This window comes from Bos taurus, chromosome 5 (genome assembly GCF_002263795.3).
Source record: "Bos taurus isolate L1 Dominette 01449 registration number 42190680 breed Hereford chromosome 5, ARS-UCD2.0, whole genome shotgun sequence".
Lineage (NCBI taxonomy): Eukaryota > Metazoa > Chordata > Mammalia > Artiodactyla > Bovidae > Bos > Bos taurus.
In genome coordinates this window covers 46,591,249-46,663,337 of record NC_037332.1, presented here as the reverse complement: position 1 = coordinate 46,663,337, position 72,089 = coordinate 46,591,249, and the positions used below count along the sequence as shown (strand labels likewise).

General features: G+C 38.5%; 1 non-coding gene across 1 annotated transcript; it reads left to right on the top strand.

The window, feature by feature from the left end:
• Nucleotides 1–41,957: 41,957 nt before the first annotated feature.
• Nucleotides 41,958–42,029, top strand: TRNAE-UUC (transfer RNA glutamic acid (anticodon UUC)). Its single transcript has one exon. It is a non-coding gene; the product is annotated as a tRNA-Glu (tRNA).
• Nucleotides 42,030–72,089: the final 30,060 nt, after the last annotated feature.

Here is a 72,089-nt window from a genome sequence, read left to right as displayed (position 1 = left end):
GGAAATCCTGAATGATTCTGTCCAATAGTCTACTCCTTAATAAACGAACAAAACGGATCAGATGACACAAGTAGAAACTAACAGAGGATTTTGATTCAATGGGAAAAATTCCATTAACCAATTAGATTAAGATCCTTTTCATCTTTATAATAAGATGGGCTACCTCCAGAGGATGTGAACTTCCCATTTCAGGAGATTTCAAGCAGAGGCTGCAAAATATTGTAATAAATATTGTAAGCACAATTGATGTGCTGGATAGATGTTTGAACTAGACAAGCTTGCATTCTTCTTTGGCTCTGAGATTCTAGCATTTTTATAATATTGGACTGGAAGACCCTCCATAGGTGAAGAGAAAAACATAAGTAGGGAAGAGAGCTGGGAAGAAATGGGTAACTATAGACAGCATAAGAATACTGGGATAGAATAAAAATAGAAGATAGAAGGACAGCATTCAAAGTAGGTTTTACCTTTTATATGATTTTTGCCTTAGGTTGGCTCAATATTTCCTTAACCCCCAGCTATGTGATGGTGCCAGAGTTTGATGTAAATTCCAAGTCAAAACTTGAAAGTCACTCAGGCTGTGTCTATGCCTCAGTCTTGCAGTGAAGAGAATTTTCAGTCCATCACTGAGGCCAGTCCTGATGTTTTCAAGGTGAATGAATTATTACATAAGACATGAAAAAGGTGATCAAATGCTGCTAGCTTCCAGACCCTCAGCTTTTTACGGGTGTAAATGGCAGGAACAATTATTAACAGCCACTGTATTAAATCTTGGCAGACAGTAGAGATTATTTGGGGGAGGGAGAATTTTTTTCTAAAAAATAAAGGAATTTATTTAATGACTCATGTTGATAAATGTGTTATTTTTTCCATGAGTCGAGTATGTAGCGTTGATTACTGCTAAGTAAAAGGCTAAATGCAAATAAGAGGAAAAAAATAAAAACAAAGAGGTGCTATGCTCATTGTGAAAGACAAAGCTGAGTATTAATAATTATATTAATTGACATGAATAATGCATCAAGAAAAAAGGCTGATTAATATAATGATAAACTGAAATTATATGACAGTCTCTTCAAAGCATTCCACAAATTTCACAGACACTCTTTTAGGTACATACCTCCCCAGAGCCATCAATTTCCAGTTCCAAATGGAAAAACAGGTGTGGGTGGATTGATGTTTGATGATAGGCATGTAGCTGATGAGTAGCAGAAATCCAAGCTCAGAAGAGTTCAACCGCTGTTCTGGCTAATCCTTTGATGTCAATTTGTATCTTACACTCTTTTCAGAAAGGATTGTACTGTTGGAAATATAGCAAACATTCAGCTGAAATAGGAGTGATGGAATAACTTGAAATGACTTCATAGCATCTGACTGACCAAAGGTGATGATTTCCTGGGGGAATGGCTTGTTGAGGTAGTGCTGGAAATGCTTAACTGGATTTCTCTCCCATCATTAATGGTGTGAAGCACAGGTACTTAATGAGTATGGTTGGACTTAATCTATTTTATGCACCCATGCCTGACGTTAGAACAAGGGATTCAGTTGCTATTTTAGAATGTAATTCAAAGTCTTCAGTATACTCCTCTGTCTTGATGGATTTCAAACATCCCCAGAATCCTTGAGGGGGCCATTGATGAACTTCTTAGAGCAAATGATTGTACCTTAGAACAAGTCCAATAAGTTACTTTGTGGATTAGAGACTGTTGTGCAGTGGTGGCTAAACAGCAGAGTTTGAAATAAGTGTAAAGGAGACAAACTCGTTGTAAAATCAGTCCAGAAGAATATGGCCCCAAAACTTTACTGCTAGGCTAGAATAAAAAGCTCTCCAATATCTAAAATACTGCTTGGAAATAACTATGTCAGCAATAGGCAAGAGAGAGGGGTTCCAGAGTATGTATTAATATCTTTCTAATCTAGAAGACAGTCTTACAGAGTGCAGAGTATATTCAACATAGAATAGATTCTCTATTTGATTGGAAAGCAGGATATGCAAGGAAAAGTAACAAACACACATTATATATATGCACACACATATACATATATGGTATTATATTTTACCATTACCATTAGAAAGTAATGGCTCTGAGAGATTTTAAAAAGAAAGAGCCTGTTGTTTTGATATTACCTTAAATCTTGAAGATTTGTTGTTGTTCAGCCACTCAGTCATGTCCGATTCTTTGCGACCTCACGGACTGCAGCATGCCAGACTTCCCTGTCCTTCACCATCTCCCGGAGCTTGCTCACACTCATGTCCATTGAGTCGATGATGCCATTCAACCATCTCATTCTCTGCCGTCCCCTTCTCCTCCTGCCTTCAATATTTCCCAGTGTCAGGGCCTTTGCTAATGAGTTGTCTCTTCGCAACAGGTGGCCAAAGTATTGGAGCTTCAGCTTCAGCATCAGTCCTTCCAATGAATATTCAGGATTAATTTCCTTTAGGATTGACTGGTTTGATCTCCTTCCTTGTAGTCCAAGGGACTCTCAAGAGTCTTCTCCAACACCACAGTTCAAAAGCATAATTTCTTTGACACTCAGCCTTCTTTATGGCCCAACTCTCACATCCACACATGACTACTGGAAAACTATACAGACCTTGTCGGCAAAGTAATGTCTCTGCTTTTTAATATGCTGTCTATGTTTGTCATAGCTTTTCTTACAAGGAGCAAGTGTCTTTTAATTTCATGGCTACAGTTACCATCTGCAGTGATTTTGGAGCCCAAGAAAATAAAGGCTCTCACTGTTTCCATTGTTTCCCCATCTATTTGCCATGAAGTGATGGGACTAAGCCATGATCTTAGTTTTTTGAATGTTGAGTTTTAAGCCAACTTTTTCATTCTCCTCTTTCACTTCCATAAAGAGGCTCTTTCACTTTCATCAAGAGGCTCTTCACTTTCTGCCATAAGGGTGGTGTCATCTGCATATCTGAGGTTGTTGATATTTCTCCCTGCAATCCTGATTCCAGCTTGTGCTTCATCCAGCCTGGCATTTTGCATGATGTACCCTGCATAGAAGTTAAATAAGCAGGGTGACAATATACTCCTTTCCCAATTGACGTACCTCTTTCCGAAGTTTGAACCAGTCTGTTGTTCCATAATTGTTTCTCACTGTTGCTTCTTGACCTGCATACAGGTTTCTCAGGAGGCAGGTTAGGTGGTCTGGTATTCCCACCTCTTTCTGAATTATCCACAGTTTGTTGTGATCCACACAGTCAAAGGCTTTAGCATAGTCAATGAAGCAGAAGTAGATGTTTTTCTGGAATTCTCTTGCTTTTTCTATGATCCAACAGATGTTGGCAATTTGATCTCTGGTTCCTCTGCCTTTTCTAAATCCAGGTTGAACATCTTCATTCACATACTGTTGAAGCCTAGCTTGGAGAATTTTGAGCATTGCTTTGCAGGCCTGTGAGATGAGTGTAATTGAATGGTAGTTTGAACGTTTTTTGGCATTGCCTTTCTTTTGGATTGGAATGAAAACTGACCTTTTCCAGTCCTGTGGCCACTGCTGAGTTATTCAAATTTGCTGGCATATTGAGTACAGCACTTTCACAGCATCATCTTTTAGGATTTGAAATAGCTCAGCTGGAATTCCATCACCTCCACTAGCTTTGTTCATAGTGATGCTTCCTAAGGCCCACTTGCCTTCACACTCCAGGGTATATCTATATCTAAATCCATATCTATATCTATATATGTCCTCAAAGCTAAATATGTGTTTCCCATCTTCTAATTCTACGTATATATATGTGTGTGTGTGTGTGTAGTTAGGATTAGAAGACGGAAAGTTTGGAAGAAAAGCAGATTCGGCTTTATTTCCTTTCTCTGATCTTTCCAGATGAGGTTAAACGCTCCAATTAAGTGCCTACACATCTTTTTTTTACCAAACATATATCACATTTTATTGCTACTGCTTCTTAAATTGTGATTTTCCCGTTAAACTCAAATGGTCTGAGGACACCATCCTCTCACTAAGCACCCAGGAAAGACTGGAACATGTGAGTGCTCAATGCATATTTTTTAAATTAATGAATGAATGGGCAATGGGAAGCCATCAGTGGCCTCTGCGTTAGGGACGCATGTGATTTAGGAGAGTCATGGGGCAGTGAAATTGTAGGGTACCTGGGCAATGAGACTAGGGCATTCCTTACCCATTTATCAGTGGCTGTGCTAGGGGTATATTCTCACTTGGATTTAAACCACTGATTATTATTGTGTCACTTTGGAGACTGTGGTATCTCGAGTCGAGAAAGCTGTAAGGCATGCTGCTTCTATCCCTTCCATCATTGGAGAACTTTATTGTATTCCTACTTTGGTCTTAAAACTGCAGAGGAGGAAATTTTTTCAATTTTATTGATATATAATTGATTTACAACATTGTGATCATTTCTGCTGTACAGCAAAGTGATTCAGTTATGCCAATATACATATATCTTTTTCATATTCTTTTCTATTATGGTTTATCACAGGATATTGAATACAGCTCCCTGTGCAATATAGTAGGACCTTGTTGTTTATTCATCCTATATATGATGGATATATATTTTTGCATCTGCTGATCCCAAACTCCCAATTCATCCCTCCTCGACAACCCCTCTCCCTCACAGAGGAGGAAATTGAATCTTAAAGGAGTTTGTGGTTTTCATGAGGTTACACCGTTTGAAGCAGCAAAGCTGAAACTGGATCCCAAGTTCCCAAATTCCTATTCTTCCTGCTCTTTCTGCAGCTCTTTACAAAGATCTATCTTGTAAAGTTTTTTAGGGTGAATTTAAGGAGGAGATATTGTAATTAAGAAAGGGATTATCTCTAGATGTGATATATTGAGGGTTGTGTAAAGATAATTATATTGTGAATGAAAAGAAAGTAATATCTCTGAGAGACTTTAAAAGAAAGAGCTTATTGTTTTTATATTAGGTTAAATCTTGAAGAGAGGTTTAGGGAGTAAAATGAGTGAAACTGCTAATTCCTGAGCATTCATCACATGCCGATAAATGTGAGTTAAGAAGATGATCTTTTGCACCCAAACAATAATAACAGAAAGCATAACAATACCTAATAATAAATATGGAATTCTCTGCTGAGCAAAAGGTTTAGAATGGAGACTCTAGGAGAAGAAAAGTGGAGACAGGGATTTCTGTAGGATGGGCAGAAATGCCAAGATATTTATTTTAAAAGTGTAAAAAAAAGTCACTAATTGCTATTGTCAAAGATGCCCTGAATAACACAGCCCACTGACAAAGTATGAGTCCCCAAGTTAAATCTTAAACAGGTCCCCAAAGCTAAATATGTGTCCCCTAGGCAAATATTTATAGAAGTCTACTGTCCAAAAGTAATGAAATACACATCTCTGAAATTTATTAACAATTTAATAAGTTTAATATAAATGTTTTAACAGTGCCTGATAACAATTTCAGTCCTATTTTATTAAACAAATATTTGTTGATCATATATTATGTGCTTGGCACTTAAAATACTATCATTTTATCACCATCATCACTAATATTATTAGCATTATTTCATACTTGTTTAGGCAACTTAAAATAGATAATATAAAAAAGGTGCAAATAGATACTGTGTTGGCTTTATTTCTAACAATGGAAAAAAATTTCTTCTGCATATTGGCAAATCAACAGTGGGCTGTTATATCTGTATCCTAAATCATATCAGGGTCCAAAGGAAAAAAATTAAGCTACCACTTTCAAAGTGACACTGCCATTAAATCAGCTATTACCAGGAAAATACATTCTTGACATACCTCCCTGATAATTCTATCTGCCAAAAGGCAAGGAAAGCAGTGAAGGGGGAAAATTGCTACTTTGGATCTAATCATAACCTCCATGAAAGAATTTGTCGATTAAGTGCTAGAACCTTGGAAAAATAGAATGATGTGGCATAATATTTTGTGATAGTCAGGGAGAAGAAAACTAGACATGTATCAGATTACATTTTATTTCATGATAATCATTATTTTTATTACAAAATAGGTGTTCAGAGCAGACAAATTTTAAAAATGTAGAAAATTACAAAGGAATAAATAGAATAGTAATCTACAGAGAACACTGTTAACATTTTGATGCACACTCCTGACTTTTTAATACCTGCATTACGTTTCTCTTGTTAAGCAATTTGTGTTATACTTTACATAAAATTTTATATCCTGCTTTCATCTATTAACAATACATCATAAACAGTTTCCCATTTTATTACATGTTCTACTGAGGCATTATGTTAATGTCTACATGATACACTATTAAAAGAAAATACTGAGTTAATTTTCATCAGCCCTATGTGCTAGACAGTACGTAATGAAGGCATTACTGGAGTCTCTCAGTTAATGTTCACGTCAGTCATCATGTTAGCACTTTTAGGATCTCTATTTATATTAAGATTTAGGGAAAATAAATAACTTGCTCAAGGCTCTGAAGGTAAGAATTTTAATATTCAAATTTGAATCTAGCTACTTTAAAACTGGGCTTCCCTGGTGGCTCAAATGGTAAAGAATCTGCCTGCAATGCAGGAGACCTGGGTTTGATCCCTGGGTTGGGAAGATCCCCTGGAGAAGGGAAAGGCAACCCACTCCAGTATTCTTACCTGGAAAATTCCATGGACAGAAGATCCTGCTGGGCTACTGTCCATAGGGTCAGAGAGTCAGACATGACCGAGCACTGTGCTTTTAACAGCTACATTATGGTATTTCTCCCATTATAGAAATTTATCAAAATTAATTTACTCCAATCTCCTGTTGTTTAACTTCTAAAGGATTTACATTTTCAGGCAATTACAAATAACACTGTCTTTAACAACTTTGGTCATATACTTTTGTAAATATCCATTGTTATTGCCTTAAGATAAAGCTATTAAGAAATAAAATTGCTGGATGAAAGAATATAATGATCTAAAGATGCTTGATATAGTTGAAAATATATTTGCCAATTTGATAAAAAATGTACTTTTGTTTAAATTTGTATTTCTGAGATTACTCGTGAGGCATTAGATTGGCTTTAGATTACTTTAAAAATACATGATAATGTTTTTGGCATAATCTCTACTGACTTTTACATTTTTATTATTGATTTACAAGAACTCTTTACATATTAATAATAGTCAACTTTTTTCATAAAATTTTCAAGCTTTTCCTCTAAAAATTAGCCTTAAATTTTTATTTATGGTACCTTTTTATGTTTGAGACTTTAAACTTTAGTAATATATCACTATTTTCCACTATTGTTTTCTGTTTGTATTGTGATCAGAAAGGCTTTGCATTCTCTGAGTTCAGACAAATATTTAATCCTATTTTTGAGCAAATAAAAAGGCTTTCTTTTAAAAATTGAATCCAGTTCTTTTTTCTTTTAATTTTATTTTATTTTTAAACTTTACAATATTGTATTAGTTTCGCCAAATATCGAAATGGATCCGCCACAGATATACATGTGTTCCCCATCCTGAACCCTCCTCCCTCTTCCCTCCCCATACCATCCCTCTGGGTCGTCCCAGTGCACCAGCCCCAAGCATCCAGTATCGTGCATCGAACCTGGACTGGCAACTCGTTTCATAATGATATTATACATGTTTCAATGCCATTCTCCCAAATCTTCCCACCCTCTCCCTCTCCAACAGAGTCCATAAGACTGTTCAGCTGTGTCAATCTTACATATTTTAAAGTATGTGACCTGTAAATTAAATTATACACAGCACTCTAGGGTAGAAGAGAATTGATTTACATGTTATGACTTCCTTGTACCTTTTACTGTTTGTTAGTGGTTGGTGAAACATAATTAGGTTACATTGTTTAGAGACAGATCATATTCACATCATTCATTTGTCTCTGAGAAGCAAGCATTGCCTACAAGGCAACTCTAACTTCGTGCAGTTCAGAGTAGGTGTCTCAGTAGATGACAGACCGTTCTCTCTAGTAAAATCCTGTGCTTCATCTACTGGGACTGCCTTAAGAGGAAGTAAATAATTCCTGCTCCTCACATTATGGTGTTTCTGTTGGCGTAATCTTTTCGACCTTTCACCTACCATTCTACATTTGTGACATACTTAGCATTTTTGTAAGTGGTAAGTTACCTATTTCTCTGTGGTGGCATACGATAGCTCAGCATCGCTGTTATCCTACAGCATCCTCTATTTGTACCTTTATTTTCTTCCCATCACTCTGGAGGACGTGTCTATGGAAACTCTTCCAGCAGAGCCCTTGATTTCCAGATTAAGTTCCTTCAAGTAAATTGAAAGAGGACTATTGGCCCTATCAGAGTCCTGCTTGTCATGGATGCCAGCAAGTGGGGTTGTGTTGGAAGCTGTGCTGCCTTGATGGGACCAGGCTGAACTGATGTAGTAATAATTAAAGGATCCAACTTTCTGGAATTTAATTTTTTAATATATCTGAAATTTACTCTGGGGTATAGTATGAAATGGAAATCTACTCTTATGCTAGTTTTTAACAAGTAATGATTTATTTTCTCAATGATTCAAAATGCTACTTCTTTTGTACATTAAATTTATATATTTATGTATACACAGATATATGTACACATACATATATACACATGTATCTGCTTCTGAGGTTTTCCTTCCCTTATTCTTTTCCATTAGTCAGTTTCTTCAGTCTTGTGTCACTCTCATATTTTTTCATCATTACAGTGTTAAAGCATATTTTAACATCAGATAGCGGCACTTCAAACCATCTTTGTGCCAGTAATCAATGCATTGCCTCTCAGCTCCAGATTTACCCTTCATCGAATGCTCTGGGAAAATGGAGCTGGCTCTTTTAAATATTTCTCTTGGTTCGCTGGCATGATAGTAGTCTTTGTCAGTAGAGGGCAGTAAAGAGACGTGGCAAAAGAAGATGCCTGCCCTCTCAGTCCTGGAGTGCTTGCTCCCTTGACAGGCAGCAGGCAGGGCTTCTCTAATGCCCAGCTCTGGCAGTGCACAGCACTGTGAGGTATGTAGCAGCCAACAGATCCACCGCACCCCGCAACCCACCTCCGCTCCGCCAGCACTCCTTTTGGGCAGTTTTGTGATAAAAAGATTTTAATGAGCTATCTTACAGTGAACAGCTTTCCCCAACATCTAGAATGCAAATTTCAAGCAAGTTCCACTGGTGAAGTACCACAATGACTTCTTTGCCATTCAGTGAGCCCCAGCTGTGCCTTCAGCAAGGTCTAGATCTCAGCTCTTAAGAGATTCTTCCTTCTGCTGCTGCTGCTGCTAAGTCGCTTCAGTCGTGTCAGACTCTGTGCGACCCCACAGACGGCAGCCCACCAGGCTCCCCCGTCCCTGGGATTCTCCAGGCAAGAACACTGGAGTGGGTTGCCATTTCCTTCTCCAATGCATGAAAGTAAAAAGTGAAAGTGAAGTCGCTCAGTCGTGTCCGACTCTTAGTGACCCCATGGACTGCAGCCAATCAGGCTCCTCTGTCCATGGGATTTTCCAGGCCAGAATACTGGAGTGGGATGCCATTGCCTTCTCCGTTCTTCCTTATAATAGCCCTAAAACCCATGACTGCTTAGTATAGATGCTAATTTTATATTCTTAACTCTCTTTACTTCTCACTGGCTAAGCCCTCATTACTTCAACTAAGCCCCTTCTTAAAGTTAATAATTCTTATTAAATCTTCCCTGTTTGAATTATTGTTTTCTTTCTGTCTCCTGATTGGACCCTCAACAATACCATTCTTTTTCCAAAACCTCATAAATTATCTTTTTATTTTTCCAGATGAATTTTGGGATATGTAAAATTCAAGAAAAATCCTCTTAGATTTTCCATTATAATTACATTAATCTTATACATTAATTTGTGAAAGTTTATATATGTGTGTATATATATGTGTGTGTGTGTGGATATATAATATATATATACTGGCTGCACTGCTCAGCTTGTGGGATCTTAGTTCCCCTACCAGGGATCAAACCTATGCTCTTGGCAATGAAAGCATAGAATCTTAACCACTGGACCACCAGGGAATTCCCAAAAGTTACCATATTTTTAATATTGAATATTGGTTTTCTTCTAGAGAAACCAGTTCTCTCTGTTCTTCAGAAAAAGAAATTATTTTCTATATTTAGGCCCTCCAGATTTTTTGTTAACTTCTACATGTTTTGTTGACTGTTATTATGAATGTGATCATTTTCCCCTTATATTTTCTGTTTGGCTCAGAGGTAATGATTAACCTGATTGATCTCCTGAAATTTGGCTCTCAGAGATCTGGCCTTCTGCAGAACTTTGTGGAACTTAGTTAGGTAAAGCCAAATGTTAAAGTAATCAATTTTGCCATGATATGAGGTGGTGGATGCATCACAAATCAAATAAGCTTCAAATGCAAAACTTAAACACTTGTCATTGTTCTAGTTACTGTGGTTGCATAACAATTTGTCCAACATTTAGTGGCATAAGACAACCATTTCTTACACTTACAGATTAAGAATCCAGGTGGGACAGAGTATATATAGCTCCTCTCTGTCCCCTGAATGTCTGGGGCTCACTGGAAGATTTTAGGTTGGAGACTGAAGTCATCTGAAGCCTTGTTAACTCACATGCCCCCACTGATGTTTGCTGTTGGTTGGGGGAGCCTCAGTTCTCCATGTAGGTCTCTCCATGTGGTCTCTCCAGGTAGGCTAGTTTGGGCTTCCTCATGGCATCGTGGCTAATTTCCCCAATGCCAGCCTCTCAAACAGAAAGCACCAGATGAAGCACTTTTGTCTCATATAATATTCATTCCTCTGTATCCTATTGGTCAGAGCAGTCACATGCACACTCTGGTTCAAGGACAGGATATGTGTCTCCATGCTCAGTCGTGTCAGACTCTTTGTGACCCCATGGACGGTAGCCTACCAGGCTCTTCCATCCATGGGATTTTCCAGGCAAGAATACTGGAGTGGGTTGCCATTTCCTTCTCCAGGAGATCTTCCCGACCCAGGGATTGAACCCAGGTCTCCCGCATTGCAGGCAGACGCTTTACCGTCTGAGCCACAAGGAGAGGATAGATAGACCCTACTCTTGGTGGAGTGTGGCAAGGTTCTACTAGAGCATGTGGGATCAGAAATACTGCTGTGGCCATTTTTGGGTAATAGGATCTTCCACTGTCCCCAGATAATATCTAAAAGATTGGTGCTTCCCAAACTGTGAATGCTGAGGTGGCCATGCAATGATGGAGAATAAGCTTCTGTTCTCTTGATCATGCTTGATGAGAGACTGGTGTTTCTCCAGTTAAGCATTTATAAGTCATGTATCTATCCCTGAGCCAGGAGCCCTCTCCTGGTATCTGACACTTGGTCCTATTAGACCTCCATGTGCTTTTTTGGAATGTGAAGGGCAATATTAAATTCACAGACCATGCTACTGCTTCAGTCTCTATAATGTTTCCTCAATAAATGTTACAGAAGTCTCCTTGTGTGCCCTCTGGCAATTTGCCTTCATCTGCCCCAAATTGGGGTTCCCTGGTATCAGTTCAGTTCAGTTGCTCAGGCGTGTCTGACTCTTTGAGACCCCATGGACTGCAGCACACCAGGCTTCCCTGTCCATCACCAACTCTGAGAGCTTACTCAAACTCATGCCCATCAAGTCGGTGATGCCATACAGCCATCTCACTTTCTGTTGTCCCCTTCTCCACCCGCCTTCAATCTTTCCCAGCATCAGGGTCTTTTCCAATGAGTCAGTTCTTCTCATCAGGTGGCCAAAGTATTGGAGCTTCAGCTTCAGCATCAGTCCTTCCAATGAATATTCAGGACTGATTTCCTTTAGGATTGACTGCTTGGATCTCCTTGCAGTCCAAGGGACTCTCAAAAGTCTTCTCCAACACCACAGTTCAAAGGTATCAATTCTTTGACACTCAACTTTCTTTACAGTCCAACTCTCACATCCATACATGACTGCTGGCAAAACCATAGCTTTGACTAGATGGACCTTTGTTGCCAAAGTAATGTCTCTGCTTTTTAATATGCTATCTAGGTTGGTCATAGCTTTTCTTCCAAGGAACAAGCATATTTTAATTTCATGGCTGTAGTCACCATCTGCAGTGATTTTGGAGCACAAGAAAATAAAGTCTGTCACTGTTTCCATTTTTTTCCCTATCTATTTGCCATGAAGTGATGGGACCGGATGCCATAATCTTAGTTTTCTGAATGTTGAGTTTTAAGCCAACTTTTTCACTCTCCTCTTTGCTGGTATACAAAAATCTAATTTTTGTTTATTTATAGTTGCATTGCTAAACTTTTTTACTGCTTCTAAAATCTTTTCAGTGGATTCTCTTGAGTTTTCTAGGTAACCGATTCTTCAAATAATGACAGTTAAATTTTCATGCTTTTTATTGTCTTACATTGGCCAAAATTTGTGGGGAAATGATAAATAGGAGTGCTGATAAAGGAAGTCTTTGTCTCTTTATTACTTCTAAATAAGGAATCTCAGTGTTTAGTCATTAAGCATGATACTGGAATTAATAGTTGTTTTGAGATCAATTTTTCATTATAATTTTAAAGAATCACTTTCCTTATCCTCATTGGCTAAGGGTTTTTCTTTCCTTTTTTTAAAATTAAAGTGAAAGATTTCTGTGCAACATCTTTGGAGATTATTTTTCTTCTTTAACCTTTTGGTATGGATGCTTTATATTAGTAAATTTCCTAACATTAAATCATGCTTGGAAAAAGCTTATTTGGTCATATGCATTTTCCAGTATTAAATTCAATCAGTTACTAATAATTCTTTGCAAATAGCTTTTGCAGCATTCCATTTATTTTTATAAAGTGTCCTCATGTCATTATTTCTTAAATTGCTTATAATAACATTTTTGTTCCAAAATTAGTTTATTTATTATTGCTATCTCCAAGAAGCTGAGATTTGTTTGAAATTCTGTTACTATAATTTTGATATTAATAAAACAAGTTTGTTTGTAGAAAAGATATATATTATTTTAGAATGTCAATCAGATTAAACCATGTTTACTACATTAAGAAATTAACTCCAGATCCCAGTGGTTTTAAACTACAGTTGTTTATTCTGGCCACACTACATGTTGAATGGCAGGTTAGTAGGGAGCCAAGACTCAAACTGATGGAATGTCCACCATTTCCTGCTGCTGCCATCTCAAATTGGGGTTTCAGCCTTCCCTGTAACAGTGAAGAGTGATGGAGAACTCACTCTTTCTTTTTAAATCTTTGACCTTAAACAGCACATGTCACTTCTACTCTTAGGCTATTCATTAGAATTCATCTCATGGCCCAGCCTAACCTCAAGGATATGTGATAAAGCAAATGGAAATTCAGAGGACAGTTAATGCACCAAAATATCCATGAATCTAAATGTAAGATAGTCTCAGGATAGTATACAGAGATTATAATGATATTACATTGTTAGAATGAGTATATGAAGAAATATTTTACTGTAAATGAGGAAGACAAATGGGAAGCATTTAGAAAGACCAATGTGACTATAGAGATTTTAAAATATGAAAAAATATTGGAGTAACAAGGACTAGGATTATTCTCTCACCTGAAATAACAAAACAAATGGACAAAACACATGAAAAAGTTGTTTTTAAGGAATAGGACATTAGGTGACTAAGGACAGTGATCCCTGAAAGATGAGTAACATATAAGCCAAACTCCTACAATTGCCCCCAGATTGCTGCCTTGAGATCACTTCCAGACTGTCGTTCAGGAAAGTCGGACCCAAGTCAAGTCTGAAATGAGAAGACAGAGGTGAGAGTCTTAGAGATTTCAGGAGGCTATAATTCATATGACAGAGGAACAGAGCAAAGAAATCTCACAGAGATTGAACTCTGGAGGTAAGCAGAGAGTTGCCCCACAGTATTCAGCAGAGTGCTGATCAGTGCACGTAAATAAGGAAACTACCAGAGGCTGAGGAAAGAAGCACTCAAAAGGATGAGAGGTAATTGTGCCCAGTACTGACACAAGACTGGGAATGGTGCCTGTTACCATTAGCCATACCAGAAAGCTTCACTCTTCTTAGAGCCTTGGTAGACTACTCAGAAGAGTAGTCTTCCATAGTGAGAAATAATTAGTCCTAGTCTAAATGCTGTTCTGATGCTGCCTAACAAATCTTAAAAACAAGATTCAAAGGACTGAACTCTTTCCAATAACTTAATTGTATCCTAAAACAAGACTCAGGAATATTTACAGGGATACAAAAATATCCAGCACCCACAAAGTAAAATTCACAATATCTGGCATCCAATAAATAATTACCAGGAATGAAAAAGCAAAAATCTATGAACAATGATGGGGAGAAAAATCAATTGATTGAAACTGACTCAGTACTGATGCAGATACTATAATTACCAAGCAAAACATTTAAAAAGTTATTATGATTATATTCCATGAGTTCAGAAAATTAAATGGAGACAGGATAGGTATAAAAAATATTCAAATAAAATTTCTTGATGTGAAAACTGCAATGGCTGAGATGAAAAATATACTGGATGGATATTTGGGTACATCAGACACCATAGAAGAAAATTTTAGTGACTTATAGAACATAAAGCAATAGAAAGTATCTAAAATCAAACACAGAGACAAAAAAAAAATCTTTAAATGAACATAGCATCAGTGAAGGCAATGGCACCCCACTCCAGTACTCTTGCCTGGAAAATCCCATGGACGGAGGAGCCCGATAGGCTGCAGTCCATGGGGTCACTAAGAGTCAGACGTGACTGAACGACTTCACTTTCACTTTTTACTTTCATGCATTGGAGAAGGAAATGGCAACCCACTCCAGTGTTCTTGCCTGGAGAATCCCAGGGACGGGGGAGCCTGGTGGGCTGCTGTCTATGGGGTCTCACAGAGTCGGACACGACTGAAGCGACTTAGCAGCAGCAGCAGCAGCAGCATCAATGAGTTGTGAGATAACTTCAAACAGCCTAATATACACGTCATTAGTGTCTACGCAGGAGAGAAGAGAGATGAAGAAATGGAAAAAATTTGAAAAAAATAATGGTCAAAAATTGTCCACATTGATGAAAAGTATTAACCCACAAATCTAAGAAACCAAATCAACCCTAAGCACAAGAAACACGAAGATAACCACACACCCTGGTGCATTATAATTAATGTGCTCCAAATCTGTGGCAAAGAGAAAATCTTAAAAGCAACCTGAGGTAAAAACACATTTATATATGTGTCACATATTGGAGAAGGAAATGGCAACCCACTCCAGTGTTCTTGCCTGGACAATCCCAGGGATGGGGGAGCCTGCTGGGCTGCTGTCTATGGGGTCGAACAGAGTCAGACACGACTCAAGTGATTTAGAAGCAGCAGCAGCACATATATAAGAACACAAAGATAAAGATGGCAGCAGATTTCTTGTTGGAGACAATGTATGTGAAAACCCAATGGAGAAAAATCTTCAAGTAGACAGAAAACTTTCAACATTGAATTCTACATCCAACAAATATGTTTCAATAATGAAGATGAGATAAAGACTTCTTCAATCATTCAAAAGCTGGAAGATTTCATCTCCGGTAGACTCACAGTACAAAAAATGTTAAAGAAACACTTTAGACAGAAAATAAAATGGACAGAAACATGGATTTACTCAAAAGAATAAAGAGTGCTGGAAATAGTTAATTATTCTCATGGACATGAAAGGCTGGAACAGTTCCTTGCATCATATTTGGAAAAGATAAAATCAAGCCAAAGTAACTGTTCTTAACTTTTTTTTCATCTTTTTCAATGTGATTCTTTAAAGGCAGAACGCCTTTCCCAGAAGCAACCTCCATACATACCCACAGACTTTAAAGTCACACTGACCAGAAGTGCGAGAAGAGAACTGCCATGATTGGCTTAAATTTAGGATTTCCTTTTTTTTTTTTTTTCCTTTTTTTTTTTTTCTAATTTTATTTTATTTTTAAACTTTACATAATTGTATTAGTTTTGCCAAATATCAAAATGAATCCGCCACAGGTATACTCCAGAATCAAGTTGAGAGGAATGGAGGAATGGACAATTGAACTAAACTGAAAGTCTATCGTAATAAAAAGAGGAAAAAATGGTTGTTAGGTAGGCAAACTGCATTGTGTGCTTGAACATTTATGGAGAAACATCATTAAGTTCTTTTCTTTTTTTTTTAAATTTTTGTAAATTTTATTGAAGTATAGTTTTTTTTTTTCTAATTTTATTTTATTTTTAAACTTTACATAATTGTATTAGTTTTGCCAAATATCAAAATGAATCTGCCACAGGTATACATGTGTTCCCCATCCCGAACCCTCCTCCCTCCTCCCTCCCCATACCATCCCTCTGGGCCGTCCCAGTGCACCAGCCCCAAGCATCCAGCATCGTGCATCGAACCTGGACTGGCAACTCGTTTCCTACATGATATTTTACATGTTTCATTGCCATTCTCCCAAATCTTCCCACCCTCTCCCTCTCCCACAGAGTCCATAAGACTGTTCTTTTCTATAGAAACAATTTAAATTTAGTAGATGTGGGACTTCCTTGGTAGTCCAGTGGCTAACACTCTACACTTTCAATGCAGAGTGTGGGTTTGATTCCTGGTCAGGGAAGTAAGATCCCTCACGCCACATGATGTGGCCAAATATTTTTTAAATAAAAAATATGTAAATTTAATAGATTTATAGAATTCCATAGAAAGTATGTACCATAATCCCCTTACTCTAAGTCATACTCCCTACTGTTAGATGTTTATATTGCTTTGAATTACTAATGGGCCTATGGTAAGTATTTTTCTAGACATAACTTTGTGTCCATAACTGATTATTTCCTTAAGAAAAATTATTTGCAAGGGAAGAGCCAGCTCAAAAGTGCATATCAAATGGTGCCTTATGACAAGATGATACAAGTTTACTTTCCAACCATCAGACTAGGACAGGTTCCATCTCCCCCCTCCCTCACTATACTATCTATTAAACTTCTCCAGTATCCCAGGTAAATATGTCTTTTCATTGCTTTAATTTGTACTATTTTGATTACTAGTGAGCTAAACCACATATTCCCATGTTTTGTCCACATTTATGTTTCCTCCTTTGTGAACTACCTATTTAATATCTTTGCCTCATAAAATGGTATTTTAATGCAAATGAACAAAAAATATGAAAAGAACACACAATTTAAAACTCTTTAAAGAATGACATGGACCAAACTATAATATTATCAGAAAGATAAACATCCAGAAAGAATGAAAACTTATAAAAAAAATAACAAAGGGCATTCTTATTGGGTCTAACTTGAAGAGAAGAATAAGAATATATTGATTTTACTCTATATTCTCTGTGATGGAGATTGATGGCCATACCAGAAATGTAGATTAGACATTGGGGGAAAAGAATTGAAATCCTACCTATGTTTAGAGTTATCAGAGAGAATTTACTTTTGAGTGAGTTTACCCTTCCAGGAGGTTAAATGAGTTGAATAAATGTCAAGTCCTAGTTCTATGGATTAGCTGACTGCTTTTTAAGGAAGTTTGCAGAATAGGAGAGTTTCTGGATATCTAGAAACTGGGAAATGTTGCCTTGAGTTTTACAAAAGGTTTTTTGTTTTTTTTTTTAAAGATAGAATTTGTATGATATACTAGTGATGAAGGAGATAATGTAGATTCTCACCTGATGAGTGACCGCAAGTTTTCATGATATAATGGGAATAAAGGAAATATAGAGGTTTCCATATGATTAGATGAGTGACCTTAAATCATGGTCTCTGGTGGAGTGTAACACAACTCAGTCCTCAATTTATCCTGCTAAAAATATGGATGACAAGCTAACATAATGAAATTTAATGAGAACACATGTGCTAATGGAAATAATCTGAATAATATGAATTACTTATGTATAGGATTGAGGCTAGAAGTGTAAACTACAATCTGTCTTAGAAAAGTATATGTTTCTTATTCAATTTTAAGTCTAATGTGGCAGATTGTTTAAATAGCAAGAAAACCTTTTTTAAAAAGCTATTTTAGAGTTACAAATAAGCAATTTCACTACAGAATGGGAAAAGAACTTCAAGATTACCTTGTCTAAGCCTTCGTTTTATAGCTGTCAAAACAGACATCAAGAGAGGTAAAGCGTCTTTCCCAGGCTCCCAACAAATTAGCTGCATGATTTAATGCTGCATCATCTGTTACTGGTCTCTCTCTCTGTTTCTGTCTCTCTTTCTCTGTCCCTCTCTCTTTCTCTCCTTCTCTCTTTCCCTCCCTCTCTCTCTTTTCCTCTCTCTCTCAATTACCAGCTTTCACAATCCACCTTTCAGGGAAAGGCTGAAGTTTCCTCTGTTGACACACTGTGCCTTTCCAGAGGAAAAGTATGGTAAATGCCTTAGACTGAAACTTGGATTTCCATCTTCAGATTTCCAATTGCATTTAGGTTTTCTGTAGATGAGATCTAAATCAACGATGAGCCCATTGGTCTGACAGTTGATGTCTCTTGATCTCATACCTAGGACACACTTGGTTCTTCCCAAGGAGAAAGAACCCTTCCCTGGAAGCATCATTCCTGGCACATGCAGAGAAGGGGTTCTCCTGTCTGCATGGACTCCTCATCTGCTCTGCTCACCACCCTGGCCTCAGGTCCCAACACTCTGCCATCATTCACTACACTGCAGTGACTGGCTTTCATTCTCTTCTTCCAACAAACAAAGCCATCTTGGAAAAGCTTTCTTTGGATGTGCTGCTCCCTTTGCCTCAGAATTCTATGACCAAATTTTTGTATAACTGGCCAGAGGACCCAGTTTCCCTGTGACCATCCCAGAGAAGCCTTCCCTGATGATTCATTCTGAATTATCTGCTCATCTTTCTGGCTCTTTTTAATCTCATTTTCCTGTTTTATTTTTTATAATATTTATCACTATTTGAAATTGTGTTTTTAAAAAATATCTTCATATATTTATTCTTTGTCCTCCACATATTCTAAACATGGAAACTTCATCACAACAGGGTCCTTGAGCAATCGTTTACTGCTAAATATGTGATATCTAAAAGAATAACTGGCTCATAGAAATAAAAAAATACTTGAGAGATGAGTGAATAAAGCTCTCACTTAGGCTCTCTGCCTAACTTCCTAAGTGAGAATCACAATACTCAGTTTTATTTGGGCCTCATATTTATGTGCATAAAGGCACATATCAGAATCAAGTAGAGTGGAGGAATTCCTCTTATTAAACTAGTTACCATTAAACTAGCATGTACCATTGTACTTGAAATAGAATCCAGAATTTCAGAGCTTGAAGAACTTCAAGGATGATGTTCATGGTGGTGGATAACTGAAACCAAGAGAAGTAATGTGATATAGCTCGAAGTGACGCAGATATTTCTGAACAAAGCAGAGACACAATCCAGGCGTACTGACTTCCATTACCATTACCATACTTTTCCTACTGAACTATGATCCCTCTATAAACTGTGAGGGTAAATATGAATGAACAATAGAGGAGAGAGGTGTTTGGAAAGGATGGTGGATGGTTGGAGAAAGTCGGAAAAACAGTGTCTCCCACAGAATCAGGAAGTGGTGATATACACTACCTGTAGTCTAAAATGAGGAGAACAGCAACAGCCCATAAAATCAGGAAGCTCTGTTTAAAGCAGGATAAAAAATAAAAAAAAAAGGATAAAGCTCATAAAGTAGGAAACCTTAACACAGCACAGCTATTTCACCTATAACAGGTATGAGATATTTTGCCCCCCGAAGGAGAGCATTAATCCTCTTATAAGCAAAGCGACTCAAAGCAAAGAAAAGAAGCTCTGAGGGGTTTTGTGGTTGCCCCATTACTTAGATAAATCAAATCAATTTTCTATGCTCAAGAAAGAGCTCCTCTTAGGAGAAATGTAATGCAAATGTAGGAAGTCATGATCTTTCACAACTGTCACATAAAATTCTATCTTTTGTATAAATGTCAGAGTTATAAAGCTAGAGATAAACATGGATATAGAACTGAATTCATTCAATATGACTTCTGTGGAGAGAATGGTATTAGATAAGATAGATACACATACTATGTATAATAACACAATGCTGTAAAATTATCTCCAAGTAACTGGAGCTCTTCTCAAAAGTAATGTTCTCATGACTTATATTATTGGCAGAGACTCTTTAAGCTCAAAAATGATAAGACATGGAATCTTTTTGATACGATTTTGTAAAGATGCAGACTGTTTGTATTTCCATTTATGTCATATTTTCATTAGCCACTGGGGGCTCTGACTGTTTTCAAAATGATGAACTTCAGTGTGTTACTTGTTTGCCACAATATTTTGGACAGAAACTAAGGAGGAGAAACTATATTGTTCAACCTAAGGCTGGATATGAAGCAGCTCAGTTCTCTCACCCATCACGTGTGTAGGTGTGGGCTAAGGGAGATAGAGTAGTCACATAGATGGGGAGAGAACTTCCGACTTCCCTTTACATTACCTGGACCGAGAGTGTCCAGCCATGTTCGAAGGCCAATGGGCTTTCCCATGTGGAATGTAAGCTGTAACAACACCAGACTTGGGATTTAGGCCCTTACAATGTGACCCTGAATTTGTCACTTGGGTTTTAGGAGTTTTAGTTTCCTCATTTGGAAATCGGTAAGAATATGTTTCCCAGGTTCTATCAGAAGATTGTTTTGAGGATCAAAGGAAAGAATGTCCACAAAAGTGTCTCACAAACTACAAGTTACTATGCTATTGCATTTATGGAGGTGGGAAGACTGGGCTGGGAGATACTAGAGGAAAGGTTAGGAATTCAGAAGTAAAGAGGCAATAGAACTGACAGGAAGCCCTATCAGTTTCATATTGTTGGTGGCAGGGCCCAGTGGCAGGGCAAGGTAAGAATCAGGGGATTAGATATGTTTCATGATATTGTATGAAAGGTAGCAACATTCAATTCATGAATCTCTTGGTTTCTTGAACACAATTGGCACACAGCACGGGTTACTTTAAGTAGGGAAAAAGGTGGTAAAGAACTACTCCAAGGAGAAGTCTGGGAAGGGGGCATTTCAGCCTAAGCAGAGGCTCCAGTCCTGCAGAGGGTCTCACAACAAAGATGAGTGGGGAATCGCCCTCTGCTCCAACAGGGCCTCTGGCAGCATCCTCTGGATCAGCTCTCATCAGCAAAGAGTCAGGTCCCCCAGCAAAGAGCCTTCATTCAAGTTGCTGGGTATCACTTTAAGGAATCTGTCAGTAGAGTGTAATCATTGTGCCCTGGAAGCCTTGTCTTTGTCAGGTGTTTCTTCTGTTCCAGTTGTCAAACAAATCTCTAAAGTAACTCAGATTCTAAGACAGTCACAGCCCTACCACAGACATACCAAAACAACTAACATGGAAATTCACCTGGGTTTCTGTGACTCCATTTTGAACTACTTAACATGGCTTAAATCCTATACGTTTCATATAAGATAAGTAGGAATCATAACCCCAAAGAAATCACAACATAATAACGATGCTATCTCACCTCCAGGTGTCTGTGGGATTATAGGTATCAACCTATCTTCATCTCTGTCTTTCAAGAGAGCTAGAAGTAAGTCACCCCAGTAACAATGACCACCCTGGCCCAAATATTGGGTCATTTTATTATAATATTAAATATAAACAGATACATTTTCACTGTATGAAAAAATATCATTTTCCACTAAAAGCAAACCGAGTACCTTGGAGAAAGGCTGACTTCAGGGCTGGGGTAGGAAAAATAAAATGTGAACCTAGTACATCTTCTATGAGAAGGTGAGGAAGTGCTCAAAAATTATGGAATGCAGCGAAAGGGTACAGAGACTGTTTGAAGGGACCTCCATAGGGACCTCAGTTTCTGGGGAAGTTAAGCATCAAAATAATTAAGAGTAATAATGAGTTATATTAACCATTGAAAACCCATGAATTCATACTGATAATAGACAAATAGGGGAGAAGGAAGGAAAAATGCTAGAAATCTCATTACTGAGAAGATTGATAAAATTAGAATATGGACTGTGACTAAATAAAATTATCATTGTTGCTCTGTTCAGTCACTCAGTTGTGTCCAACTCTTTGCGACCCCATGTGCTGCAGTGTGCCAGGCTTCCCTGTCCTTCACCATCTCCTGGAGTGTGCTCAAACTCATGTCCATTGAGTCCGTGACGCCATCCAACCATCTCATCCTCTGTCGTCCCCTTCCCCTCCTGCCTTCAATCTTTCCCAGCATCAGGGCCTTTTCTAATGAGTTCACTCTTCAAGTCAGGAGGCCAAAGTATTGGAGCTTCAGTATTGGATAATGGAAAATTTCCATTGGATAATGCTAAATTTCCAAAACTTGGTAACTAAGTTGTGGTTAAGAATATATTTTCTTAGAAGCAAACACACTGGACTATTGAAGGATAAAAGGGCATGGTATATACAACCTACACTCTGATAATTCAGAAATGTATACTGTGTAAAGGGCTTCCCACTGGCACTAGTGGTAAAGAATCTGCCTGCCAATGCAGAAAACATAAGAGATGCGGGTTCTGTCCCTGGGTTGGGAAGATTCCCTGGAGGATCGCATGGTAACCCACTCCAGTATTCTTACCTGGAGAATCCCATGGACTGAGGAGCCTGGTGGGCTACAGTCCAAAGGGCTGCGAAGAGATAGACACGGCTTTGGATGCATGCACACATGCTATATAAAAGAGCCTGAAGTCTTCTATTAGACAAACACGGGACATGTTTTTGCTTCCTGGTTTTACCACTTATTAACTGTTTTAATTTTTCCTCTTTCTCTTTTTCCTTTTGCACTCAAAGTACAAAGGGACAGGTAAATTGGAGGCATAAAATGTTTAGAGAGGCTATATAGAGAAATATGATTATCTTTAGATCAACCTTTTAGTTAAAGTATAACATTCTTACAGAAAAGTACACACATAATAAGTGTATAACTCAATGAATTATCACAAAGTGAAAATATCCATGTATCACAACATCCATGTCAAGAAATGGAACTTAACCAGCCCCTACCAGCCCCTCTCACTATACCCACCAGCATAATTACCATTCTGACTTCTAATAGCACAGTTTAGTGTTGCCTGTTCTTGAACTATCAACTTCTTTATCATATTATGTTTGTAAGTTCCATGTTGTATATATTTGTGGTTCATTTATTTTAACTGCTGTACAGCATTCCATTTATACATAAACCACAATTTATTCTTTCAAGTACACTAATGATGGGTATTTGGGTCGTTTTCACTTTGGGATTATTATAAATAATGTGATTAAGAATATTATCAGATATGTCTTTTGGTACTCATGTACATTTAATTTATTCTTGTATCTAGAAATGAAATTGCTGAATCATAGGATGCTCATATATTCAGTTTTAAGAGATGCTGCCAAATAATTTTCTGAAGTAGCTAAACTAATTCATACTCTCTCCAATAGTACCTGACAATTCCAGTTATTGCCAACATCCCTGCCAACACTTGGTATTCTCTGTGTTACATTTTTGCGATTTTGATGAGTGTATTAGTTTTCTAGCTATATAACAAATCACAAATTTTAGTATCTTAAAATAATACAAATTTATGATAACACTGTTTCTGTGCATTAGGAGTACAATTTACCTGAGTCACCTGTTCAGAGTTTTATAAGGTTGCAGTTAAGATATCAGCTGGGTTGCATTCTCATCTGTAGGCTTGATTGGGCCAGAATCTGCTTCCAAACCTCCAAAGATTGTTGGCAAAATATGTTTTCATCCCATTGTGTGGTTGAAAGCCCTGGGTTTTTGCTGGCTGTTGGCTGGAAGTTTTCTGGTCCTAAAAGTTGTCCATAGTTCCTAGATGCTACCTTCAGTTCTTGCTACACAGGTTTCTCTTATTTGACTACTTACTGAACCACAGTCACATTATCTCCAGTATGTTAATAGTCTTATATAGCATGAGTGACACCCCATCTTTGCCATATTTTATCAATTAGAAGCATCTCACACATCTTGTCAGAGAAGGCAATGGCACCCCACTCCAGTACTCTTGCCTGGAGAATCCCATGGACGGAGGAGCCTGGTAGGTTACAGTCCATGGGGTCTCGAAGAGTTGCACACGACTGAGTGACTTCACTTTCACTTTTCACTTTCATGCATTGGAGAAGGAAATGGCAACCCACTCCAGTGTTCTTGCCTGGAGAATCCCAGGGACGGGGGAGCCTGGTGGGCTGCTGTCTATGGGGTCGCACAGAGTCGGACACGACTGAGGCGACTTGGCAGCAGCAGCAGCACACATCTTGTTTGCAGTCAAGGGTTTTCACAAAGGTGTAAATACCAGGAGATAGAGATCATAGTATTTCACTGTAATTTCAGTTTACATTGGAAGACTATGTTCTCTCAGAACTAATAAGAGCATTCTATTTACTTGGAAATTTTGTCCTGAAATACCTTAATTATTTTTTCTCTCCATCTCATGAATTAAATTCTCCATCTTGCTTTGCCAGTATGGGTATGGCTCAATGTACAGACTTCAGCTTTCATGTCCTAAAGACTAGCTTATATATAGGTTTGACATTCTGTCAGCTCAGGCATCCATGCCATTTCAACTGGGCACAAAGGACCGAGACCTGAGTCATAGTTCATGGGACTCCAGAGATTTTTGAATACATTGCTAAAATATAAGGAATTCCTATTGGCTGGAAATGTGACTTGGCCTATTCTTTCTTGCTTACTTCCCCTAAGCAGCATGAAACATCACTCTACACTATTAAGCAGTGGCAATTTCTCCCTAGGGGAGATAGCATTTCAGGAGCGAACACTGTGGTCTTTGATATTTGTTTATCACTTCTCTTAACTCTATAGCATGTTGAAAACTTTCCTAGGAGGGGTGTATGGAGTAACTCTCCAACAACACTATAGTTAATGTGTTTGCTAAATTACAGATAATAATGAAATTGTCGCCCTTGACCACAAAGAAAAAAGTAATTACTCCTTCAAAAGAAGGAATATATAAAATCACCCAACTAGATAAGAACTGAATTTTAAAATGTTTTGTTCTCTGTAGAGAACACTGTCATAGATTAAATAATACAATTAACTATAATAATACACAATAGAGTGAGAAGTTTTAAATGAAATTATACCAAGGACATTTAAGAAAATACTTATGAGTGAACTTAAGGACTCAATACTTCCCTAAAGTGAGAAAGCACAAAACTCCTCTATCTTGGAGATTATTTTTTTACTCCCAATGAACTTTTAATCTTTGGGAACCTTATTAACAAAAATGCATATAGTGAAATTGATGGCATTAGAAGTAAATGATGTCATTGGAAGTAAATTCCCCAAATATAGCAATATATTTTTAAGACAGTGACTGTATCTAACACAGAAAATGTTACAGGGATAATTCCACCTGAGGCTGTCTTTGAGTCATCTTTATAATAAGGCTAAAGAAAAATGCATTCAGATTTGAATTCTCTTGCAAGGAAGTAGGAAATATATGACAAAATATTCAAAACTCTGAAAGAAACACCTGAAATTATTTATAATGAGTAAATTTCAGCTCTTCAGAGCTGAGTTTGAATGTATGCTGAATAGGGAAATTTTTATTTCTTAAATTTAATTTTATAAGCAAAAGCCACAGGTTAACTGTTTATCCATGTAACAAATTGGAGGGGTGGTGATTGAGTTCTATTATATTTATTTTAAAACTCAAGTAGCCAATCCATTCTAGATATCTTTTTAGCATTTTACTTTCTTTTATGCAAAAAGGTCCTTGGAGATAATTTTTCAAAAATGTATTCATTCTATTCTGTTGAATATGCCAAAAGCTTCCTTACCACTATAGTGATAGAGCAAACAATTTTGAATTAACTGAAAAAAAGTCATATCTCTGGGAAATAAAACTAATATAAAGTAACCAGGTAGAAATCTCTCTTTTAAGACAAAGGTCATTTTTATTAGCTCTGCCAGAGTGTACCAAGAGCTATGCCACCATGATGTGGTATCAGAAATGGATTCTGGGAAATGAACCCTCTTATTTTCTAGTTGAAGATAAACGAATGTTGTAGATAACCCAATATGCCAGGATTATGTAAATTCTTATCTATTTTATACATTTATGTGCGTGTGTGCTCAGTCATGTCCATCTCTTTGCAACCCCCTGGACTGTAGCCTGCCAGGCTCCTCTGTCCATGGGATTCTCCAGGAAAGAATACTAAAGTGGATTCCCATTCCTTCTCCAAGGGGTCTTCCCGACTCAGGGATAGAACCTGCATCTCCTGCATAGGCAGGCGGATCCTTTACTACTGTGCCCTGGGAAGCCCCCTCTATTTATATCAAAATTGATATTCTCATCTAACCTTCTCAAGGGCTTTTCCAAGATAAATACTATCTCCATTTGCTAGATGAAGACATCAAACCTGGCAAAGTCTGAGTCACATGATCAGTCAGTGCTAGAGCTAGAATTCAAACCCAGCTGTATGTTGTTCTAAGGCGTCTTGCTTTCCTCTGTTCAGGAGGCTATTTTATTAATGTGCATCGGGTGAGGTCCCTGTGGAGTTAATCCTCCCCCACCCCCAACTTGACTGTGTGGTCCATAATTTTATTACTAGTAGCTTCTGTGATTGGCTTAAATCAATGAGTATAAATTCCAACATTGTTACCAAAGTGCACTCAAAGCAAGCTTACATTCACCAGATCCTTGAGGCTGGACATGGCTAGCCAGAAGACATGTGCCAACCTGGCTTTGAGAGTGCTCTTCCTTTCAGCTCTATTTCTATGACCCCTATTTAACCATGGTGGATACCAACCAGGTGTGACATAATAGAAAACAGATGGATTGTTCTCTGCCCCCACTGCTTAGCACAGAACTCCTGAAACCTTCTGATATCCTAAGTGATCAGAGCCCTAGGAGCATCTTTTGCTCTAGTATTTGTTCTTCGATCCCAGCACCTGGCACTGCCATACGAGTGATAGGGATGTCTTTTGTTGCCTAATAAGATGACTCTGGGTGGGTTCTTGGATGAATACTGGTTACTTCAGCCTCACCCCTCCCCCTTTCTCTTGAGATGTGAGAAGGGCTGAAAATGGAGTTAATGATCTATCATGCCTACACAGGGAAGCCTCCATAAAACCCCCAGAAGTACAGAGTTCAGACAGCTTCCCATTGAGTGAACATATGCACACCGGGATGATCACACACTCCAACTCCCCGGGGACAGAAAGAAGCTTCTGTGCTCAGGACCTTCCTAGACTTCACCCTATGTATCGCTTCATCCTTTATCACATCCTTTAACAACCTGGCAAACATGTTTCCCTGAGTTCTGTGCACTGCTCTAGCAAATTAATTGAACCTGAGGAGGGGTCACTGAAACATTTGATCTGTAGCCACTCAGAAGCACAAGTGATAACCTAAGTTTTTGACTGGCATCTGAAATGGGGGCAGGATGAGTCTTGTGGGACTGAGTCCTTCCCAGGGGTCTGATGGCAGCTCTGGGTAGATAGTGTCAGAATGGAGTTACATTGCAGGACACTCAACTGGTGTCAGAGACTTGTTGCTGTGGGGAAAACCCTCTCACTTTTGGAGATTAGAGTGTCAGAGGGAAGTGTCCTTTGTGAGCGGTAAAAGAGATGCACAAGATGAAGAAACAGTAGGATGAAGGAAGAAGAAACAGTAGGAAGAACTGCCTTTTTTCCTACATAGGAGGTAGAAAACTGAAGATTTATCTTTTGTACTAGGTCTGTCACCAGTCATGAGAAGGTCATCACTTGGTCCAGATTCTCTCAACACTTTCTCCTCTCCCATTCATTCCTTCCCGAACCAGTGTTCAAAATGCAGATAAGAGAGATTGCAGTGTTTTTAAGTTTTTTAAGAACATCTTTGGTGTTCATCAGTTTGATTATGATATACCAAGATGTAGTTTGCTTTGTTACTTACATTGCTTTGGATTCACTGAGATTCCTAAGTGTGGATTTTTTTTTTTTTACCAGTTTCAGAAACTGCACAATTATTTCTTCAAATATTGCTACTACCCTGTTCTCTTTTCTCCTTGTGGGATTCCAATCACCTGTGGTTAGATCTTCTGGCCTAGTCCACATGTCTTATACTCTTTGTTATCCCTTTTTTTTTCTTTTTTAAAGTTCTTTGTGCATTTTCGTTTTTTTTTGGGGGGGGTTGTGTGTGTATTTTTTTGTGGGGGGGATGTTTTTGCGTGTGGGGGCTTCATTTTGGTTACGTTCTGTTGACCCATCTTTTTGAGTTCCCTAGCTTTGTCTTTTGCAGAATACAATAAGCTTTTTTTTTTTTTTTTAACAAAACCAAGCAACTTTACCGAGAAACAATTTACATATGATAAAATTGGCCCATTAATGTGAGATCAGCTTGGGAGAGAATGTAGCTTGAGAAAAGGGTGCAGAACCAAGGCGCATTGATAGGCAGAGCTGAAAAGGCTGGATCAGCCAGTGAGACATGACCACTAACCCATCTCTACTCCCTGTGCAGAGTCCACAAATTTCTTGTGTCCTTCCTGGTACTTTCATCGTTCTGACCCACCAACACCTCCTTTCCAGATCCCTTTCTGTCAACGTTCTTAAATGACTAGCAAAACTGATCATTGGTTCACATTAACATACAATGTATTACCCTGTTCTGGGGTGTTTAGAACTCAACAGAATATTCCAAGAGATGAACTAGCATAACCTCTATTTCCTCAAAGAAATTCATGGACTATCTTTATTAGGCATGCATGTAAAAATGCAGATGCCTGGCCCTCATTCTGGACCTACCAAGCCACAATCTTACCTTCAGAAACTCTCCAGCTGTTTCTAATGGATCCTAGCCTTTGACAATAAATGCCTTAACCCATTAGTATAAGTCTCAAGTATTGGGTAACAATACTTAATACTCAGTCTCTTGGGCTTTTTATAGAAAAACCCAAACTTTTTGGCCAACTCAATATCTACTTGTAGGACTTTAAGCCCAGGACAGACTGGCACTACGTAACTGCAGAGGTCTTGGCTTGGCCTTCCCACTACACTGTGGTGCCCCAGCTGATTTCAACTTCAAGCAAAACTAACCTAGTTTTAAGTAAATGAATATTTATATTTTATGTGCCCAAAATGCAGCTTCATATGGACTCCTGGGTGAGAGATATGGAAGCAAATGAAGACAGTCATTTTTATTCGAGTGGTGGATAGAATTTGAAACACCAGACGTCTATTCTGGGCCAAAATAGATATGGAAAGAAGTTTGGAAATGATTAATTTAAAATGACACAATCCATTTCAAGCCTCAGCCGAGAGCACTGATGCAGAGGCTCGAGGACATTGTGCCGATCATGCGCAGGGCTAGAGCAAGGCTGTTGGCAGCTTTAAGCTCCAGAAGCTTTTCCTATGCTGCCGTTTCATTCAGTTCTTAACCCTTTCAGCCTAGAATTCCCTTAGGGCAGTGGTCCCCAACCTTTTTGGCACCAGGAACTGGTTTTGTGAAAGATAATGCTTCCACAGACTGCAGGAGGGGGGTGGTTTCGGGAAGATTCAAGTGCATTATATTTATTGTGCACCGTATTTCAATTTTTTAAAAAAATTATTTTTGGCTGCACTAGGTCATTGTTGCTTTGTGAGGACTTTCTCTATTTGTGGTGAGCGAGGGTTACTCCTTGTTGTGGTGCACGGGCTCTAGCGGAGCAGGCTCAGAGGTTGCAACTCGTGGAGCCTAGAGCGCAAGCTCAGTAGCTGTGGCGTATTAGCTTTAGTTGCCCCACAGCATGTGGAATCCTCCCAGACCACGGATCAAACCCATGTCCCCTGCATTGGCAGGTGAATTCTTAACCATTGGACCACCTGGGAAATCCCATTTCTGTTATTATTATATCGTCTCTGCTTCAGATCAGCAGGCATTAGATCCTGGAGGGTGGGGACACCTACCTGAAGGAAAATGAAAACTCATTTTAGTCTGACATAAGCACTACCTCCTAAGTGCTGATCTATGTTTTGTGAGATATATTTAAAACATGTGTGAGGAGTGTCTGCACACAATTGGAAGAGCTTTAAAAAAGCAAGATAGTATACTTACTCAATACTAAGTAAGGTCCTAAAAAACTAGACTCCGGTCAGCTTGTATTGTCTTTCCTGAGAGTCAGCCTCTTTGCTTCCTGTGTCTTAGTAAAATGGCTCTAAAATTTCTGAACAGACAATTCTGCTGCACTCCTTGCTAGTAAGCTAGCAGCTGAGAAATAATGGAAAGTTATTATTGCTATAACCTATTATTTATTTAAAATAATCATGGTCCATATAGTATAAACACTGAAAAGTTTTTTTAAAAAAGAACGCTTTCAATCTCTTAGAAGGAAAAACAAGATAATATATTTATGACCTCAGGATAGAAAAGAATTTCAATGAGGCACAAAAAACCTAACTGATAAAAAGAAAAGTGTAATAAATTGGATCACATCAAAATTTAAAACTTCAGCATGATAAAAGACACTATAAACAAAGTTAAAGGCAAGGGACAGACTGGGAGTAGCTATTTGCAACACATAAAGCAAAGGTTTAGTATCCAGAATATATAGACAGCAGCAATTCAATAAGAAAAAGAAAGATAACCCCGTAGAAAATGCACAAAGGCTACGAACAAGAGATTCACAGATGAAGTTCAAATGACCAATAAACATGAAAAAAAAAAAGACTTAGACTCATTAGCATTAAGGAATATGCAATAAAATTCATAAGATACAATTTCACATCCATCAAGTTAGAAAAAATAAATAAAAGCATCTGAATAGATCAGACATGGTGCTGTAGTTGCAAACTATAGAAACCAACCACAGTTTAAACAGAAAAAGAATGTATTAAATCATAATAGCTAACATTTACCACTGTTCCCTGTGTGTAGGTACAGTTCTAAGTGCTTTATATGTATTTGCTCATTTAATCTTCACAACAACCCTATAAAATAGGTGTCATTATTTCCCACACATTGTAGAATGGGAAGCGGAGACTTGCTTAGTTTGCCTGAGGTTACACAGAAAGAGAACTAAAGAGCCTCTTGATGAAAGTGAAAGAGGAGAGTGAAAAAGTTGGCTTAAAACTCAACATACAGAAAACTACGATCATGACCTCTGGTCCCATCACTTCATGGCAAATAGATGGGGAAACAATGGAAACAGTGACAGACTTTATTTTGGGGGGCTCCAAAATCACTGCAGATGGTGACTGCAGCCATGAAATTAAAAGATGTTTGCTCCTTGGAAAAAAAGTTATGACCAACCTAGACAGCATATTAAAAAGCAGAGATGTTACTTTGCCAACAAAGGTCCATCTAGTCAAGGCTATGGTTTTTCCAGTGGTCATGTATGGATGTGAGATTTGGACTATGAGGAAAGCTATATTCTGAAGAATTGATGCTTTTGAACTGTGTTGTTAGAGAAGACTTTTGAGAGGTCCTTGGACTGCAAGGAGATCCAGTCAGTCCATCCTAAAGGAAATCAGTCCTGAACATTCATTGGAAGGACTGATGCTGAAGCTGAAGTTCCAATACTTTGGCCATCTGATGCAAAGAACTGACTCATTTGAAAAGACCCTGATGCTGGGAAAGATTGAAGGTGGGAGGAGAAGGGGACGACAGAGGATGAGATGGTTGGATGGCAGCACCAACTCAATGGACATGCGTTTGAGTAAACTCCAGGAGTTGGTGATGGATGGGGAGGCCTGGCGTGCTGTGGTTCATGGAGTCTCAAAGAGTTGGACAAGACTGAGCAACTAAACTGAACTGAACTCAGCTAGTCTGTCAAGAAACAATGGTTTCAACATAGCAGCATGTTTCTTGGGTCAACCCTGATTAAAGGTGTGTTCATTTATCTATTAGAAAACACACTACTCCAGGTCACTGAAAACTCCACAGCCATTCAGAAATCCTAAATATCGACAACTGTTCATGTCCCCAATACCAGGAGACAGGATACCAATATCACTGCTGCCCGTGGGAGTGAATTCCAAGGAGCACGTGTTTCCTGTGAAATCACTGGTTTTCCATTCATGATCTGGTGTGAGTGAGTCTGACCAACAATCTAGGGAGAGTGGGAAGGAGAGTCTTCTTCTTGATGTCTATAGTGGGAGGCAGAGACTCATAATTGGAGATTCTCCAAGTGTAAGAGGATCTTTGGGGTGCTGGGTTCACTACACTGACACTCCATATCCTGGAGGAGATGAAGAGAAACAAGAACACTGGGTGGAGCTGTAGATGGTACAACTGATATGGAGAGTGTTTTGGTAATTGCACCCATGCAACAGCATGTATTTCTGGGGAAACTCCAGCACAAGACAAAAGACAAAATGTAAAAGATGTCAACAGCAGCATGTTTAAAACAGCAAACTATTAGAATCGACCAAACTTTCCATTAATGGAAAAATAAATTGTGTTATGATATGAAATATACATAGCAATTCCAGTGAATGACCTAGATCTATACTAATCAATGTTGATGGTTCTACATAACAGGATGGTTAAAAAAAATTTCAGAAATGATAGATACCATATGAAAACATTTATGTAAATTAAAAATAAATGAAAGGAGCACATAAATGTAGTGAGTATTGTAGACAAAGAATGTCACCTGCCATATCAGTAAACAAAGTATGTTGTGGCCTTGAGCCATCAGCCACTGAGGCATACTCTCCCCCACTGGATCCTGAGGGGCTTAGGATAAACAACAACAACATCAAAAACAACAAACAAACAAACAAAAAAACCCAAGCAGGGTACTGGCCTTGGATAGCTGAGATGCATACCAAAGGAATAATTTCAATGAGCCCAGACTCTTGCATCTTCCTATATATAGAAAAGTGTTAAATTCATTAAGTTGAGATATCTGGTTTTCTTTAATTAGCAGTAATCTTTTGACCAGTTTTTGTTTCAAAACTCCTTTATATCCCAGGTCCCCCCTTACCTCTCCATAGCAGTCCCTCAGGGCTATTCTGAGAGACTGCCTCCCAAGCTTAAGTCCTTAAAATGTCCAGTAAATAATTCTCAATTGTAAGTTGTGTGTTTTTTTGTCAGTGAACAGTATAAAACATGAACTAAAGGATACACGTCACATGCATGATCAGTGAAGTAGAAATTGCCTCTGAGAAGGAAAGGAGGCCACTGGAACTGAGGTGGGGGAGACAAAGGTAATTTTAGCTTCATTTGAAATATTTTATTTCCTTTATTAAATTTAAAAACTGAAGCTAAAATGTTTAACAGCACTTGTTAATTTTTGGTGTTTAATAATATATAGGAATTGGTTAATTAATTTCTATATTTTAATAATTTTTGAAAAGGGGAGAAATCATGGTTATTTAATTCTATTATTTGCATTTGTGACTAATTTAAAACAATTTTTCTAGAAATTGTTTATTCTGTTTCATAGGCTTCTCTTGTGGACAAATTAAGGGTACAACTTTGTTACGAATACTGAAACTATAGAATTCATTTGATTTAGCATTCTGCTCTGATGACTACAGAGATATGTACATTTTCCAGATTATTTAATATTAAATGTTTAAATATAATCTTTCTAGAGGCTATAAACTATATTTAACTCCTTTCTCTTTGTATAATCTGCCAGAAGAGATTTGTCTGTTGCCTTCTGACTAATGAAGACAGAATCCAGATAGTAATAGATATTAAAACCATTTTTCTTTAATATGGAAAAACAGCACTTTCAAAATTAGTTTTATTTCAATTGCAACAGCATATAAATCAAACATCAATTCCCTGAAGGGTCTATTTAAAATAACAGAAAATTGAAAATATTCTGAAATTTATATTCATAATATTCTTGAAGCTACAGTGTTAAAAAATAGATCTAAGCTGCCTATCATCTCCCTACATATTCTATTTTATTAATCAAGTCCTTTGAAAAATTTGAGATTTCAGCAGAATCAACAGTGCCTAAATATGGGAAAATTTAGTCAATTCCCACTTACTTTGAAACAGACAATATGTTTTATGTCCAATAAGTTTAAGGCTCTTCAGGAAAGCTTACGTGGATATCTGCTAGATCCAACTTGAAGATTAACCTATTAATAGACTTCCAGGACCACAGAGATATGGGGGAAATTTTAATCTTCCCAAGAGAGGCTTAGACTACCAAACTAATATTACTTCTGATAATGGGAAAAGATTACAGTTTTCAAGGCTCAAACTTCCTGAAAAGAAAACACAAAGTGATCATATTTAGTACCTACCTAGACTGGTGAAGAGATATTTACATAAAACATTTAAAACATGCCTTCAAGTTATATGAAAGTATTACATCAGAAGATGGGGAAGAAGTGTCCTCATCTTCATTGTTGTCCATTCTAGATTTAATCGTCTTGATTAATATAGTAAGAATTTAAGTTTAACATTTAAAAAAAATCATTGAGAGGAATGATAATGAAAAACTGTAAACAGAGATTAAGAGCTATTTCACTAACTCTCTTCTGGAAGGTTTATAAAAACAAGATTGAAATGTATGGCAAAAATCACCACAATATTGTAAAGTAATTAGCTTCCAATTAAAATTAATTAATTTTTTATTTTATTTTTTTTTACTTTTTTTAAAATTTTATTTTATTTTTAAACTTTACATAATTGTATTAGTTTTGCCAAATATCAAAATTAATTTTTTAAAACAAGATTGATAGTTATCAGCTTGAGATGGCATAGACAACATAAAATGGTTTTTGGTGACATAAGAAAATACACTGGAATGGAGAACAGTGATTATCATTCTGTTTGTTAGAATAACCTCCAGTGATTACCTCTAGAGGATAAGGGGAGGCTGAAGGGGAGAATATTTAGGAGCCTTCATCATTTGATAATACTCTATTTAAACTTGGCTAATAGGTAAATAGGTGTTATTTATACTATTCTTTATGTGCGTTGTTTGGAATATTTCATAATCACATTTAAAAGAAAGATGGTTCCAAAAGATCATGTAGTAATCTGGATGCTATACTTAGCAGAGATTTAGACTGATGAGAACGTTTAGAAGGTAACTCTGATATAAGGATGAGACTGGTATAAAAAAAGTTGAATGAACTAGGGGAAGTTTAGCCAAATAGAGAAGACCTGGGGGTGAGAGGGTTTCCTGGCCACAGCAAGGAACATGACAGATGATTAAAATATTTGACAGTACTATGCAAAAAGGAATAGTTTTGATCTACATGACCACAAAGGATTAAACAACGCAAAGCAAAGCACAGTTTGGATTTAGTAGAATCAGTATAATTAAGAGTTGTCCGTAGATGGAATGGTCCACAATTCCACACTGGCTGTGTAAAAGTTTGTCTTGGAGGAATGACTTAGCAGGATTGTAATCTTGTTAAATTCAAGCAAAGTTGAACTTCTCCACAGTTTTCCAGAACAATTAGATTTTTTAAAAAATGTTTTTAAAATTTGAATAGTTTTTAAGTTATATAATTTTCTGTCTAACCAGTTCTTTCGCTGGTGGGGAGGTTGATCAGAAACTAGTCATTCCTGTAGTACTAACAGCCTGGAAATGTAACTTAGCCACTGGCAAGATGCAAAGCGCCTGAGGACAAATGCCAAGATCTCAGGGAAAATGCTAGTCTATCCAAGTTAGATTATTCAAAAGTGTTGTTAGATGATATGAAGTGAAACAGAAGCTGGAGGACAAAGTTAGTTGAGTTGTTGATCCCGATAGATGACATAAGACCAAGCCCATTAGTTCCATCCATGTAAGGTAATGGGCTCTTCTTGCTCTTCTCAAACTTGTTTACCCAGCTATCTTGAACTTACCTAAAGGGCTCATGATAGGATGGAGTCACTATTTTGGAGAGAAGCTGAACAAATTGTCACTAACAAGTGGAATGGCTATGTTAGAGCAGCTAATATGTATTTTATGTAACTTGATGTCATCCAAATCTTTCCAATTACCAGCTACATAACCTTGGCAAAATTACTTATCTGAGCCTTAATTGACTTATCTCTAAAATAAAACATTAATTTTACATGCCTCATATGTTAAAGGAAAAAATCATATGCAGTTGACCCTTGAATAATGCAGGTGTTGGGGCACTGATCCTCTGCACACTTGAAAATCCATGTATAACTTAGAATCAGATCTTCATATCCTGTTTGTTTCCTCCTAGCCATCATTTGGCATTCACAGATTCAACCAACCATGGATTGTGCAGTACTGTAATATTTACAATTGAGAAAAATTCTGGTGTAAGTAGACTTATGCTCAAAGGCCAACATGTTCAATGTTGTACATGTATATAAATCTATCATCCTAGGGCCTGGCGCATAGCAAGTACTCAATAAATGGGTTCAAAACTAGAGTGGGGCAGGAAGAAATAACCTTATTTATTTCTATGTTCTTAATGCTGGATGTATACTTGTTGTGCATCGTACTCTGTCATGTCCGACTCTTTGCAACCCCATGGACTGTAGCCCGCCAGACTCCTCCGTCCATGGGGTTTTCCAGGCAGGAATACTGGAGTCAGTTGCCATTTCCTTCTCCAGGGGATCTTCTCAACCCACTCGATTGAACCCATGTCTCTTGTGTCTGTTGCATCGCAGGCAGATTCTTTACCCACTGAGCCACTGGGGAAGCCCTGGATGTATACTAGGTGTTCAACCAATATTTGCAATAAATTAATGCTGAAAAGACAGACAAAGGATGACAAATATGAACCAGATAACTAAGCCACAAAAGATAGAAAGAAAATGAACAAAATAGCAATAGTATTGTGCAGAGACAGGCCTATTGGGGTGGGGGATGTATATTGAAAAGGAAATGTGTCATTTTAATGGAGAAGGTGCCCCATCTATAGATGAAGTTGTGGCTAGAGGAAAAAAGGGGAGGTTGGAGAAGTGAAGGTGATGATATTGCAGGGACATTTGAGTTTGTGAGCATGTCCAGTGGTCCCTTGACTCGTGATAGATATGACAGGGAAGGATTAGAAAGAAGGTTTCAGATCAAGTTAGATACCATCAAAAACCCTGATGGACTGCATTATAAATTTGAAAGGGTTTCTATGCATTAGACATACTTGGTCTGGATTTACCATACTTCATGGCCTCAGGGCCATCAGAATGTAGAACTGGATTTCTGCCCAGCACTGCTGCCTGAGCACATTATCTTCAGGTGTCAGAGGATTTTCTGGGGTTGAGTCTTCTGTCCCCTCACATTCTGTTTTTCATACTAAAATCAGGCAGATCTGTTTGCGGAGCGTGTGATTCAGGTATCAGCTTGAATGGGTCTATTTTAATCAGCATAAATAGTGTACATTTGCCTCTGTTATTCATGGTTGTCTCAGACATCATTCAGGGGCCCTTAGGGGAGTGTCCACAGATTTTAAAGGTAGCTGTAACCCCTAATACTACCTGTTTCCACATAGAATAATTGGCCTAGGCTGAGATCAACTTCTAGAAGAATCACAGGGCAGAGGCCACCTGAGCTTAGATCTGCTTCTAAAAGAATGTTCTTTCCTCCAATAATGTATCATCAAAGCTAATGAAGAACCAGAGTAGGTAAGGTTTAGAGCTGAAAGGATGAGATTTTCAATGACTGTGAAGTCACAGTCATGTCTAGGTGCCAAGAAAACCCTTTGCTCCATGTAAAGAATTCCAAAGTATAGTCAAGTTCAGTTGAATTCAGTCGCTCAGTCGTGTCCAACTCTTTGCGACCCCATGAATCGCAGCACACCAGGCCTCCCTGTCCATCACCAACTCCCAGAGTTTACTCAAACTCATGTCCATCGAGTCAGTGATGTCCATCGAGTCGGTGATGCCATCCAGCCATCTCATCCTCTGTTGTCCCCTTCTCCTCCTGCCCCCAATCCCTCCCAGCATCAGAGTCTTTTCAATGAGTCAACTCTTCGCATGAGGTGGCCAAAGTACTGGAGTTTTAGCATCAGTCCTTCCAATGAACACCCAGGACTGATCTCATTTAGGATGGACTGGTTGGATCTCCTTGCAGTCCAAGGAACTCTCAAGAGTCTTCTCCAACATCACAGTTCAAAGGCATCAAGTCTTCAGTGCTCAGCTTTCTTCACAGTCCAACTCTCACATCCATACATGACCACTGGAAAAAACATAACCTTGACTAGATGGACCTTTGTTGGCAAAGTAATGTCTCTGCTTTTGAATATGCTATCTAGATTGGTCATAAATTTCCTTTCCAGGAGTAAGCGTCTTTTAATTTCATGGCTGCAATCACCATCTGCAGTGATTTTGGAGCCCCCAAAAATAAAGTCTGACACTGTTTCCACTGTTTCCCCATCTATTTGTCATGAAGTGATGGGACCAGATGCCATGATCTTTGTTTTCTGAATGTTGAGCTTTAAGCCAACTTTTTAACTCTCCCCTTTCACTTTCATCAAGTTCAATTCAGTTCAGTCGCTCAGTCGTGCCCGACTCTTTGCGACCCCATGAATCGCAGCATGCCAGGCCTCCCTGTCCATCACCAGCTCCCGGAGTTCACTCAAACTCACATCCATCGAGTCAGTGATTTCATCCAGCTATCTCATCCTCTGTCATCCCCTTCTCCTCCTGCCCCCAATCCCTCCCAGCATCAGAGTCTTTTCCAATGAGTCGACTCTTCGCAAAGATATAAGCATCTGAATGCAGAGATCTAAAGAATAGCAAGGAGAGATAAGAAAGCCTTCCTCAGCGATCAGTGCAAAGAAATAGAGGAAAACAACAGAATGGGAAAGACAAGAGATCTCCTCAAGAAAATTAGAGATACCAAGGGAATATTTCATGCAAAGATGGGCTTGATAAAGGACAGAAATGATATGGAACTAACAGAAGCAGAAGATATTAAGAAGAGGTGGCAAGAATACACAGAAGAACTGTACAAAAAAAATCTTCACGACCAAGAAAATCATGATGGTGTGATCACTGACCTAGAGCCAGACATCCTGGAATGTGAAGTCAAGTGGGCCTTAGAAAGCGTCACTATGAACAAAGCTAGTGGAGGTGATGGAATTCCAGTTGAACTATTTCAAATCGTGAAAGATGATGCTGTGAAAGTGCTGCACTCAATCTGCCAGCAAATTTGGAAAACTCAGCAGTGGCCACAGGACTGGAAAAGGTCAGTTTTCATTCCAATCCCAAAGAAAGTCAATGCCTAAGAATGCTCAAACTACCACACAATTGCACTCATCTCACATGCTAGTAAAGTAATGTTCAAAATTCATCAAGTTAGTGGTGCTCAAATTTAAGCAAGTATCAGATTTACCTGAAGGGCGTGTTAAACACACATTGCTGGGCTTGCCCATGAGAGTTTCTGATTAAGTAGGTCTGAGATGGAGCCTGAAATTGCAAATTTGTAACAGGTTCTGAAATGATGGTGCTAGTGTGGAAAATACACTTGGAGAACCATTGGCCTTGAGACATGAGAAGTAGATCACGAGAAAACCCTAGAAATCTCATAGCCACAAAAATCTTGGAATAAACTGCTGTTCTTGATTCTGTAGAATATGTTAAAATAGCAATCACTTTTTCAGATATCATTGACTCATCTATTTTAGACAGAATAGGTTCAGTGTTACAGCTGGGTCAGCTGAACCAAGTATTCATTAAAATTCATGTGCATAAAGAAACCTTCCATTCCAGAAAGTCATGGAGTATCCCCTTTATGACTCATTGGAAGGCAGGGATGCTGGACCAGATGAAGAGTTGTCAGCGAATATGTGAGTTGGTTGAAGTGTTTCTGCAAAGCTGTCATCACTTATTCTTTCTGCTTTGCCCAAAGCTGTAGATTGCATGAAAGTCTTACTTCTTCATGCTCATCAAAATGTTATAGAGTTGGTCTATAACCAGCTCTCTAGATTAGTACTAATGAGAGTAATTGTCTCAGATGATATTGTAATTCTAAGCATTAGTAATCCTAACAGGACTCCACTGCACTAGTGGGAGTTGGTCTGAGGGACCACCACCACAATTAGTGTCTTTGAACTTGCAAAATCCTTGGCTTTGAGCAATGAAAGTAAATATGTCTGCTTTGCTGGAATCAGGTACTAGATCCATTGTTTACTCACACACTGGAACTAACTACTGGCTCAGACAGTAAAGGATCTGCCAGCAATGCAAGAGACCCGGGTTCAATCCCTGGGTTGGGAAGATCCCCTGGAGAAGAGAATGGCTACCCACTCCAGTATTCTTGCCTGGAGAATCCTGTGGATAAAGAAGCCTGGTGGTCTATGGTCCACAGGGCTGTAGAGAGTCAGAAATGCCTGAGTTACTAACAGTTTCACACAAGGGTAATTCCCCTGCTTCTTCATTTGTTGCCAACTTAGATAACTTAGTGAATGGGGCATAAGTGAGACGAAGACTTAATGAAGGTATAAGTAGTGCTGGTGGCCAAATTTCCAGCTGAAGAAAAGGATATGAGGTGCAAGGATCTGTAGTCACTAATTTAACAAATGTTTATGTGCTAAAAGCTTTTCTGGGACTGAGAAAACATCAGCAAACAAGCCGAGATTCCTGCCTTCAAGTTGCTAACATCTTTAAACTGGAGAGGGTGGTGATAAAGGGGAATTTTGATAATGGATAAAGGACTCCAAGGGGCTTCCTAGGTGGCTCAGTAAGGAAAGAATCCACCTGCAGGGTAGGAGATACAGGAGATACAGGTTTGATCCCCAGGTGGGGAAGATCCCCTGGAGGAGGGCATGGCAACCCACTTCAGTATTCTTGCCTGGATAACCCCATGGACAGAGGAGCCTGGGAGGCTACAGTCCATGGGGTCACACAGAGCTGGAAATGGGTGAAGGGACTAAGCACACAGCACACAAGGGACTCCTTTTGTTTTTTGACATCTTGATAGGTTTTCCAACTTGGGGTAGGTAACAATTCTTTGTTTACATAGTAAAGTCATTTGGTCAAGTTTCAAAGTTTCCTGGATAAGAGCATGATCCATGAAGCTTACACGATGTCCTTGATTCTATTGGAATCAGTCTTGTACTAAATGTAGTAGGGAGCCACTTTTAAATCGACTGAATGCAAAAGTCTTATTTTCTGAAGAGATTCTGGACTCCGAAGAGATATGGGAAGTGGGAAGGGGATGGTGGACAGGGCCCAGTAGTGGGTGCGTGGTGCAGGAGCACAAGAGGGGTGATGCATATTCTTCAGTATGCAAGATCAGATTCTGAAGTAAAAATCTGGATTGAGGCAGTAGACTGCCCAGCGAAGGTTGTTATATGATGGAAGATGACAAAGATTTGTGCATGGGAATAAAATGCACCGAGATATGTTCTGGATGATTTCCAGAGACCATAGCTAATAGCCAAGGCTAGCTTTTATAAGCTTTTAGTGCATTCTCACTTTGGGCAAGAAAGATCCCTTTGAAGAGGCCAGAATGAAGCAAATATCCTCTGCCACATAAATGAGAAATAAAAGCAAGCAGATGTGAAGTAGCAGACGAGAAAATAGGATTTAATTGCTCTACTAAGAAATAGAATGAATGCATCGATATATTTATTGCACAATTAATATATGTGTATTACTCAGGTTCTCCAGAGAAACAGAACCAACAGGATGTGTGTGTATAGAAAGAAATTTATTACAAGAAATTGGCTTGCATGACTATGCAGACTGGGAAGTCCCAATATCTGCAGTCAGCAAATTAGACATCCAGGACAGCCACTGGCACAATTGCAGCCCAAGCCTGAGGGCCTGCGCCAGGAGAGTTGATGTTGTAAATTCCAGTCCAAAGGCTGACAGGATCGGGATCTGAGAAGAGCTGATGTTTAAGTCCAAAGGCAGGAAGAGATCAATGCTCCAGCTTATGCAGTCAGGCAGTAGGAGTTCCCTCATGCTCCTGGGAGGGTCAGCCTTTTTCTCCTACTTAAGCCTTCAACTGATTTGATGAGGCCCACCCACTGTAGGGAAGACAATCTGTTTTACTCAGCCTACTGATTCAAATGTTAACCAGATCAAAAACAACCTCAGAGACACACCCAGAAAAACATTTGACCAAATATCTAGGCACCCAGTGACCCAGTCAAGTTGACACATAAAATTAATCATCAAAATATTCCAGGACTGTATTAAGTGCTTTACCTCATTTAATGCTCCCAACAATAAAGAATCCAGGAATTCCCTGGTAGTCCAGTGGTTAGGACTCAGCACTTTCACTCCTGAGGCCCAGGTTCAATCCCTGCTTGAGGAAATAAAATCCCACAAGCCTTGTGGTGAGGCAAAAAAAAAAAAATCCAGTAATTATTCTAATTTTTGTATTAGTTGGAGTAACACTAGGTACCATAAGAAATAGACTTAAAACTTGAAAGTGATTTAAATACCATAGAAGTTAATTTCTTGCTCATATATCAATACACAGGATTCCTGATCAGCAGGCAGCTCTTCTCTCTTGTCATTCCATCTTTCTGTCAGTCCTCATTGTTATTATCTGCATCTAGCCAACAGAAGGGAGGAGGATGGGGAAATAAGGAAATAATCCACTTCTTATAAGCCTTGGCCCAGAAATGCTACATGCCATTTTCACAAACATTCCTTTGGTGAGAATTAGTCACCTACTCATACTATGATGAAAGAGCAGCAGAGAAATTTGTCCCTTCCTGGGGAAAACTCCATGCTCTGAACACAGTACTCAAACTTATGTTCATCTAGCTCTCTGCACAATCTGCTCCTCTAATGCCAAATATCTGTGGTCACCCTTCTTTGTACCCGTAGGACATGCTTACTGCTCCCCAGAAAAGTTAAGCCTCAGTACCATCCACTTTCTGCAGTCACCTCAACTCCACAATCTCTTGGTGATGCACGTTTCTCTTCACCAGGTCTCATGGTCTTCTTTAGGTCAGGCAGTCTACAAACTGAAAAAGAAAATGTGTAGTGGCAGAGCAGGGATAGGATATATGCCATCGAAGCTCTCATTTGGATAAAAAAAAGAATGGAAAATACAAGCTTTCAGTATTGCTGTCCTACCATTCTCTAGAGCAGGAATAAGCAAACTATAGCCAGTGGGCCAAATCTGAACTACTGCCTGCTTTTGTAAATCAAATGTTATGGAAACATAGCCATGCCCAGTCATTTATGTATTGTCTGTGGCTACATTATAATGGTAGACCTGAATGGTTGTAACAGAGATATTATGCCCTGAAAGCCTAAATTATTTGCTCTCTGAACTTGTACAGAAAATGTTTGCTGACCACTGCCCTAGGATCTAAAAATTGTCACCTGAATCCAGCTGGAAGAAGATGAAAGTGAGTGTGGAGAAGGTGCAGTACTTCTGAGAGCCCTGCTCTAGAAACACCATGCAGAAATTGCATTCATATTCCATCCTCACATGGCCTCATCTAGATGTGTGCGGAATAGAGAAATGTAGTCTGTGGCTTTGGATTGGAATGAAAACTGACCTTTTCCAGTCCTGTGGCCACTGCTGAGTTTTCCAAATTTGCTGGCATATTGAGTGCAGCACTTTCACAGCATCATCTTTCAGGATTTGAAATAGCTCAACTGGAATTCCATCACCTCCACTAGCTTTGTTCGTAGTGACGCTTTCTAAGGCCCACTTGACTTCACATTCCAGGATGTCTGGCTCTAGGTCAGTGATCACACTATCATGATTATCTTGGTCATGAAGATCTTTTTTGTATAGTTCTGTGTATTCTTGCCACCTCTTCTTAATATCTTCTGCTTCTGTTAGGTCCATACCATTTCTGTCCTTTATCAAGCCCATCTTTGCATGAAATGTTCCCTTGGTATCTCTAATTTTCTTGAATAGATCTCTAGTCTTTCCCATTCTGTTGTTTTCCTCTATTTCTTTGCATTGATCACTGAGGACGGCTTTTTTTTATCTCTCCTTGCTATTCTTTGGAACTCTGCATTCAGATGCTTCTATCTTTCTTTTTCTCCTTTGCTTTTCGCTTCTCTTCTTTTCACAGCTATTTGTAAAGCTTCCCCAGACAGCCATTTTGCTTTCTTGCATTTCTTTTCCGTGGGGATGATCTTGATCCCTGTCTCCTGTACAATGTCACAAACCTCAGTCCATAGTTCATAAGGCACTCTATCTATCAGATCTAGTCCCTTAAATCTATTTCTCATTTCCACTGTATAATCATAAGGGATTTGATTTAGGTCATACCTGAATGGTCTATTGGTTTTCCCCACTTTCTTCAATTTAAGTCTGAATTTGGCAATAACGAGTTCATGATCTAAGCCACAGTCAGCTCCTGGTCTTGTTTTTGCTGACTGTATAGAGCTTCTCCATCTTTGGCTGCAAAGAATATAATCGAACTGATTTCAGTGTTGACCATCTGGTGATGTCCATGTGTAGAGTTTTCTCTTGTGTTGTTGGAAGTGGGTGTTTTCTATGACCGGTGTGTTCTCTTGGCAAAACTCTATTAGCCTTTGCCCTGCTTCATTCCGTATTCCAAGGCCAAATTTGCCTGTTATTCCAGGTGTTTCTTGACTTCCTACTTTTGCATTCCAGTCCCCTATAATGAAAAGGACATCTTTTTTGGGTGTTAGTTCTAAAAGGTCTTGTAGGTCTTCATAGAACTGTTCAACTTCAGCTTCTTCAGCATTACTGGTTGGAGCATAGACTTGGATTACTGTGATATTGAATGGTTTGCCTTGGAAATGAACAGAGATCATTCTGTTGTTTTTGAGATTGCATCCAAGTACTGCATTTCGGACTCTTGTTGACCATGAAGGCTACTCCAATTCTTCTAAGGGATTCCTGCCCGCAGTAGTAGATATAATGGTCATCTGAGTTAAATTTAACCATTCCATTCCATTTTAGTTCAAAGAAAGGCAATGCCAAAAATGCTCAAACTACTGCACAATTGCACTTATCTCACACACTAGTAAAGTAATGCTCAAAATTCTCCAAGCCAGGCTTCAGCAATATGTGAACCGTGAACTTCCAGATGTTCGAGCTGGTTTTAGAAAAGGCAGAGATCAAATTGCCAACATCCACTGGATCATTGAAAAAGCAAGAGAGCTCCAGAAAAACATCTATTTCTGCTTTATTGACTATGCCAAAGCCTTTGACTGTGTGGATCACAATAAACTGTGGAAAATTCTGAAAGAGTTGGGAATACCAGACCACCTGACCTGCCTCTTGAGAAACCTCTATGCAGGTCAGGAAGCAACGGTTAGAACTGGACATGGAACAACAGACTGGTTCCAAATAGGAAAAGGAGTACTTCAAGGCTGTATATTGTCACCCTGCTTATTTAACTTCTATGCAGAGTACATCATGAGAAACCCTGGGCTGGAAGAAGCACAAGCTGGAATCAAGATTGCTGGGAGAAATATCAATAACTTCAGATATGAAGATGACACCACCTTTATGGCAGAAAGTGAAGAGGAACTAAAAGGCCTCTAGATGAAAGTGAAAGAGGAGAGTGAACAAGTTGGCTTAAAGCTCAACATTCAGAAAACAAAGATCATGGCATCTGGTCCCATCACTTCATGGGAAATAGATGGGGAAACAGTGCAAACAGTGTCAGACTTTATTTTTCTGGGCTCCAAAATCACTGCAGGTGGTGACTGCAGCCATGAAATTAAAAGACTCTTACTCCTTGGAAGGAACGTTATGACCAACCTAGAGAGCATATTAAAAAGCAGAGACATTACTTTGTCAACAAAGGTCCGTCTAGTCAAGGCTATGGTTTTTCCAGTAGTCATGTATGGATGTGAGAGTTGGACTATGAAGAAAGATGAGTTACAAAGAATTGATGCTTTTGAACTGTGGTGTTGGAGAAGACTCTTGAGAGTCCCTTGGACTGCAAGGAGATCCAACCAGTCCATTCTGAAGGAGATCAGCCCTGGGATTTCTTTGGAAGGAATGATGCTAAAGCTGAAACTCCAGTACTTTGGCCACCTCATGCGAAGAGTTAACTCATTGGAAAAGACCCTGATGCTGGGAGGGATTGGGGCAGGAGGAGAAGGGGATGAGAGGCTGGATGAGATGGCTGGATGACATCACTGACTCAATGGACGTGAGTTTGAGTGAACTCCGGGAGTTGGTGATGGACAGGGAGGCCTGGCATGCTGCAATTCATGGGGTCACAAAGAGTCGGACCCAACTGAGCGACTGAACTGAACTGACTCTGTGGCCCAGCAGCCACTTTGCCACTTTTCAATAACTCTGTTATACAAAGGGGAGTAAGAATGTTGGTGGAGAGCTGGTCAACCCATAATGCCCATGCTGTGGCTTATTCTAAAATTAAACTTTTAGTAACTTGGAAAGAAGTTCAAAAGAGAGAGGACATATGTATACCTATGGCTGAATCATATTGATGTATGGCAGAAGCCAACACAATATTGTAAAGCAATTATCCTTCAATTAAAAATAAAATTTTAAAAATGTTAGTAACTTGACTAATGACTTCAAATGTGTTTGGAGGTTTTATAACAAAATGGTTAACAATTCAGTCTCTAGAATCAGAAGGACCTGGTTTTGAAGAGTAAATGCTCAATAAATGTTATCAAAATATTCTTGCCTTCATGAAACAGTAGCTCTTGCTAGAGTTTAAAATTTACCTCCTAATCGGTAGCTTGGAATTTGTGAAATCCTGGTTTAGAGGTCTTTAAGTTCCCTTCCAATTCAGGAATGCTTTCATTCTACATATTTTTCTGGAGCTGTACTGTGTACCTGAGACTGTCTGAGGTGGTGGAGGGACAGATATTAATAAGACAATGCTCCAGCTCTTGCTATGTTTACAATCTAAAGAGGAAAACTGACATGGGATCAATGCCTTTTCTTAATACCTGGGGATAGGAACACTGAACTGGAAAGATCCACAAAGAGTTAAGAACTGTGGTGATTCCTGCTTGTCTGACAGCTTTCAGGGTGAACTCCTAAGCACCTAGGCGCTGCTGGCTCTGCTGTGCTTAGGTCCTGCTGGGCTTACCTGTCAAATTCTCCCATCAGTTGGGTCTTTCCTTTGGAATATACCCTTTGTCTTTAGTTCTTGACTTCCTCTTTGTTTATAGTCTTTGTCCTCTTAATCTTTCACTCTAAGTTTATTTTCCATTCTTGTATCACGCCAATCGTATTCCTTTGTTTTTAAATTTAAAAGTGATTGACAATTGACGCTTTATTCTAGAAAGTTTGTGAAAACCCCCAATCCTTTTTATTTCATTGGCCTTCTTCCCTTTATATGCCTTGGACCAGAATTTTAAAATCTAGTCTTTGGAACCCTGAGATAGCCATGGATATGGTCTGTGGAATCTCAGTGTTTGGCAAAAGTTGTTAATGTTTTTATTCCACTGATAAATTTAAAAATTAATGAAAGCATATTCTGACATCAAAATGATGACATTCTAACTGACCAGTTCCTTGCAAACCAAGTGCCTGAGTTGGGTTTGTATTTATGATTGTGTTTGCATCACATGGCATCATGGAGTGCTGCCTGACTGAAGGTTTCAATGTTATAACAGTAGAGGAAAGTGGTGAGAGCACTGGGTCATGTGAAATATAAGAGTGTGGATACAGAAAATCAAAAGAAGAAAAGAAACTGTACTGTAGCATCTGGTATCATGTTTACTTTATAAGTGGATGTATTGTTTGGTTACTAACCCGGAAAATTCATTAACAATAAATATGTCATGAAGTATTCATTATTTCACTAACTGGATTAAGTACCCATGCAGAGATCCATGTTTAATGCCACAATGTTAAAATTATCTTGAACAATTTACAGAACTGACACTCCATGACAATTGTTCTAGGACCATTGTTCACTGGAAGAGTTTTGATTCTACAGGAAGGTTGTTTATTCTGAATTAGGAAACAAAATCATACTTAGGGGAAAGCGTATTTTATCTTGCATTAGTATGGTTGAAGTCAAAATATGAAAGTCAATTATATATAGAACCTGACCTGAGGCGGCAACCTTGTATATTAAAGCCTACATTAGCAATGTAGTTGCAGAAACACAACCTCATATATCATATTAAATTAGTGCTGTTAATTTGAATTTTAATGATTTCACAGTTTTGTTAGTATGTAATTTGCAAACTTGCTTTTGTTTTTAGTTGGATAAAAGGTATGAGCATGTATTTCTTTTATATTCACATAAAATATGTGCATATTTTTACATTATGATAAAATAGTGTAAGGCAGCATGGGGAGAGGTGTATCTGCAGGCGTGCATGCCTTTCCATTTAAATTGAGAATACACATTATTCAAGTTTAGTAAACTACATTAAACAACCAACATACTTAGGACCTCAGGAATTCCAGGCTTTGAATCAGCACAGACTGTGAATGAAGGTTTTAATGTAGTTGAGAAAAAATGGGCAGAATAAGGACAGTATTAAGAATATTCATTGGAAGGACTGATGCTGAAGCTGACTTAGTAGAAAAGACCCTGATGCTGAGAAAGAATGAGGACAGGAGGAGAAGGGGATGGCAGGGGATGAGATGGTTGGATGGCATCATCAACTCAATGGACCTGAGTTTGAGCAAACTCCAGGAGATAGTGAAGGACAGGAAAGCCTGGCATGCTGCAGTCCATGGGGTTGTGACGAGTCAGACATGACTGAGTGATTGAACAACAGAATAATATTCCACTTGAACAAATGTCTAACTGATATTATTACTTTTTTGTAAGATTAAACTTGTTCTTATAAAATATTGGTGGTAACACATGGTAGGCTTATTTAATGCTTTACTTAACAAAATGTTACGATAAAATTATACCAGTTCAGGATGTTTCAAAGGGATGAACCCCTGCTTGTCTTGGTCCTCTGGAGCCCACTGTAATCTCTGATCCTCTGTCTCCAGTGTTCTGACACTGGGACCACTTGTTCAGTTCAGAACTTTTGACCTTAGGTGGCTGCCTCAACCACACAGGAGCTTGTAAACCAGTGATTACAAGATAGTGGATTCCCTTGTAACTTAGACAGGTAGTTGGTCAGTTAATAGAAAAATATTAATTAAAACAGGTTATTTAAAGTATGATACACACATAGTCATTTTTTTCTCACTTAATACAAATAATGTATGTTAATTCACCAGTATTTGACATTTTTTTCTTGTTTTTAATTGAAGCATAGCTGGTTTGCAATGTTGTGCTAGTTTCTGGTGTATAGCAAAAAGATTCAGTTATATATATACATAACTGAATATATGTATATATATATATATATCTGAATCTTTACACACTAGTAAAGTAATGCTCAAAATTCTCCAAGCCACACTTCAGCAATATGTGAACCATGAACTTCCAGATATTCAAGCTGGTTTTAGAAAAGGCAGAAGAACCAGAGATCAAATTGCCAACATCCACTGGATCATTGAAAAAGCAAGAGAGTTACAGAAAAACATCTATTTCTGCTTTATTGGCTATGCCAAAGCCTTTGACTGTGTAGATCACAATAAACTGTGGAAAATTCTGAAAGAGTTGGGAATACCAGACCACCTGACCTGCCTCTTGAGAAACCTCTATGCAGGTCAGGAAGCAACAGTTAGAACTGGACATGGAACAACCAACTGGTTCCAAAGAGGAAAAGGAGTTCGTCAAGGCTGTATATTGTCACCCTGCTCCTTTAACTTATATGCAGAGTACATCATGAGAAACACTAGGCTGGAAGAAGCACAAGCTGGGATCAAGATTTCTGGGAGAAATATCAATAACTTCAGATATGAAGATGATACCACCCTTACGGCAGAAAGTGAAGAGCAACTAAAAAGCCTCTTGATGAAAGTGAAAGAGGAGAGTGAACAAGTTGGCTTAAAGCTCAACATTCAGAAAACAAAGATCATGGCATCTGGTCCCATCACTTCATGGCAAATAGATGGGGAAACAGTGTCAGACTTTATTTTTCTGGGCTTCAAAATCACTGCAGATGTGATTGCAGCCATGAAATTAAAAGATGCTTATTCCTTGGAAGGAAAGTTATGACCAACCTAGACAGCATATTAAAAAGCAGAGACATTACTTTGTCAGCAAAGGTCCGTCTAGTCAAGGCTATGGTTTTTCCAGTAGTCATGTATGGATGTAAGAGTTGGACTATAAAGAAAGCTGAGCAGAGAAGAATTGATGCTTTGGACTGTGGTGCTGGAGAAGACTCTTGAGAGTCCTTTGGACTGCAGGGAGATCCAACCAGTCCATCCTAAAGGAGATCAGTCCTGGGCGTTCATTGGAAGTACTGATGTTGAAGCTGAAACTCCAATACTTTAGCCACCTGATGCAAAGAGCTGACTCATTGGAAAAGACCCTGATGCTGGGAAAGATTGAGGGGAGGAGGAGAAGGGGACGACAGAGGATGAGATGTTTGGATGGCATCACCAACCCAATGGACATGGGTTTTGGTAAACTTTGGCAGTTGGTGATGGACAGGGAGGCCTGGTGTGCTGCAGTTTATGGGGTCGCAAAGAGTCGGACACAACTGAGTGACTGAACTGAATTGAACAAGATATTGAAAACAGTTTCCTGTGCTATACAGTAGAATCTTGTTATTTATCTATTATAAATATAATGGTGTGTATCAATTAATTCTATGCTCCTAATTCCCTCTATTCCCTCTTTTCCCTTTAGCAAACATATTTTATTATCTGTGAATCTATTTCTGTTTTGTAAATGAGTTTACTTGTATCATTTTTTTCTTTTTTAAAACTGAAGTACAGTTGATTCACAATGTTGTGTTAGTTTCAGGTGTACAGCAAGAACTAAAGAGCCTCTTGATGAAAGTGAAAGAGGAGAGTGAAAAAGTAGGCTTAAAGCTCAACATTCAGAAAACTAAGATCATGGCATCTTGGTATATATAACATATATATGTTAACATATATAGATACATACATAACATATATCTTAACATATATATACATACCATATATCTTAACATATATGTGTGTGTGTGTGTGTGTATATATATATATATATATATATATATTCTTTTCCATGTCCTTTTCTCCTGTAGTTATTGCAAAACATTGAGCGTAGTTCTCTGGTTCTCTGTGTTATGTAGTAGGTCACTGTTGGCTATCTATTTTATATATAGTATATTATAGTTTGGACTCCACATATAAGTGATATGATATTTGTCTTTCTCTGCGGACTTCATTTAGTATGATAATCTGTAAGTCTGTCCATATCACCAAAATTTTGATATGGAGTCCCCAAAAGTATGGTCCCATCACTTAGTGTATAAATACATCCAGTTTCAAATTCTTTAAAGTGGAGCAGGAATTTATAGGCATTTTCCATCAAGCTGAGTGCAAGATAATGTCTGATTCCCTTACCCAGTTTTTAAAAAATAATAATGTCACATCTATTCCCACAGGGTCTTTTTAGTGGCTTGGCCTTACTAATAGTTTCTAAATCATCCATTTTTCCCCCTTAGAAATGACCCTTTTGTGCCTATATTTTATTAACATACCCAATAGTTAAAATATAATATTGAGATAACAAGTATAGTTGGACTCGCTAGCCTAAAACAAACAAACAAGCAAAAAACCAGCAAGTTATTTTTACCAGCAAAACAGGTTTATTAAAAAACAGTAGTTTCAGAATTGCAATGCAACTATGGTGAACCACAAGCAAGTCTAGGTAAAACTACTAAAGAGGAAAATCTTTTATAAAGGAGAAGAATAAGTTGGGAGGGGCTATGATAAATAAAAGGTCCATTGCAGGAAACTGGAAGTTTGAAGTATAATGGCTTTTCATTGGCTGAGTTGTGATAGTGTCTCATTGGCTGAGCTGTTGCCAGGCAAGGAAAAATTTTTTTTCTTCCTCCAGCTTGGTCCTCCAGAACATGCAAAGTATGTCTCCTCCTGTTGGGATCTGTATTAATGTTGAGTGGTCCCCGCTTCCAGCCTCCCAACTCCATGAAGTTTCCTTTTATTAATTTTCACAGATTAAGGGGCTTTGGGAATTAACCCAACTGACTTGGTAAGCAAATAGCTCAACTGATGTGAATATTGTGAAGGCAAATTGAAGAGTAGAATCTTTTAAGCATTAAGTGTCATAAGCATCAGTCAGCATGTTTCACAGACAGAATAGAGAGCATCATGACCGTTTAACCTGGTTAAATGGAAGTCAGTTCTTTTTTTTTTTAAGCTTCTATTTTACAAGATATAGTGTGAAAAAGATTTAAGTACAAAATGCTGTGGAGGCCCAAAGAAGGGAGCTACTAAGTACCTATGATTCTAGATCTTTTCAACCCCTTATAAAATCCCAGAAATAAAAAAAATAACTTTTAACAATTTTATTTCAATATCTTCACTAATTCTAATATCAGTGAATTATTCTAACATAAAAGGTTAATCTGGATTTATATATTTTTTCTTAAATGGGGGGGCACTGTGTACTATATAGTTTTGAAAGATCAATAATTAATACATCAATTGTTGTTTTAAGTTATCTGATGTCCTGTGTTGTGAAGAGTTAGAATTCCCAATAAAGATTTTTCATCTTGGCAGAAAGGGCAAATTCTGTGCTCAAACCATAAAACATTGGTTTTATCTTCTGGAGTATTCAGGTACCTCTTCTCCCTTATCTATCCCTGGTACTGATCGAGTCTCTTCACCTCAGTCTTCCCTCCTGGATCCAATTTTTATTGGTCTCTCCTTTATCAGAAGTCCTAGAGCCCTGTACCGTTTAATGATACCCTTCTTGGATCATTCACTGCCATTCCATGTGTTTATGCCTTTTCTTTTTACAGCTGACTGCAGGTCTCTTGGCAGAGGATCAAAGCTCCCAGGTCTTTTTTCTGTTCTTAGCACCTTTACATCGCAGGTACAAATAATTGCTTGTTGAGTTGAATGGAAACAACCAGCAGGCTGCTAAACGAAGACTGCAGGTATATTTCATAAAGTGACTAGACTTCTCTGAGGCATTATTAAATATTTATTCGGTAGCAGATGCTGTGAAGGCTAGATCAGAAGCACAGGTAACAACTGGCATGTGACGTGGGGGTGAGGGCCAGTCTTGTAAGACTGAACACTTGACCTGTGGAATCCGATGTTCTCTCCCAGTAGATGGTGTTAGAACTGAAATGAGTTCTGAGACACTCAGTTGGTGTGTGAAAATTGCTTGGTGTCATGTGGGAGACCCCCATTTCCACCCTACACATGCTCGATTGATATCAGAACTTAATATCTCTTTCCCATCTGGTCATCTAGTACAGAGTCTTTGTAATTTTACCTCCTCTAAGGTTCTTTAAGACCATTATTCCTCCCACCCCAACACACCCAAGCACACATCATGCTTTCCTCTCTTTCCCAGTCCAAGAAACTCTCATCAGAAATGTTCAGAGACAGTATCATCTGCCTCTCACTCCTCTCTATTTTCTGTTTTATCCTTGTTGCAGGTTGGATATTGAAACTGACACTGTGTGCAGAATGTTTATTAGGTGTGTCCTTCTGGGTTCCATACTTGTGACAAGGAAGGAGAGAGGTGGGATTTGACTCAGAAGTGAAGACAAGCTTCTTTGTAACCTGACAGCCTTGCCTTGTGCCGCAGGGGAAACTCTGGATCTAAAATGGCTGGTCAAAGGGTCCTGGCATTGAGACAAAAGGACCAAATCATTGAACTCCTGCCTTTATCCACCCTTCGAAGTAGACTGTCTCACAAAGGTTGTGACCTTGAGTGAGGTAGTTCTCTGTCGCTGGGCAATTCCTGAAGGAGCTGACAGCTGAAGGCTCTCAACTCATAGCACTTCCAGCTGCAGGAGACACAAGTCCTGTCTTGGAGGGAGATCTAAGGCGTAGCCCAGTTCCATCACAATGGTTAACAGTTAAATGCTATGTCCTTAGGAACTTCTCTTTCTCAAAGGTCTTTTTTTTTTTTTTTTTTGAGTATAGTTGATTTCTAACATTGTGTTCATTTCAGGTGTACAGCAAAATGATTGAGTTATACATATCGTCATTCTTTTTCAGATTCTTTTTTTCATATAGGTTATTACAGAATATTGAGTAGAGTTCTCTGTGCTATACAGTAAGTCCTTGTTGGTTCAGTTCAGTTCAGTCACTCAGTCGTGTCTGACTCTTTGTGATCCAATGGACTGCAGCACGCCAGGCTTCCCTGTCCATCACCAACTTCCGGAGCTGTTCAAACTCATGTCCATCGAGTCGGTGATGCCATCCAACCATCTCATCCTCTGTTGTCCCTTTCTCCTCCTATTCTAAATCTTTTCCATTGGTTATCTATTTTATATATAGTAGTGTGTGTATGTTAATTCCAAGCTCATAGCCCTCCTTCCCACAGTTCCCTTTTGGTAAAAACATAAGTTTGTTTTCTATATCTGTAAGTCTGTTTCTGTTTTGTAAATAAGTTCATTGTATCATTTATTTAAATTAAATTTCACATATCAAAGGTCTTTTCTTAGTTAAAAAAAGAAAAACTAAACATTTGTAAATCCTTTTTCTTTATATCCATGCCATAAAAAAATTTTTTTATCAAGGTAGTATGAATATCTCTTCATGACCAGAAGAAAGATCCATATAAGGATGTGCTTAAAAAGGCAAAACTTTTCCAGAGATCAGTATTTCAAGACAGGGTAGAGAAACATTCTCTTTTCTAGTCAAAATAATTTAATTTGAATCCAGATTTCTTTTATTTTGTTTATTTGCTAGTTTGCTATTCCTAAGGCCTTGCTTTGGCTTAATTTTCATTCTAAACTATGAAAGAGTCCAGGGTTTTGTAAATTTGTCCTGCAATCTATGACAGAGCTGAGAGTCATGTTAAAATGGTCTCCATCTTAGATAAAAATCCAATCTCCCCAAATAAGAACTTCAAATCTTCCATTTAAGAGAGTCACCTAACCCCAATGCCAGATCTGACCTGATTCGTGAGCAGTCTCAATGTAGGTTTCAATTCCAGATGTCTTGCTCAGTAGCAAAAAGAAGATATCATCCAGTTGAATTACATTTTAATATTTTCTATTCATACTGAATACTTTGGGTTTAATAGCAGAGCATAAAAGTCCAACTCAGCTGAAATATGAACTACCATTTGTTATTATCAATACTGTATATCATCATTACCGGCCTCATATTTCAAGAGGACAGCTGGTACTTGCAAGGTCAATGGCAATTTTATATAAAAACCCCAAATGAAAGGACTACAGAGATCAAAGATTTGAGACAATCATACACAGAATAATTGCCATATGCTAACTCATCCATTCCAAAAATTGGGTTTTTATTTTTGGTATCTATGATAGAGAGATGGGAGGGAATTGAAAAGGAGGATTTAGTAAAAAGCTATCAATAAAAGACTGTACTCTCCAACATAAGTCGAACATTCCATAAGAAAAGTTGCTAGGGAGAAATACACCCAGATAATCGTTGCTACTGAATGTCCCACTCCCTGTTGGTAAATGCATTTTGAGAAAACTTGATGCTAATATAGAACAATTCAATTATACAGCAGGATAGTAATGGTCTCACAGACTGATGAAAACAAATCAAAATCAACTCAGTGGTACCAAGGAATAGATGTTGGCATGCTGCGGTTGGCTTTCAGTGACCTTGGTGTATTCACAATTAATGGAAGAGGAATGCCAGACTTTCAAAGCTTTTTGATTTTTCAGAACTAAACAGCAATCAAAGTTATCATAGCCATGACTGAAAAATCTCACTTTTTCTTGCTTTAGGGGAATAATGGAGTTATTATGAGAAATTATCCAAATCCAAGATATTCAGCCCAAATGATGCCAGCATGTATTTCAAAGATTTTGATTCTGTGCTTGAATGGAATCAAATGACACAGGCATTTGGCAGCAACAGGAGGAGACACAGGATGCTCCCAATTATTTCAGCTTTCCATGTGGCTCACCCCACACATTTACCTCCATTTTGAAGTCATCAGCTAAAGCTGTTTAGAGAGCATTGGGGAAGGGAAAGAGTGACTAGGCTAGAAAAATGGAGAACATTGCCAGGACATAGGAAAACAATGTAATAAGCGAGGGTTTATTTCAAGCCCCTATAATTTCTCTACTGGACATTTTCTTGCCTTGATAATATTTGATCCCTCCTTTCAGGCTTCATGAGTATTTGTGCTCATTCTTTGGACCTCACCTCCATTTTCTTGTCAAACTCATGTTTTGGTTTGCTAGGAACTTGGAAAGACACGCATATGTAAATGTCTGTTTTATGGATATTTTATTTTGCTGAAAACATTAAATAAAAGGGATGAAAACTGAGTTATTCCCAACTTATGTCAGAGATTCAGCAGTGCCAACACAGCTGAGTCTGCTCCAGATTACAACTACTTTATTATTGAGATTATGATCACCTTGAAGTGAAGTCAAGTGAAAGTCACTAAGTCATGTCCGACTCTTTGCAACCCATAGACTATACAGTCTATGGAATTCTCCAGGCCAGAATACTGGAGTGGGTAGCTGTTCCCTTCTCCAGGGGATCTTCCCCCAGATAGTCACACCTAGGATATGGGAGTGCATGATAGAAGGTGACAGTCAAGTGTTCTCCTACTTATTATGCATTAATGGGCACAAAGGCTCTGTTACTGCAGGTAACTCCTTCCACCCTGAAATTTTTTCCCCTGTAGCTCCTTTTGACACCCTCATTTCAAATTATCTTAAATTATACTCGGATGCCCTGTTTCAGCATCCAGTCCAGCCCCAGTCCCATCATGTACATCACACATTCCCAACAATGGGATAAACACTTGTTTGCTGAGTCTCCAGGAACTGTAAGTTACATTGCATGATCATTGTTTTCTACAGCCCACCTATTCAGCCCCCCTCCACTGCTGATGGCAACACCAGAAATCAGTTCTTCCTTGTCTCTGTCCATGTATTCTCATGGTAAATAGTCTATAATGGGCAATTTGAAATTAAATGTAAATTCAATACAGAGTTACCCCTCTAACACATCTTTGCATTTTTAAAAAACTATTTTATATTGGAGAATAGCCAAGTAACAATGTTGTGATCGTTTCAGGTGCACAGCAAAGTGGTGCAGCCATTCACATGCATGTATTCATTCTTCCCAAAACTCCCCTCCCATCCAGGCTGCCATGTGACATTAAGCAGAGTTCCCTGTGTTATACAGCAGGCCCTTGTTGGTTATGCATTTAAAATATAGCAGTGTATACATGTCAATCACAAACTTCCTAACTATCCCTTTTCTCTACCCTTCCCTCCTGGCTGGTAACCATAAATTCATTCTCTAAGCCTGTGATCTGTTTCTTCTTACAATGGAATATCATCCAGCCATTAAGAAGAATCAATGCCATTAGCAGCAAAGTGATGGGCCTAGAGATTGTCATACTGAGTAAAGTAAGTCAGACAGAGAAAGAAATATCATATGACATCCTTTAGGTAAAATCTAAAAAGAAATAATACAAATGAACTTAAATATTTATAAAACATCTTTGCATTTTAAAAGTAAAAGCTTTGTTTCTTTTTATGGCATTGCATATACCCACAAGCAGAAGAGTGAGGTAGGTGTGTCTATGCACAGGGAAGTGTGTGGAGGGGAAATAGGTGCTGATGGATGACTTCCCTAAGCCTATGTATGTCTTGGGGTTGGCCCAACTTACCCCAGACTCAGAACAGGCACCTGTGAATGAGTTACAATGTACTTGTATATTTATTGACAACAAAAAAATGATGACTTTTGCTGTTTTTCTCATTGGCAGTAATCACTGTTTAACATACTACATATATTTTATCTATTTACCTACTTTATTTTCTCTGTCCCTACTGGAATATATTACCATTGCCTAGACCAGTGCCTTGTATATGTTCAGTTCAGTTCAGTTCAGTTCATTTCAGTCGCTCAGTCGTATCTGACTCTCTGCAACCCCATGAATCGCAGCACACCAGGCCTCCCTGTCCATCACCAACTCCCGGAGTTCACTCAAACTCACGTCCATCGAGTCAGTGATGCCATCCAGCCATCTCATCCTCTGTCGTCCCCTTTTCTTCCTGCCCCCAATCCCTCCCAGCATCAGAATCTTTTCCAATGAGTCAGCTCTTTGCATGAGGTGGCCAAAGTACTGGAGTTTCAGCTTCAGCATCATTCCTTCCAAAGAACACCCAGGGCTGATCTCCTTTAGAATGGACTGGTTGGACCTCCTTGTAGTCCAAGGGACTCTCAAGAGTCTTCTCCAACACCACAGTTCAAAAGCATCAATTCTTCGGCGCTCAGCCTTCTTCATAGTCCAACCCTCACATCCATACATGACCACTGGAAAAACCATAGCCTTGACTAGATGGACCTTTGTTGGCAAAGTAATGTCTCTGCTTTTGAATATGCTATCTAGGTTGGTCATAACTTTTCTTCCAAGGAGTAAGCATCTTTTAATTTCATGGCTGCAATCACCATCTGCAGTGATTTTGGAGCCCAAAAAAATAAAGTCAGCCACTGTTTCCGCATCTATTTCCCATGAAGTGATGGGACCAGATGCCATGATCATGTTGAGCTTTAAGCCAACTTTTTCACTCTCCACTTTCACTTTCATCAAGATCAAGAGGCTTTTTAGTTCCTCTTCACTTTTCTGCAAGAAGGGTGGTGTCATCTGCATATCTGAGGTTATTGAGATTTCTCCCAGCAGTCTTGATTCCAGCTTGTGCTTCTTCCAGCCCAGGGTTTCTCATAATGTACTCCACATATAAGTTAAAGAAGCAGGGTGACAATATACAGCCTTGACGTACTCCTTTTCCTATTTGGAACCAGTCTGTTGTTCCATGTCCAGTTCTAACTGTTGCTTTCTGACCTGCATGTAGGTTTCTCAAGAGGCAGGTCAGGTGGTCTGGTATTCCCAACTCTTTCAGAATTTTCCAGTTTATTGTGATCCACACAGTCAAAGGCTTTGGCACAGTCAATAAAGCAGAAATAGATGTTTTTCTGGAACTCTCTTGCTTTTTCTATGATCCAGCGGATGTTGTCAATTTGATCTCTGGTTCGTCTGCCTTTTCTAAAACCAGCTTGAACATCTGAAATTTCACGGTTCATGTATTGCTAAAGCCTGGCTTGGAGAATTTTGAGCATTACTTTACTGGTATGTGAGATATATAAAAATGTAGTATTCATATAAATAATTTATTCAAAAGTTTAAACTATCATATATGTTAGATATATGACATTTTTATACATACTTTTATCAGTTATGTGTGTTGTAATTTTTTTCCTACTCTGTGCACATCTTTTCACTGTTTCTATGATGGTTTTGGTTAATAGAAGTTCTTAATTTTAGTATGTAGTTAACTCTTGGACAACATGGGTTTGAACAGCATGGGTCCACTTACACAGAAATGTTTTTCAATAAATATGTACTATGGGTCTTCCTTGACAATCCAGTGGTTAAGACTTTGTACTTTCACTGCAGGGGATGCAGTTTCTATCCCTGCATGTAAGATCCTACATGCCATGTGGCATGGCCAAAAAGGAAAAAATCTACTGCAGTACTACATGATCTCTGTTTGCTTGAATGCTTCCTCCTTAGATGGAGGAAATCTGGGTATAGATAGCTGATTGTAAAATTATATGTGGATTTTTTACTGCATGGGGAGTTGGTATCCCTAAACCCTTAGCTGTTCAAGGGTCAACAGTGTTGGATTTAATTATTTTCCTTTAGGAGTATTAATAATTGTGTATAGTTAGATGATTCCTTCCCTCTTTCAAAGCTATGAAGATATTCTTTGTTAATGTTTTGGAGTTTTCCTGGTGGCTCACTGGGTAAAGAATCCTCCTGCAATGCAGGAGACATAGGAGACATGTGTTCAATCTCTGGGTCAGGAAGATCCCCTGGAGGAGGGCATGGCAACCCACTCCAATATTCTTGCCTGAAGAATCCCACAGACATAGGAGCCTGGAGGCCTACAGACCATGGGGTTGCAGAGTTGGACACAACTGAAGCAACCGAGCAGCAGCAACATGTTGACATTTTAAAGCATTATTGGGTTTCTCCTTCAACTATAGGTCTTTAATTTTGCATATGATGTGAAGTAAAGGATTAATTTTCTTAGCAATTGTTTAGCTTCATGATTGAATATTGCAATATTCTCAGTGATTGGCAGTGCTTCTTACTGTGTGTGTGTGTGTATATATATATATATATATACATATACATATATATATATATCAAGCATACATATATACTAGCAGCTATTTTAAAAATTTTCATTATAGTGTATTTACAATGTGATAATTTCTGCTGTACAGCAAAGTGACTTAGTTATACATATTATTTTTCATATTCTTTTCTATTATATTTTATTATAGGATATTAGATATAGTTCCTGGTGCTATATAGCAGGACCTTGTTTATCCATCCTATGTATAATCCTTATCATCTTTTATATATTTGCAGCTATTTTTATACTTACAGCTTTTTTTTGGCTCTATTTGTCCTACTGGTCTAAATATCTTTCCCACCCTTTTACATTAAGTATTGCTATCTGATAGAGTAAGTCCTCCTACTTAATTTTTCTTTTTCAAGAGGTCATGATACTTTTAGCTCTTTGTATTTTCATATAAATATAATAATAGCTTATATTAATACAGCCCCCCCAAGACATCTATTGAGATTTTACTAGAATTACATCGAATCTATAAATCAATTAAGGGAGGTTTGAAATCTTAATAATATTGAGTCCTTTCAGGAAATGGATTCAAATTGCATTTTCAAACAGGTAGATAATGAATAGAAGAGATGGGAGGATAAATGAATGGGATGGACATATAGACAAATGGATGAATTAACAGATAGATGAGTTCTTTGCTAAAGTTACTTAATATCCAATGTAACTGACCATAAACAAGTCACTTTATTAGTTCTCTAAATAACAGATGAGATGATTGCCAGTACTGTTCCAATTCTAAGTTGATTCTCTGGTAAGATGATATGGCCTTAGGTTTTATACTTCAAGTCTGGGGCCTCGATAGTAAAGACCTTCATTAGCACATGGGATAGAAGCAGTGATAATGAGCATCTCTGTGACTCACTTAAGATCTACTATCTTAAATTCTTGATCATTTTCACCACAATTTGTAACGCAATAATATTTTTTTCAGAAAATCAATTTTGGCTCTGTTGATTCTTTCTCCTGTATGTTTATTTTCATTATCATAAATTTTTGCTCTTTATTCTACTTCTGTTTTCTTTTTCCTTTGGGTTTATTTTGGTCTTTTTTAAAACCTCTTTCAGAGAAGACAATGGCAACCCACTCTAGTACTCTTGCCTGGAAAATCCCATGGACGGAGGAGCCTGGTAGGCGGCAATCCATGGGGTCTCGAAGAGTTGGACACGACTGAGTGACTTCCCTTTCACTTTTCACTTTCATGCATTGGAGAAGGAAATGGCAACCCACTCCAATGTTCTTGCCTGGAGAATCCCAGGGATGGGGGAGCCTGGTGGGCTGCTGTCTATGGGGTCGCACAGAGTTGGACACGACTGAAGCGACTTAGCAGCAGCAGCAAAACCTCTTTAGATGTGTGCTTAGCTCATTATCAGCCTGTTTCCTAATACTTGCATAGTTGAAAAGTGATTTGAAAGTGTTAGTCACTCAGTCGTGTCTGACTCTTTGTGACCCCATGGACTGTAGGCCACCAGACTCCTCTGTCCATGAAATTCTCCAGGCAAGAATACTGGAGCAGGTAGCCATTTCCTTCTCCAGGGGATCTTCCTGACCCAGGGATCCAGCCCTAGTCTCCTGCATTGTAGGCAGATTCTTTACCATCTGAGCCACCAGTGAAGCCCAATATTTGCATATAAGAATATAAATTTTCTTCTTGCTTTGGCTATATCCCACAATTTTTGATATATGGTATGTTTATTATCATTTAGTTAACTATTTTCTAATTGCCATTATGATTTTCTTGACATAATATGGTTATTTTAGAAACATATTTAAAAAATTTCCAAATATATGGGGATTTTCTCGTTCTCTTTTTCACTTTCATTTCTAGCTAAATTACAATGTGGTCAAAAGATTTCAATTACTTAAATTTTGATGGGTCAGTAATTTATTTCATAAACTTTCCTGTGCCCTTCAAAAGAATATATATTCAGCAGATGTTGGTGCTGCTTTTGATATATGCCCACTAGGTCAAATGCGTTAATTATACTGATCTTTTTTCTGTTTTTATAATAAAGTCTTGCCTCTATGTTGAACAGTTAACTAAAAGAAGTGTGTCTTAAAGGTCCTACTATAATCATGAATTCATTAATTTTCTCTTATAGGTATATAAATTTTTGATTCATGAATTTTACCACATTATATATTTCATACAAATTTGAAAAAACAGTATTTCTGGTATATTGTTATCTGATTCTCTGGTAATGTTTTCTTGTTTTGAAATCCATTCTTTGTAATATTGTAACACCAGATTTTGTGGGAGGGAAGGAATTGTAGTTTTATATGGCATATACTATAGTTTGTATGTATGTATGTAGTTTATATATGGTATATATTTTAAATCATTTTATTTTTAACCTTTCTTTATCATTGTATTTCAAACATATCCCTATATATATGGACAAAATACAAGGTATTTTTTCAGGACCATCTTTGTCCTTTATTTTGAGCATTTACTAATAATTTTATCTAGTTCAGTTTTTTTATATATTTTGTTATTTTAAAATTTTGTTCTGTGTATTGATTTTTCTTTCTGTATTGCCTTATTTGGACTTGCTTTCCTGCCCATAAGTTGTGATATTGTTTACCTTATTTCTATTCATTTAGTTGATACTTTAGATTTGCAACATGCACACTTTAACTTATAAATATGTAAAGCCAATAAATTACTGTTGTTATTGACTTAAATACTTAAACTCTGTTTAACCCCATCTGATTTTTTTAAATGTATTTTAATGCCATCATTAAGCACATTATTATAACGTTTAAGGGACACTTAGTTTTACGCCCTATTTAACACGTTCTTTGTTCTTCAATTCTTACCCCTCAAAACTTTTCTCTGGAATTATTTCCTGCCTGCCTGAAGTATTCCTTGAGAATTTTCTTTGGAGAGGGTCAAATGGTCACACATTCTTTTAGTGTTTGTTGAAATTTGAAACTGAAAATTTCTTTATTTTTCCTTTATTCTTAAAAGAACATTTTGCTGTGTGTAAAATCTGTTGACGTTCTTTTTCCCAATACATTCAGTAGATCATTTTCCTCTTTTCCAGGTTCCAGTATTTCTTGAGAAGTCTGTCAATATAACTGATGCTGTTTTGCTGGTATGAGGGTAATTCCACTTAGAATTCTTTTGGTCTGTTTTAAGATTTACTTTGCTTGGTTTTCTGCAATTTTACTCTAGTGTGTTCAAATGTGAATTTCTTCTTACCCTACTCAGGAATCACTGGACTTCTAGAAGGGATTGGTTGGTGACTTCCACCTCTAGAAAGATTTCTGCCCATAATCTATCGAGATACGTCCCTGTCTCACTCTCTCCTCTAGAACTCCAACTAAATATACATTAAACTTCTCCATTTATTTTTCATGACTTTTAATCTCTCTTCCATATTTTTTATCTTTTGCTCTCTCTGTTCAGTCTTTTGGATAACTCCTTCTGACCCATCTTTCTGTTCACCAATTCTCTCCTCAGTGTCTGAGTTGCTGTTAAAAATACCCACACTTATTGCAGAGCACAGGACTCTAGGGTACACGGGCTTCAGTAGTTGTGGCACACAGGCTTAGCTGCCTTGCAGCATGTGGAATCTTCCTGGATCAGGGATCAAACCCATGTCCATGGCACTGCTAAGCAGATTCTTAACTGAGCTCCACAACAAGAGAAGCCACCACAATTGAGACACCCGTGCACTCCAACTAGAGAAAGTCTGTGCACAGCAACAAAGATCCAGCGTAGCCAAAAATAAATACATTAATTAAATAAAGTTTTAAAAACAGTAAAAAAAATCTAGATCACTTTTCACAATTATCTATTTCTTACAGATATTTTCAAGTTTAATTTTCATTTCTTTAAATGGGGTAGACACAGTTGTTTGATAGTCTCTTATGATTTATCTCAACACTGAGTGTGTTGCTATTTGGGATCCAAGTTTTACAAGCTATGGATAAGTTCTTGGCCGTTACCTCCTTCCCTGTGCCATCCAGGCCATGCAAGCTACAGCTCATTATCTTCTGCTTAGGCAAATGTCCTCAAGACAAAAAGGGCCTTTGTCCTTGACTTACCATTCTGAGTTGTTTCTTATACTTAAGTTTTAATTTAGTAATAATTCATGTCTTTTCCATGCTCTTCAGGTTTATTAAAGAGGTTTATTTTTAAAACCTTATCTATCATTTTTAGTTGTTTTCAACAGGAGAGTTCAACAGAGTGCTACATATTATCACAGCACTTGTGCATACACACACACACCAAATAGGACATAAATGAGTGTGTGGTTGCTTGTGAGGTCTAGGCTAGATTCTATACCTTTTCAGTCACTTTCAGTTTCTAGAAAAATCTTATTTCTGAGTTTAAGATGTTGTGCTTAATTCTTGAGTCAAAGCGTGGCCTCTCCCCTTCTCCCTGCTTGCTTCCGGTAGGGAGTGGAAGTGTTGGAAACATGGTTAGAGTCTAAGCCATCTCCCTTCCCTTCCTTTTCCAGGCACTAATTCTTCCAGTGTTGGTGATCCAGACAAAAGAGTGTGCAGAACCCTCCTCACATATGTGTTAACAAGCCCCTATTTTTGCTCTGGCTCAGTTTGGTTTGATCTGATACTGGTGATCTCAGCTGTTGTGGCGAGTTCCTCACAGGCTTGGAGTATGATGTTCTTAGGGTGAAGATTGCCTGCACCTGGACCTTTCCATTGCTCAAGAGCTTCCTTTAGAGACCAGGAGTGTCTCCTCTTTGCCCAACTGCTATATGTATTCCTAATTCTTTGGAAGGAATGATGCTAAAGCTGAAATTCCAGTACTTTGGCCACCTCATGCGAAGAGTTGACTCATTGGAAAAGACTCTGATGCTGGGAGGGATTGGGGGCAGGAGGAGAAGGGGACGACAGAGGATGAGATGGCTGGATGGCATCACCGACTCAATGGATGTGAGTCTGAGTGAACTCTGGGAGTTGGCGATGGACAGAGAGGCCTGGTGTGCTGCGATTCATGGGGTCGCAAAGAGTCGGACATGACTGAGCGACTGAACTGAACTGAACTGAATACCTTCTCAACAGTGAATACCTCACTACTTGACTTGCCAGATACACATCTGGGCAGCCTCACGGTTATTGTCTTAAAATTCCCATACTTCTTTATGTGCAGTTAGGATCATTACCTGGAAAAGGAAATGGCAAACCACCCCAGTATTCTTGCCTGGAGAATTCCATGGACAGAGGAACCTGGCAGGCTACAGTCGATGGGGGTTGCAAAGAGTTGGACACGACTGAGGGACTAACACACACACACACACACACAGATCATTACCAGGGTCTGTGTGCCCTCTAAGTCGCCTAGGAAAATAAGGTGTTGGACCACTCTCCTTTCTAAGTACTTTACACTCAAGCACTACTAATAGGGCCTTCCAAACAGGGTCTCCTACTTCCAGAGCTCTCCAAACCAAGTGTATCTCCAAACCTCAAGGGACATATGGCAAGCAAACCTCTTTCCTCATGGACGGAAAGATCTGCTAAAATCACAGTACCATATTCTTAGGTTCTGAGCCCCAAATGCCTTCCCAAGAACCCCCTCACCGTCTTCTGCTTCCAGACAGGATGCACACACAAGGGCCTGACCCTGAGCTAGCATCCAGCCAAAGAGTGAGGTGCTGGTGCTCACCTTATAACACCTCTGATATTTAGGGGTGATTCTTTTGGAGTTCCCCTCACTGGCCTTCAGGAGGAGAAAACTGCCTCCTCATCTCCAGGAGGTGGAGGATGAAGGATCCTGCTGACTTTCCTCTTCATCATCTGTAAAATGTGTGGGTAGTATTAGGTACGCTACTGGTACTTCCCAGCAAGGATGCAGGAGGAAGGCTGGCCCCTGAGGCTGGAGTGTAAAGTACTGATTGCTGCTCATCCTCAAATGACATTATTCTCAAATGTGTGAGAACAGGAAGAATCTATCTCATCACCTTGTTAACAGGACACATATTCTTAATGGGTCTGCCCCTAGACTTCTACCATTGCTCTTCCCTTCTATGCTGGTAGGCTCTTGGATGATTTGTAAACATTTTGTCTTTTTTTTCCCCTCCATCCACATTTTCTAATCCCCTAATGACTACATATTCACTGTATAATATAAATAAATTTCTCTGCATGTTCTACTGTATTAGCTAAGAGTTGCTGTGCTGTGCTTAGTCACTCAGTCATGTCTGACTCTTTGCAACCCTATAGACTGTAGCCCACCATGCTCCTCTGTCCATGGGGCTTCTCCAGGCAAGAGTAGGTTCCCATGCCCTCCTCCAGGGGGTCTTCCCAACCCAGGGGTTGAACCCACATCTCCCACACTGTAGGCAGATTCTTTACCGTCTGAGCCACCAGGGAAGCCCAAGAATACTGGAGTGGGCAGCCTATCCCTTTCCAGGGGATCTTTCTGACCCAGGAATTGAATTGGGGTCTCTGTATTGCAGGTGGATTCTTTACCAGCTGAGCTACCAGGGAAACCCAACAGTTGCTGCTGCTGCTGCTGCTAAGTCGCTTCAGTTGTGTCCGACTCTGTGCGACCCCATAGAAGGCAGCCCCCCAGGCTCCCCCATTCCTGGGATTCTCCAGGCAAGAACACTGGAGTGGGTTGCCATTTCCTTCTCCAATGCATGGAAGTGAAAGGTGAAAGTGAAGTCGCTCAGTCGTTTCTGACTCTTAGCGACCCCATGGACTGCAGCCTACCAGGCTCCTCTGTCCATGGGATTTTCCAGGCAAGAGTACTGGAGTGGGTTGCCATTGCCTTCTCCACAACAGTTGCTAGAGCCCCTTAAAAATATTCGTTGAGTTTTTACTAATCACATTTTAGTTTACATGCAACTTGCTTTAATTCTCGGACATGGAAATGAAGTCCTTACCTTTGACTCTTTTTTCATACACTTGAATTTCAAACTCTACCACCACATTTTGTTTTGACTTTTCAATTCATACTTTTAATAAAAGTAATTTCTGTTTCAAAGCTGTAAATGAAATGAAAAAGTGAAAATTAAATGTTACGCTTAATCTCTGACTTAGCATAAAAATACCTCCTCCAAACAAGAGATAGGTGGAAATGATAATTGTTCTGTGCCAGCCATTCTAAGAGAAAATTTTAAATATGCCCATGTAGGTTACTCCTAAAATGAGAAACTCAGTCTTTGTCTCTCCCAGGTAGGAAGAAACTTACTGGCATTCAATTGAAGTACTTTTTTGATTGGATTAAATAAATTTTTTTCCAAGTTCCAGAGAACTTGGAAATGGTTCTTGACCAGCCTGGTATTTTTCCGTCCGTCTCTGGCTAACTAAGTGTTCTTTTCAATTGCACTTATTTGTCCTAGTACATCCAGTTCATTGGGCAGGCACTTTGAATTTTTAGATGAAAGTTCTTGATGAAACATAATTCGAATGTTTTTCACTCTGGCATCATGACCTAAACACAGCAAAGAGTTTTCAGTTTCATTAAGCATGTATTTATCAAGCCTCATCTCTGTGCCAAGTTCTGTGCTGGAGACTATGTGAGACTGGGGGATGGGAGGAACAATCCAAGTTGTGTGGAGTCTGAAGCAACAAAAATGATATACTTGTGTGTCTCCTGTGCATTAATCTCCTTTGGACACTCCTTAAAGATTGTGGTTTCCTCTCTCAAGAGTGTAACAGTTTACTGCAGAAGATAAGGATTCCACATTTTAAACAACTAAAAGGCAAGGTAAGAAGGACCTTATTCAGTGTGAATAGTTTGCTGTAGTGAACTGATAGTGGAGTTCAGGTGTGGAAGGATCTGTGCGCAGCATTGATGGAGCATGGTTACCATGAGCTGGGAACCAGATGAGCTTGAAGAATGAATGGGCATTGAGTAGACAGTTGGACAGGGACTTTCTGTGTGTGAGAAGCAACAGGGGAAAATGGACAGGGTAGAGAAAAAGTGAGTCCACAGCCTGATTAGAACAGAGACGGCAATAAATATAATTAAGTACTGTGATCCTATGAACCTATCTACAAATGCCAAAAAAACCCACAAAAACACCCAGAAGGGCAGTTGACCAGTTGATAAGTAGAAGTGGAGAGTTTGCAATTATTATGTGTATGTGAAGTAATAATATTTTAAAATATTCATCAACCTGACATGTAGACCAAAAAAACCACCCTTAAATGACTGTTTTAATTAAAGTTCATGTACCAACATTATTTATTCCAAAATTAAGTCTTTTATGCGTGATATAAAGAAAAAAACAATAGCACATATATGGATTCTTTACATATATGGTATCATTTAATTTATATATCAGTTTTGTGAAGTAGGAATTGCATTTGGTTACTGGTAAAAGGGGGCTTCCCTTGTAGCTCAGTTGGTAAAGAATCTGCCTGCAATGCAGGAGACCTTGGTTTGATTCCTGGGTTGGGGAGATCCCCTGGAGAAGGAAATGGCAAACCACTCCAGTATTCTTGCCTGGAGAATCCCACGGACAGAGGAGCCTGGTGGGCTACAGTCCGTGGGGTCACAAGAGTTGGACACAACTTAGCAACAAACCCACTACCACTGGTAAAAGAGATAGGAAACTGACTGAAACAAGAGAAGGAATTATTTTTTTCTCACATTAAAAACCTCTAAAGATAATCAGTCCCAGTCCAACTCCAGAGGCCCAGGCTTGGCTTCTTTCATTTCCCTGTTCATTAGACTTAGTGAATGGCTTCTAGTCTCATGTCTGCTTCGTGGTTGCAAAGACGGCCACTATAGCTCTGACCATCACATCTTATGTTCCCTGTGGGAAGAAGAAGAAAGAAAGCTGGGAAGCTAGGAGGGAACACCCCCTAACTCTCTTTAAAGATTTCAAGTTCCACGTTCTCTTTAAAGAGATTTCCAAAAAGCCCCATGCAGTGATTTTTGAACCATGATCTCACCCCTGTCTGCAAGGAAGGATGGGAAATATACTTTTAGCTGATCATATTCTGCTCCCCAATAATACAGAGTTCCTACTAGTAAGAAGAGGGAGGAAAATGCATATTGGCTAAGCTGGTAGTGGTCTCTTTCAGAGTAATCTTACATCTTACAGCCGAGGGAACCAGATCTCCAAAGTGCTAAGCTCACGACCAGGTCCTGAGCTCTGTCCACCCTCTGTAGTGCATGTGCCTAAAATTCTAGGCTTGGTTTCCCTAAGGCTGATCTTTCTCGTGTACTTAGTGAACTGTTATGCTCTCTCAGGATTGATCACTTTCTGTCTGCAAAGAGATGCTTCAGCATCCGTAAGAAGACGGGGAACTTGGACTGAACAATTCCCTGTGTATATATAGGTTAATTCGGCTGCACTTGAGGTTGTGTTAAGTGCAGTTTGTGGGTCTTGAGTATGAAGTGCCTACACAGACCCCATGTCTGCTGTCATATGTATTTCATTTCAGCTGACCCTGTCTTTCCCTTCATTCCTTTCCATTTAACATTTACCCTTTCATCATTCCCTCCCAAACAGCCACATTTCTGCCTCTTTCAAATCTGACACTCAATCACCAACTCCCTTATTGAAAGAGATTGTGAGAAAAACATGTACAGGGAAGCATTTTATTCAACCTCAACCCTCACTCTACAATTTATTATTATCATTAATTATTATTTTTAATGTTAAACATTAAGGCATCTTTATTACAGGCAGGGATTATACAGTTACTTAGATAACAGTATTGTTTTTTTTTTTTTTCCCCACAAACTGGAAAAACAAGACACTACCTGTTCAGATCGCCACTTGGCATTTCTCTGATTTACAAATAGCCTAGCAATAGTCCTAATTTGTATTACAATCCTAATGCTGAGTTGAAGCTTCACGCCACCCATAAGATTCCTTACTTTCCTCCTGATGATTTTATGTCTTCTTACTTCTTCAAAATTTCTAGTCCATGGGTTATTAATTTGTCTGAGTATTTTGGAAGAGACTATTAGATGCTCCCTAGTATACATCATTCTCTCCCTCTCTCTTTTTTAAGAGAACTTCATCATGAATTTCAGATGGGATAATGGCCTGAATTAGCAAAGGACTGTATTCCTAACCTCACTTGCAGCAAATTATTGTTATATGACTATGTTTAGACCATTGGAAAATGGATAGCAGCTGTAATTGCAACTTCCAAATCACATTCTTATTGGGAATTCCCACTTCTCTCTTTCCCACTCCCTATAGACTTAAATACAGATACGGTGATAATAAGATAGCTTTGTCCATAAGGACAAGGGGAGCACCCTGAAAAATAGTGGAACAATCAAAACAAAAGGAGACAAATCCTTAACACCCTCTTGGATCATAACTATCCACATGCCTTGGATGGTTTCTCATCCAATTATATGAGACAGAAATAAGTTTCTACTTAGTTTGAGTCACTCTTTTGGCTTTTTTTGACACAGCAACTCAGATTATGCCCTATTATTACACTTGTTTTTTTATTTTCTAAAATGTTTATTTTTAATATTTTTTAAAAATTGAAATATAGTTGACTTACAATATTGCACTAATTTCAGGAGTACAAGATAGTAATTTGATTTTTTAATAGACAATACTCCATACAAAGTTATTATAAAATATTATGAAGTAGTGCCTGTACATTACACCTCTGTAATTTATTTTTTGAACATTTCCTATATACAAATCACTGTGCCAGGCACTACTGAGCTTATTATGAAACATAAAATACAATCATGATTGACTTGATTGGACTCAGAAAGTAAGCAATCGAAATGAAATAGATAGACATTCAATGACAACCCATGGTGCCTGGCAGCATATAAGTGCAAGTCAAATGAGGGAAGATGAATCTTCTAAGTGTTGAGAGAAAAGAAAAATCTCTTTTGGTTGAGGAGGTCAGGGAAAGCTTCATGAGACAAGAGGAAATTGATTTGATCTTTGTGAAAGGAGAGCTAAAATGAAATGAGAAGTTTCTTTGGGTGGAAAGATAAAAGTCATAGCAATAGGAGACTGCTAAATGGATTCAAGAGATGGGAGTGGATGGGTCTGGCTAAGATAGCTGGTTAATATGGAAACGGAGGGAAAAGCGAGACTAAACAACTAGTCTAGGGTCAGAGCAGAGTGTCTTAAAAGCTGACTAAGGAATGTGGATTAGATATACCTTTGGATTTTATCTAAATTACATATAGGATTTAGAGCACCACTTAATGAAAGTTCTGACTTAAAAGGAGTAACTCTGGGAAGGGAATGTGTATTGGTGCAGCTACTATGGAGAACAGTATGGTGGTTCCTTTAAACAACTAAAAACAGAGTTACCATATGATCCAGCAGTCCTACTCCTGGGTGGGTGTATGTCCAGAAAAAATGAAAACTCTTATTCGTAAAGAAACTTGCATTGCAATGTTCATAGCACCACTATTTACAACAGCCAAGATATGGAAGCAACCCAAGTGCCCATTGACAGACAATTAGGTTAAGAAAACGTAGCAAATATATACAGTGTAATATTACTTCGCCATAAAAAAAAAAAAGTCAAATATTGCCATTTGCAGCAACATGGACAGAAGTAAGTGAGAGAAAGAAAAACATTATATGATCATGTATATGTAGAATCTAAAAAATAATACAAATGAATCTATATACAAAACAGAAACAGAGTGGCAGGCAGAGAAAACAAACTTATGGCTATCAGAGGGAAAAGGGGGAGGGAGGGACAAATTAGGAGTATGGGATTAACAGATACACATTACTCTACATAAAATAGATAAGCAACAGGATTTACTGTGTAACACAGGGAGCCGTATTCAGTATCTTGTAATAAGCTATAATGGAAAATAACCTGAATATACATATATATATTTATATGTAGAACTGAATTACTTTACTGTATGCCTACAACTAACACACACTGTAAATCAACTCTACTTCAACTTTAAAAAATAAAAGGAGCAACTCCAAGTCTGTGTGAACAGTGTTTCATGTGACCCATTTCCCACACACTGAGTGTTCTTTTTCTCACCTGTTCTGAGCTGGCGCAGGCCCCACGGCTCCTCCTCTTTCTCTCGAAGGCTGCTTGTCATCTGTACTGGCCCTCTTCTCAGTGCTTGTACCAAGTAAGAGAAAATGGAACTGACTCCAATCCATTTTACAGAAGTTGAGTTTTGCCTGTTTAACTAAAAGGTTTAGGGAAAAAACCCCCAAAAACCTGAAAGCAATCTCTAGAATATGGCCTTTGATTATGTCATGATTGTATCTAAGAAGATAAAGAAGGATGATGCTAG